The sequence below is a fragment of the Pelobates fuscus genome, chromosome 5 (assembly GCF_036172605.1).
Source record: "Pelobates fuscus isolate aPelFus1 chromosome 5, aPelFus1.pri, whole genome shotgun sequence".
Taxonomy (NCBI): Eukaryota; Metazoa; Chordata; class Amphibia; order Anura; family Pelobatidae; genus Pelobates; species Pelobates fuscus.
The window spans coordinates 177,595,138-177,667,226 of NC_086321.1; the positions used below are offsets into that span (position 1 = coordinate 177,595,138).

At 42.7% G+C, this 72,089-nt stretch overlaps 1 protein-coding gene across 2 annotated transcripts; it reads right to left on the minus strand.

Annotated features, from left to right (window-relative positions):
* Positions 1-9,460: 9,460 nt before the first annotated feature.
* On the minus strand, positions 9,461-57,690 carry GAL3ST1 (galactose-3-O-sulfotransferase 1). Of its 2 annotated transcripts, none has more exons than XM_063454770.1 (4): positions 57,255-57,690; positions 40,082-40,173; positions 13,183-13,316; positions 9,461-10,788 (listed from the first exon to the last, which is right to left on the minus strand). In XM_063454770.1, the coding sequence occupies exons 3-4, from the start codon at positions 13,314-13,316 to the stop codon at positions 9,636-9,638; spliced, it is 1,287 nt and encodes a 428-aa protein (XP_063310840.1). In that variant the 5' UTR covers positions 40,082-40,173; positions 57,255-57,690; the 3' UTR covers positions 9,461-9,635. The 2 variants fall into 2 exon arrangements, with proteins under 2 accessions (XP_063310840.1, XP_063310841.1); XM_063454771.1 differs by having other exon boundaries at positions 57,656-57,674.
* Positions 57,691-72,089: the final 14,399 nt, after the last annotated feature.

Here is a 72,089-nt window from a genome sequence, read left to right on the forward strand (position 1 = left end):
TTGAATAAAAAATTAAATATACACAAAGTATTTATTTATACATATATAAACAATAAAATGAATCAAACATGAATACAATTAAAAAAATTAATGTTGCCACAAAAATATATGTCCAGGCCAAAGTTCAAAGATACACAGTGTGGGGCCCCCAACACTAATATTGATAGTGTATCAAAAATAAAAATAAAAACCAAAGGACTGTGCACATCAAAATTAAAAAATGTAGAACATCAAAAAATGAATATCAGCCCCCAAACACATATATCGTTCCTGGGGGAGGGAGCTCTTAAACCCGCCAAACAACTAGGTAAAGGTAGAGGGTGCCGCTGTGAATAATCTCCCAAAGTTGCAAACCTAGGGAGTAAGTCAGAGCAACTTACCCTATTCACCCGACCTTCGTGTAAGGTAAGAGGAGCACGCCAACTCCCTACCACGAGATAGGATGTGTAGGTCCGAATTCAACAGCTGCCGAAAATCCCTCCTGGACCGTAAATAAAGCCGGGTGGAAAACAGAGGAGACGGAAAACAGATCGTCTACGCGTTTCGTCCCCTTTGGAGGACTTTCTCAAGACAAAGATCTGCTGTCCACAAACTGGGTTTATATACCCTGCATCTAAAGGAGTGGTCATTCAATTAAGAAATAATGAAGATTAAAAGTAAATTGATAGAGGGCGGATCGCCTAAGGTGTGCATTTTAAAAAATAAAATAAACACAAACTGCAATATAAACATCAAAATAATAGTAATTGTAAATCATAAAGAATCTTGTAATGCAAAATATGGTATTAATAATCATCAGCTAATAAGTGATATCACTCTCTATTTAATGATAATATTGACAGGTAAAACATGTGAAATCAAGGCTGCATGCAACAAAGCCACTTTTTACATGTGTCTATTATCTTTTTCATATTTTAAGAATACTTATATGCTATGGTTCTCTATGTTTCTATATGTATACACACATGTATATACATAAATACATACATGTATATATCCTTTCACATCAACCAAAACACAGAGGATTTTTGTGTGTGAATAAAGAACTTCATTACTTATACTTTATTGATTAGAACCTCTCAAAAGCTTCTAAAGTAATATATAAAACAGATATAAGTGCAGCAAATAAAAATAATAGAAAAATTCATAATAATGATCCCAATCACTAAAAATTGCATAAATAAAGAAACACAAGGAAACACATACATCTTGTATATGATCAATATGTAGCATATGAAAAAACTTTTTTAGGGAAATTTCATATCGTACAATCATATAAATTGAACAATGGGTGAATTGTCCAAATGAACAGGTTATAATTAAACAGAGCCGAGAGGGATAGGGTCATATGGCTGGAAATATATTAATTAACCCTCATATCCCTTATGATACACTTCCCACTACTAAAACAAAACCATGAACGAATAAAGCTTGAAATAAACAAAGCAAGGGGGGGAAATTTAGGTAATATGCTCCAATTCCTCATTCAACCCATAAGGGTTAAGTGTATTTAGTCGGAAAATCCACCTAGTCTCAGCTACAATAAGGGCTGCTTTTCTATTGAAAGTCTTCTCTGAGATGTGTTCAATACCCATAACTGATATATATAAAGGGTTACTCTCATGGGCTATCTGGAAATGTCTAGCTACCGGGGATTTCCTATCCTGGTTGATAATCGCTAGTCTGTGTTCTCTAAACCTGGTTTTCAATGACCTAGAGGTCTGGCCAACATAAAGTAGTCCACATGAACACTTCAGTAAATAGACGACGTATGGGGTGTTACAGGTAATCCTTGAAGCGACTTGGAAGATCTCATTATTCCAGGAAGACAAAAAAATCAGAACTTCCATGGCATATGTACTGGCATGTCAAACATCGCGTCGAGCCACATTTGAAGTTCCCTACACCAGAGAGTACCAATGTGTTATGGGATTCTACTAAGGCAAGTTTAGATGGAGCCAACAGATTCTTCAAATTTCTATTTTTCTTGAAGGTTATTCTGGGTGACCCAGCAATACTGAATTTCAACCAAGGATCCAATAATAAAATGGACCAATGTTTGCATAAAATAGAGATAATCTGGTCATATGCCCTATTAAAAGTAGTGGTGAATATGGGACCTTTATTGAGAGAAACATCCCTGGTGCTGATATTGAATTTGTTCCGGGAATTAGGTCTTCTTTTAGGAGTTGAATTTTCCAAAAGGGATAACACTTCCCTATGTTTGACCGATAACAGAGATGGTGTAACTGAAGACTCTTGATCAATATAGGGATCTATGAGTGAGCTTCTAGGGATGTTTCTAGCCTTTTGGTATGCCTGATAGATGATGCTCGGATCGTAATCTTTATCCAAGAAGAGTTGACATAGTTCCAAAGACTCTTCCTCAAAGTCCTCTAGAAGAGAACAATTGCGACGTAATCTAATGAACTGGCCAAACGGGATGTTACTGATCCACGTTGGATGATGACCACTCGTTGAATGTAGAAAGCCATTGACGTCCACCGGTTTCTTAAAGGTTTTGGTAAGAACATGTCCAGGTTTCCCCCATAAAACCAAATCCAGGAACTCAATAGTTGTCTTATTTTTATTACTTGTAAAAGATAGTCCCCATTCGTTGTTGTTGAGATATTGGACAAAGTTGTCAGTATCATCAAGATCACCTTTCCAAATAATCAAGATGTCGTCGATGAATCTTTTATAAAATATAAGATGTTCTCTCCATACAGGATGGTTTAGTACATGAGTGGATTCCCAAAGGCCCATAAAGATATTTGCATATGATGGGGCAAAACTGGCCCCCATTGCTGTACCTTTTACTTGTAGGTAAAATTGCCCATTGAAACAAAAATAATTATGGGTTAAAATAAAAGATATGCTTTCCAGAATTGCTTCCACTTGGCAAGGAGGGAGGAGGGGATCTTCCAAGAGAAAGTGTTGAATGGCTTTCAAGCCCAAATTGTGGTCAATGTTTGAATAAAGGGCTGCCACATCCACAGTCAACCAACAATAATTATCCTGCCAAGTAATCTCTTGCATCAATGATAGTACGTGTCCCGTGTCCTTGATATATGAGGGAAGGTTAATCATAATTTTCTGAAGATGAATGTCTACCCATTTCGACAAGGGTGCTGTAAGAGATCCCTGGTGAATTGAGTTGTGGGATTAAATGTGAGAGTTTTATAATAGTTCACATCTTCCAGGATCCGATGTGCTTCCTTGAGGTAATCCTCCCTATCAAGTAGGACAATCCCTCCTCCCTTATCCGCCCCCTTGATAACGATGTTATGATCTTTCTTAAGGTCTTTCAGTGCTGCCATTTCCAAATTCGTGAGGTTATATTCTAACCTTCGATTTCTTTGTTTAACATTTAGACTGGTGACTAAGGATCTAAAGTCCTTCAGTACCAGTTCGTAGAAGATAGGTAGAAATCTGCTATCTGCTACAGTTGTCTACTATTGCAAATGGTATGCCATCATGGCATAAATAATTCTCATTCCTGGGCTACCATATGGTCTCAAAGGCAACGTAACCAATCTGGCGAATTTCAATGTGAAAAAAATGAAAAATGTAACATGCTATATTTGACCCTGTAATTTTCCAAAACACCATAAAACCTGTACATAGGGGGTATTGTTTTACACGTGAGACATCACTGAATACAAGTATGTGTATTTTATTGAAGTAAAAGCAAACAGTATTATGACATTCACATTTAAAATGTCACGTAGAGCCCGAGGTTAAAGCGACGACATTCAACACATCTATTAAACTTAAGCTACTGTAACTAAACAACTGACATATTCACTATTGCTAACCAGCTTGCACCCAGCTTGATTCTGCTATTATTATCATATTCTCAAAAAAAGTGCAGAAACCCTCATGCCATAAATGTAAAACTACTTTGTATATGCCTTTAAAAATGCTGTTGTGGCACCGATAAATGCTATGTTATTCCTTGCACAAAGAAAATAAAGAATTTAAAAAAAAAAAAAATGTCACGTAGAACTAAAAAAAATAATTCTTATTTTCTCCTATTTATATTTTATTCATATAAAATTATGTTTCATAGCTAAATATTTGATGTTAAATGAAAGCCATGTTATATAATAACAAGCCATGATATATAATAAGTGTGGGTGCACATAATATGAAAGAGGTGATTTACGGTTGGACAGACATATAGCGCAAATGCCAGGTTTTGTTTTCGTTTTGTTTTGATCACAACGTGTACATTTGGCTCAGTCCTTAAGGAGTTAAATAGAACAAGCTCAATGTGACTTGGGATGTTTATTTTGCAATTGATTTGAGTGCATTGTGCAACTTGGGAGTGCATTACTTCATGTGTTAATTTTGTACTTTTTTTCTGTAGATGAAAAGACGGAGAGTTGAGAAACTTTTCAGCACACAAATGCACGCCCATCTACTTTAGAGATCAAAAGATGTTTGATCAGTCATTTTGCGATACAAATAACATTCTTCAGGGAATTGTTACATCATCAACAAGCCTCCCACCTCTCCAGCGTTTGGCGGGTTACTCCTGTTTTTAGGTCCTGTCCCACCTTAGTTCCCTGTTGTCCCACGTTTGGGGACACCAGGGAACTGTCCACATATGTAATAAATAGCAATCGATTTACATACAGTTGCAAGAAAAAGTATGTGAGCCCTTTGGAATGATATGGATTTCTGCACAAATTGGTCATAAAATGTGATCTGATCATCATCTAACTCACAACAATAAACAATCACAGTCTGCTTAAACTAATAACACACAAAGAATGAAATGTTGCCATGTTTTTATTGAACACACCATGTAAACATTGAATGCCTGACCAGTGCTTGCATTCTCTCTTTTAGTTCTGCATGCAATTTCCCTGTAATATAGTGTGAATTAGGGTTAATAACACAGAGTTCGGAATTCAGTTTCCCTGGTCTGTATCAGGGGAACTGTATAAGCTGACAAACTAATTCAGTTGCAACTCGGCTATTTCTAAATAGGTAAATGGAGATTTGTCTGATTTTAACAGACACTCAACCAAATTTGTGCTTCACTTCTGCTGTAGGTCGAACTAATCAAATTTACATTTTATGAATTGTGACAATGTGGTTTTTTTTTTTGTGCCCTCCTATATGTATTATTTTTTTGTACAATTATATGACTATGCTAACATTTCACAGTAACCTCATTCTTTGTTATAATATGCCAGAAAATGTGCTACCTCCTTTATACTAGACCACCAAAAAGAGGGACACAATAAATTGAAACCTTATCGTTCCTCTGGAAGCAATAGTTTCCTATAGTGCATCAAAGCAAACTTCCATCTTCAAATCTGCAAAGAGGTGAACAAAGAAAGGATAGACTGATTGGATCTGTCACCTATCTCTTTCAGATGTCTCATTTCATAGGCATACACCCCTGATAGTGAAAAATAAAAATGGAAAGATAAACAACATACTCAGAGATTTATTCTTCTCTTGGAACTTTACACTAAAATCTTGACAAGGTGGTATATTCAAATAGCAATGCAAATAGCTCTGACATGGTGATAACACTATAAGCTGCCCAGGAGGACATTCAACTTCAAGTGAGTAAAAGTTCAGGTATGTGAATTGCAAAAATCAGCCACATTGTCTCCTTTGTTAATTTTTATAGGGCTGAGTGAAAAGTCATATTTGTACTCATAAGAACTCTACCCTAGCCACCACCTGCGGCTTTTCAGGCTAAATTCTGCACTGATTTCATCTTTGCAGGAGGTACACAGTTTGTATAATTATTTTTGTCGAATATGTTTTGTAGAAAAATGCTCAGGCTTCTTTATTTTTATTGTATAGTATTCATATAGTGGTAACATATACTGCACCACTCGGGGAATACAGGCATACAATATCAAGGTTTTAGCAATTTTTTTGAAAAATCTGCTTGTCTAAGGGATAAAAGCTGTAGACCAATCTATTTGCCCCTTATGACAAGCTACTTGCCCATATTTACAAATTTAGTTAGAATGATTAGGGCCCCTGCCTACAACTCTGGGTATAGTGTCTCATCTTCTGACCCCCTCCCAATCCCATGCTCTGTTCTCCCCCATAGTCCGATGTTAGCGCTATTAGTGTGTAATGTTTGTTTTTTATGCTGGCTACGTGTAGCATTTGTCTGTGGTGTGTACTGGTTGTGTGTGTTATGTCTGTGTGACCTAGCTGTGTGCATACCTCTCAATAATTGGGACAGGGCAACCGGGACAGGGTTGTCTAGGCCCTAAGGGGGCATTGCCAGTGATGCCAATTGTATCACTAGCAATGCCTATAAGGGGTTGTTTACCCACTGAGAGGCCTGGCCAGCCCTCAGCTTTGATTACCATGCGTTGAACACTGGTGAAGTGCTCCCAGCATGGTCCTAGTACCTTCATAACGCAAGAGCATCTAATGATGGGATCAGTCTGTACTGCAAAGGGACAGTTCCTTGGTGTCTCCACATGTAAGACAACAGAGAACTAAAGTTGGACAAAACACCGAAATCGTAATTGTCCCTCCAAAAGCAGGACTATTGGGAGGCATGGCTGTGTATAATGTGTGTGGATATGTTAGCTATGTTCAGTATATGTGCGTGGTTTGTGTAATGTATATAATGTGCATATGCTGACTCTATATTGTGTGTAATGGTGCTCTATATTTTTACCCCCTTCTGTTTACCTTTCAGGGATGGTGGGTATGAGTCGGGGTTAAAATCATGCTAGTCCAGTGTGGGTTAAAGCTCAATGGCAGTGCATTTGGAGTTAAATCCCAATGGTAGTCCAGTGTCACGGCCATACTCTTGTCTGCCTAGTAGGTGAACTGGATGCACTAGCACTGTGGGGGATTATGTGGTTTACCCCTCCGGCACCTGCTAGAGGTGCAGACCACATGCTCCCTGCCCTGACACTCTCCTCTCTAGTAGTCCTGTTGCTTGAAAAATAAACTGCCTGCCCGATGTACCTAACGACATGTCCTGGGCGTCAGACTATAGGAAATCCACATCCCTACATGGTCCTCTGTTTATACTGGTTGAAAAGAAACAGACGACCGTGACTGCAAGCTTACAGTCATTGGTAACTAAAACCGCCATCACTCCTTATCTTTAAGTAGAAGGAAAAATGTGGTGTGTAAAATATGTTTGTTGAAGGGGCATCTCATGCATTAAATTAATTATTTGCATCCCCATGTAATGTTATGATAAGCAATATCACACTTGCATAGAGATCTCATACTGGCCTCAAACATACATGAGATGATTGTGCAGTTACTTAACTGAACATTGCAAGCACCATAGCTACTGTAGCTCACTGTAGTGATTACAGATCCTGAATTGGCTTGGCAACCCAACACACTGCACGTAATCAAACCCTCTTTGAATGTCTTGACCAGGTATCACTCTTAACCTCCACTACTAATGCTGGAGAGCTTGAAGATCCTAAACAGGAGCTTCCGTTAGCTCCCTGACTGAAAGCAACCAGTTAATGCTTTAAGCCCTTCACTGCGATGCTTGAACAAGTGTGAGCTAACAGACGTTCCTGCTTAGGACTTTCTGTCTCTCCAGAGAAGGCTGGGAGAAGTGCTTAGGGGACCTCGGGTAAGAAGTCAGACTATTCAAAAACAGTTTGACTTCTTACAATGGGATGAAGATAGGTGGGGGCAGGGCACTTCTGATCTATAAACCGGATATGGTGCTTGGAATCTTTATATTGACTGTCACGTTACATGCACAACAGTATGCTTCACTCTTTCATATTCTGGTTTTCCTTTTTCTTTGAGGTTTCTTATTTGCTTATATATAGCCCATCACCTGACAAAACTTAATAATGGATAGAGCTGAGTTCAAGCACTGCTTTCATTGTCAAGTGTTTTTTTTTCTTTATAATTCTCACCCCACTTCAAATCTCATGTAGCCTACTTTTTGTCCAAAATTTTTGCTCACATGTAATTCTTGTGCCATTTACCTAATGGTCTGAGGCCATCTGATCTAGGCATGTGTGGGATTTACAGTGCACACCTACAACATTGAAGATGAGGGCTATTTGAAAAGAGATCTGGTGGGAGATAGAACTACTAAAAAGGCACTGACAGAGGCTAAAATAAAATTTACGCTGGGAGAGTTTGTTTAATATAGAGGAGAAAGTGTAAAATAAATACGGGGTTATGACAAAGCTGTTCTAAGATGTTTGTAAAATATTGCCAACTATGGGCCGGGAGACTTGTAAATAATACGTAAATACGTAAATTCAGAAGTGCTTTACATTAATCCAGATGTCCTTAGAGATTGAAGGAGGATATGTCAATATATAGGGAAAAGCATAGCTTCAGGAAAAAATCCTTTCACGTAAAGAGAACCTGTTGCATACTGTTAAGGGAATCGGTTAGCATGGACTGCCAAACTCTCTTAAATACGTTTTTTAAAATTATTTTTAAAAAGTCAGTTTTTACTTCACAGTGTCAGGGTATTTATATCGGCAGACATTTTGTGCTATGATAGAAATTAAAATGTATATTGTCAGAGTCAATCTGAACAGACCAGACTCCATTTTGTTATTTTCAAGTTAACAAAGAGACACAAAACTTCTATCCTTTCTGTAAAACTAACCACTTTGCCAGAGCTAAGGAATGCAGAGAATGCAGAGAAAGCAAAGCAAAGTAAGGAAGCAAGAGAGAAAGCAGTCGGGGGCAAAGAGTTGGAAGCAGGCTAAGTCAGGAGACAGAGAAAGAGACCCATGACATTCAAATTCCTGAGAATACCTACTAATCTGATGAAAATATCTACTCAACTGGTAAATATGCTGGATTCATTTAATGAATATAAATTAATTAAAATTTTCTAATAGCATGACATATGACTGGATAAATCACGATCAGATTTCGATATTTATCCAGGTGTATTGATTTGCTCTAAAATAAGATAAAATATCTCTTTAGGCAAGTTAAAATTATGCTTATAGAACATGGTAGATTACTCTTATTGGATGGTTCCAGGAAATGACTAATGAGCTGGTTTAAATGTTATTTTATTTAAAATTACATGAGAATAGGTCTTAATACTTAGGAGGTCTAGCCAGCATTGAAAGGATTATTCTAACTGTCAGCTAAAGTTTTTATGGCTATTCGCTGGAAGCTTTCTCTGTGTGAAACTTTCACTTTCTTTCTTGACAATTGGCTGTGTTAGCCAGTGAAATGTATTGCCATTGTATTGCATACTATGTTATACTAAATATTCATTGATTATTGTCACGCATGTTACTTATTATTATTATTATTATTTAAATTGTCACAATAAATTGTATCTATTTTTATAACAAATTGTGATTTTATTTATATGGAATACATTTCACTTACACGATAACGATCTTTGGGATCTGAGAATTGAAATAGTGGGCAATTCTCAACTGTTTACTATTATTATCCCATAAATATCCCCACAACAGTCAGTATTTTTTTTCATTGGTTCCTATAATCTTTCTTCTCCCCTTCTCATTACTTTTTTCTCCACCTCTGCTATAACAGCTATTTAAGATACCGAGGCAATCATCCAATTCTAATACCTTATTCAATATTTTACTACTTGCACAAGTCAGTCCAATATTCTTTGTAAACCATAACCACCTTTTATAAGGTCACCATTTGAAAAATGCCCTGATGCTGGCCCAGAGTTGTGTTAACCACAGGTCCGCTCCCAGTTGACTCATGTACTGTATTTCGGGAGTTAGCATATTCCTGCACAATTGCCTGTGCTGTTTCGAAATGTTCTTTTTCAGGTTATAACCAAGAATTACATTTTCACCTATTGGCTGCCAAGGCTGGAGCCCAGATTCTTTAATTTTATTGGCATCCACTGGACCCCCTCCTGCAATACATTCTTGTATCAGCAACTCATTTTTCCTCTGCAGATGTAACACATCTTGTTTCATCCTCTCAACCCCATACTCCTCCACCTTCTTCCAAAATGTGGAGTTAAAGTGGTTGTAAATGAGAGTATCTAGAGCATTCCAGTTCTGTGCCATCAGATGCATCTCAGGACCCAGCCTGGAGCCATATGTGTTCTTGCGAGCATTAAGCTTAAAATAAAATACATCTTCCATCTCCCAACACAGCAAGTCTTTTAAAAGCAGCAAAGACTCATCAAAATACTCCATCAACATTACTAAGTGAAAACGTTCATCCAGTTCCTTTAAGATCAGTTTCACTTTGGGGTTTTTGGCATCTAATTCATTGTCATAACCCAGGTCAAACATCATCAAATTGTGAAGATAATGGGCATTATAACCACTTGAGTCATAATAGCTCAATGGGCTCTGGAGAAATGTGTCCATCTTTTGCTTACTCCCTGAGCCTGGAATTGTCCATGTAAGCGGTACCACTCTGGCAAAGTACTGAAAAGAGGATTCGAAGAGAAGTGCAGGGTCACGGAGAACAGTGACAAACACAGCATCTTGAGGGAGAAGAGGTCTTATTTCTGAATGCTGGTAACGCATGTGGTTACAGATAATGTTGTAGCAGATATCAGGACGGTAACCTTCTACTTGTGAACGCTGAAAGTAGCTTGGATACTCAAAATCATTGCGACCACGTGGAAAGGCAAATCGGAGGTGATGTTTCTGTCCATACCGAAACAAAATATTTAGGATGGTGCTGCTTCCAGTCTTATGGGTTTTTAGGAACATAAGATTCTGCCGAGGACGACAGCTTTGCGTAAACAATAAGCTGGAGTTTTTTGCAGGGTTTGAGGATTCCTGAATAGAAGAAGAAAAACAATCGAAGACAGGATTCCTAAGAGAAAGGGAGCATTAAACATTTTATTAGCTGCAACTCAGGAGTTCTCATCACACATTAATATTTGAAACTTTCCATCTGAGAAAAAATATTTGACCTGTACATGTAGGATGTATGTCATATGCTCCAACATTACTATATTGGATTTTAAATGTTTACTAATTTTATATATATATATATAAATAAATTACAGCCTGTGTGCTGGAATATGTTTCATTTATAAATATGTGCTGGTATATGGTTCATGTAAAAATGCGACTACAACACGTGGGTTCCAGTTTTTCTTTGAAAACGTGGCCCTTCGGGCATGATTCACTATATCAAGTTAAGGAGGGTTAACAATTTATGCTAAGAAACGGAGGAGCTCTGGGATTCAGCAAATGTGCATGAGTAACAACAGCACACTCATATTAAAAATAATTTGAAATACAAATCTGTGATTCTAATTGAAGAGTCTTTTTACGTTTCCAAGTTTTGAAATAACCAATTAGAAACGTCTATAGGCTGAATATACTTGTAATTAATTTCCTTAAACCTGTTTATTACACCATACATTTCACTATAGTATATGGTAAATACTTGGAAAAATGCAACATTTGTACACAGCATAAAGAATGTATAAGTATTTTTCAAGGTTGGGGGGTTTGAATAGTTGTGTCTGTCCCAGGCTTTCAAAAGCACAGCAACGTTTTGATCCACACTCGGAAATTTGTCAAGCTAACACCAGAGTGTACAACCCCTCAATATAATAAAATGCAAAATAACTCTACAACATATTACATTTATTTATATAATATAGATAACCTTGCATGCATATAAGTCCAGCCATACAACATTCATAAAGTCCACAAATTTAACAAATTGTATACCCTATAAATAATGAGGGGTTGTACACTATGGTGTTAGCTTGACAAAGATCTGAGTGTGGATCAAAATGTTGCGGTGTTTGCCGAGTTTCTACAATAAAACTGCTGTTTGAAAAAGACCCCGAGTGCCTGGATTACAATGTCTTCACTACATGATAAAATAATGGGCATAATGGAGCCAAAAGCCCTACACATTGTGGAAAGCCCTACACTGCCTACCAGCACTGCAGGTGCCTATTCATTGTGCTTTTCCTGCACATTTGCTTTATGTGCACTGTAGTGATACCAGCTGCTGCCCCTTCCCATTGCTACAAGGCACAGATGGGTGCTCTGCAGGAAGACCACAGTGATAACAGGAGACCCACTTGACCGAAGGAAAAGGATCCACTGAACCCTCCCAGAGAAAAGTAGGGAGGATCTCTTGAAAGTAAATAAATACAAATCGTGTTTGTGTTCCTGTATGTCAGAATATGTATGTGTGTATGCTACGTAGATAGCTCCCTAATTTGGTATCTTTAAACAGCTGAACGAGACAAATTAAGAATAGCCCCTTTCTAATTTTGATATTTCAGCTGTTAAACAGATGGCTCCCTAATTTGCTATCCTTATATGTGATTGCCACATTTAACCGCTTAAGGACCAAACTTCTGGAATAGAAGGGAATCATGACATGTCACACATGTCATGTGTCCTTAAGGGGTTAAGAATATCAACTTAGGGAGCTGTTTAGTAAATAATTTTATTCATTGGCTGAGAGAATTCAGCTGGCACTCTGAGCCAATGAGCTGCAGAAGCCAGATGTCATCAAAGTGAGCAGGAGAGGACCCTCTGTACTTGGATAAACCCAGGTAAAAGGGCAAAACGTAAAACAGTTCGTCCCATTACTAGGGAACAGAGTCAGGGTACTCCTACCATCATAACCATTACAGCAGGGTTTCGTGGTTATGATGGTTGGAGTAACACTTTAAATATGGCAAGAAAAGCGGCTTTTCTTAGTTTTGACTTTCCAGCTGTTTGGCAGATAGCTTCGTAATTTACTACCCATATATTGGATTGCCATATTTAAGGATATCAAATTAGGGAGCTGCTTCTCTATTGGGAAATTTTGTTCTAGATTTTTCGTACACTGGCTATGTATTATTTTAATGCAATCATGAAAAGTGGATTTAAATATTTTGTGACAAATTAAAGACAATGATAATCTCAGAAAATTTTCCATTTAGAAGATATCTGACCATCTTAATATATCATAGATTAAAAATCAAACTGCATCAATATGAATAACACGGTGGGAAAAAGAATGTCTGCTATCTATTGTTCGAGTGTGTGACTCATGTAACTTTGTCTGTTTGCATACTCATATTTGTTAATCCAGGAGACAGCCTCACACTTGCACAAAGTATTTCCTTCCATCCAGTGAGAAGACATCCTGTAAAGATTATTAAGTGTACCATGCACATAGTTGAGCAGAAAACATAATTGAATGCATTATAGTATTATCTTGTATTGATCAAAGGGGACTCACCCTGTGCTACTGAGGGTTAATGGTGGCATAGTGTATGAATACAACAGGATCAAAAAACTGGTGAGGAGAGTCCCCAAGACCAAACCTTTCCATATTGAGCGACAAAGCTTCCCCTGGGGTTTTATGCACATCATCTGCAAGATAAAAATATTTATTAAGTGCCAGGGACAAATACCAGTAGACAAAATCAATAGGCACTGCTAAATCTAGGTTGCAATTCAAAGTTTGTTATAAGGAAATACCTGTGTAATATTATTTACCCGAGATGTTATTAAGAGGTCAGTATATAAAAATGTTATATAAATTTGCATTTTGTAACAGGTTAAAGGAACACTGTAGCTTTAGGAATACATACCTGTCCTGTACCCCCATGTCAATTAGGTCCCTACCAACTGTTTAAACTTTTTTTTTTTTTTTTTTTTTTTTTAAACAAGAAAGAAAAATAAATGAACAAATTACTCACCTTTTCTTCAGCGCCGAGTCTCCCATAGCACAGCCACAAACTTGTCCTCAGGTAACGTCATGCTGAAGGCGTGCATCCAGGATGACAGGCTAATCACAGCGCTCTCCGAGATGCGCTTACGATTCCTGCATAAACATTGTACTCAATGATTCTGTATGGCGAACGTGACATCACTGCGTGTGCGCACGTGATGTCATGGTATGTTACAGTATGAGAGTTGGGAGTAGGATTCTAAGCCTTCTAATCCATTTAATATTGGGTTTTGGAGGAGGGGGTAGGGCAGGGTAGCCAGCCCTGTAGGCACTATAACAGCACTAATTAATAGTTTAGCTCCAGCACTTGTTCGTTAACAATAAAGATGACAAACGTAGCTTAAAACTTACCTGGAATCCCGCACCTAGCAAGGATCTTCCATGCCTATCCTGATGTCACTCCTTTCATCTCTGTGGTCAAATCAAATGCTTTTCATAGAGAAGTATTTGATTGGAACGTTTCAGTGGCTCAGAGCGCTTGCACATGCTCTTTGCTGGTAAGAGGTAGGAGGGAGAGAGTGGGGGTGGACACAAGGATAGATATATTTAATTCAAAAAAATGTTTATGGAATAGGGCGGCAAGGATAGTGTGTGGGGGGGGGTTAAATTTAAGAAGGGAGGTAATGAATAAAATGTAATAGACACATACAAAACAATTATAAATACCACATGTAATAGTCATATACAGTACAATTATAGGTTAGCTGTGAGTGTAGGTGTTTTTTTAAATTGAAGATAGATGAATGGAAGTCTTCCTCTTTGTCACAGGTACCAATAACGGCCATGACAGCTGGGTAATCTGTAGCCCCTCCTAGCAATCTATCCAATCAGATAATAGCATGCCGAACCCGAGCACCAGAAACACTGCAAACTGATCACCGGTTATGGTTATGGTCAACAAATTAACTTGTTTACATTCTTCATAATGGAGTCCCTTACCAGCACAACTTGTCTGCTTCTGGATCCAACCCATATTAGAGGAACTGTTCCTTTGGCAATTAAAAGGAATAGCTTCCACTAGCACAGACAATCCTGAGCTGACATTCCCAACATGCAAATCTGCTGGGGTGTACAAAATCAGGACTGGCCAGAGCTTTCCTCCCTCCTAGCAACCATGTGCGTCACCCAGCAACTTGCTGTTATCCAACTAGCATATATCCTCCCACTAAAATGTGTCCAATCAGTAGCAAATCTTCTGCCCAGTCACTAGTGTTTAGAATAGAAAGAAACAACTGGCTGCTTGATGTTTAGTAGACATGCCCCTACCAGAGGCATAGTAGGTAGGGGTACGAGGGAGGTTTTAAACTTACATTATACTAATATGGGTGGCATATTGACCTTCACAGGGTTTTATTTCACACTTAGAATGTATCTAATCGGAACTGAGCATGCATAGTTATTTTCTGTCACCGTTTTGACTCCTTACATTGGTGACTGTGCTGTAGTGATGATGATGCTTGGAGTGTTAATTTAAGAAAGGAACCTGCTATAGCACTCTCCCTTTACCATAACCTAATAGTCCACAGCACTCAGAGCAATGCATTAATATCTCGCTTTATGGCGCTTTGATTTACGGCATTTCACCAACACATTGCTTTTCAATAATATAAAGAAACCAAACATAAATATAAATATGGTGCAAAAAAAGCAGCAACTAACACAAATAAAGTTATGGTTCACCTAATATAACCCTTCTGTGTAAAATAATAATAATGCCACATAAAAAAGGGAGTACGCTTAAAATCACAGTGGGTACTTATGTAATAAAGGAACAGCGCAAACTCTTTATATAACGAATTATGAGGGTGTTTGTTTTGGTCATTTCTCCTTTGGAATAAGACTGATTTTGAGGAGCATTCATGGTATCCTCCGTTATGTCATACAGCTGAATGTCAGAGGGGCTGAAGATGTCACGTCCAATTCTGCTTTATTGGCACGTTAGTCCCCAGAGGCCGTAGTCCCTAATTCAAGGGTGCCAGTGGGTCAATCCACTTTGCTTTATATCCCTTATAACGAAGGACAGTGACCAAGGCATGCTAGAGTTTAGATTAGGATGTGACTGAATATTCAGACTTAGGCATACCAGGCCTTTCTCTGCTACTAGACCTCAGCTCTTAAGAGGTTCTGTAACTTTCCAGGTTTTGTTTTTCAATTAATATTTTTGTCTTCTTCTTGTTCTTATGTGTTTTGTAATTCACCACCTTTTTTTTTTTTTTTAAAGTAATGCATGAACTAAGTTTCCTTATGAAGAATTTCAATGGGCGGGACTTATGCAAAAGTTCTATTTCAGTTGCTAAGCTAATCTACCCACAATCCATCAGTAAATAGAATTCCATAGAAGGGCAAACTGCAGTCTTCATAGACAGAGGAAAACAAAATGGAGTCACAAGTGACAAAAAGGGGGGGGAGGGGGGAGGGGGAATAATCATAAAAGTAACACTAGAAGCTCAGAAACACAAACATGTATTGCTGACCTTATAGTGTTAAAAATCACTATCTAGCCCCCCTGACCCTCCTAAATACTGTATAGTGCAATCTTACCTTTATTCCAGTCTGTTGGTGCCTTGGCTGACATCATCAGAAGTGATTATCTCAGACAATCACAATGCTTTCCTATAGGAAAACATTTGATTGGTTGAGATCATCAAGGAGGCTGGCTGGGGCGGGGCCAAACCCTGCCCTGACCAATCAGCAATCACATCTGTATGAGGAAAGTTCTTAGGCTGTAGTATAAACACTGCCTTTTCTTTGAAAGGACAGTGTTTACTGCAAAAAGCCTGAAGGGAATGATCATACTCACCAGAACAACTACATTAAGCTCAGCATTTCTAAACTCAAGACAAAATTTAGAAACTATTTAGGACTAGTGTTTTTTGGCGGTTGTAGATGCGTAACAGATTTTGGGGGTCAAAGTTAGAAAAGGTGTGTTTTTTTTAAATCTTTTCATCATATTTTATAAAAAATGTTATAGTAAATTATATGTTATGATGAAAATAATGGTATTAAAGATCATTTAATGGCAAGAAAAACAGTATATAATATGTGTGGATACAGTAAATGAGTAAGAGAAAAATTACAGCTAAACACAAACACCGCAGAAATGTAAAAAGAGCTCTGGTCCTTAACGGTAAGAAAATTGAAAAACGGTCTGGTCACTATCGGGTTGAGAAAAAGAGAGCATGAGAATAGGAAAGCCAAAAGGATTTGCATCAGCTCCTGAATAGTGTCAGACCATCATGCAGCTGCTTTATTCCACAAAGGGTGTATAATGTAGCACTGAGAATTTTTAAGAGACTGGGACAGTTGTAAAAAAAAAAAACCCCACAGACAGGCGTCTTCACCCCTCTTAATGTACTTTTCTTTTGCTTCTTATTATGAATACTATGATTAAAATGTCAACAGCTTCTCTCAATGTATGCTCATCTCCCAGTTCCATCTAAGTTGCCTGAAGATGTACTTAAGCCTCTAGTGCAGGGGTTCCAAATTAATTTGACAAAGTGTATCAACATCGTGGAACCTATCCCCCTAAAAAATATTTTTTAAAAATTGCGCTGTTGCATAAACTTTTTTTTTCTATGTGCTGGTGTCTGTGTCTCAAGGTGTGTGTATCTGTGTGTGTGGGTATATATGTATCTGACACACCGATACACACACACACACACACACACACACACACTGGCACAAAATTATTATTACATTTTTTGGAAATTTGAGCTACAGTAGCTACTGTGTGATCAGACCATGTGGGCTAGCCTTCACTCTCCATGTGCATCATTGAGCCTTGGGTGCCCACGACCCTGACGCCAGTTTATCAGTTGTCCTTCCTTGCAACACTTTTAGTAGGTACTAACAATTGCATGCTGGGAACACAAAACTTTCCATTTGGGAGATGCTCTGATCCAGGCGTCTCATCACTTTTAAGCCCTTGTCAAGATCACTTTTCGCTTGTCCATATTTTCTGCACTTGAAATTCAAGAACTTACTGTTCACTTGCTGCCTAAAATATCCCAGTCCATGACAGATGCCATTGTAACAATATATTCAATGTTATTCACTAAACCTGTCAGTGGTTTTAATGTTGTGGCTGAACAGTATATATTCAGATGCAAACACAATATATTGCAAACACTCACTATACTCACAGATGCAAACACAATATATTACAAAAAATTAATGTGTGTGTATATATATATACATACATATATATACATATATATATATATATATATATACACACACACATACATACACACACACACATCAATTCTGTTTTTAATATATTGAATATATTGTGTTTGCATCTGTGAGTATAGTGAGTGTTTGCGTCTGTGAGTATAGTGAGTGTTTGCAGCTGTGTAAATGCATTGCAGGGTTAAAGATAACGTTAGATGTGAGTAGAGCTAAGTGGTGTTTCAGATTTTAGAGGGGTTAATGTTAGAGTAAAATTGCATAGGGTGTTTTGGTTTAAAAGTGGGAGAGGAGTTATAGTTGTAAAATGTGTTTAGAATTACTCAGCTTAGGGTAAGAGTTGGGTTAAAGGGACACTATAGTCACCAGTGCAAGTACATGTATTCCTAACCCTATAGTGTTAACACGACCATCTAGTCCCCCTGGGCCCCTCATGCCTCCATAAATATAGTAAAAATCTTACTGTATTCAAGCCAGAAGCTGTAAATCTGCATGCTGAGACACAGGAAAAACAAGCAGTCTGCTGACATGTGATAGCCTGATCCAATCACAGTGCTTCCCCATAGGATTGGCTGAGACTGACAAGGAGGCAGATCAGGGGCAGAGCCAGCATGATTCAAACACAGCCTTGGCCAATCAGCATCTCCTCATAGAGATGAATTGAATAAATGAATTATTTACTTTAAAATGATCATACAACAATAACGTTACTGTCGGGAATCCTGGCTCACTTACCTGCGGCGCCTATTCCGCTCCTCACTCCTAAACCACTCTTCGGCACAAGCCTGGTCCTAATGTGCGTTCACCGCCTTAGAGGGAAGGCCGGCACCCTCTACCTGCACAGAAGTGGTGCTGCGGCTCTTCCCTCCTCGCCACAGCACGCCGACTACTCGTAGCTGCGGACAGTACCACCAGCGACAAGGGGGAAATCCCTACATAACGCATATTCACTAGGCATGCTCACACCTAGAGGTCCCTCTTAAAGGGACAGCAGGCCGGTTGATTTCCACAGGTGGAATTAGTATCCCTAACGGTAAGGGGGGGTGTGGTCCTCTCCCTTATATAACCACAGCTAACCCAGTCTCCTGTGCTCAGTTCTCCTATGGTCTTCACTCCAGTGTACTTATCTTGCGTTACTTGGTACCTGACCCTCTGCCTGTTACATTATTCATGAACCTGTGCTGCCTGTCTTGACCTTTGGCTTTTCCTGACTACGCTTATCCCTTTTTTGGTACCTTGCTCTGGTTTATTTCTGCTACCTGGACTTCTCCTGTTAAAAGACATAGCAGTGACATTACAGTCAAACACAAAAAAAAAAAAAATAGTAATTGCAATCCTAAATCATATGTCTCCATTGCCAATACTCACTACAAGGGTCCTTTGGAAACAATATCAGAACCACTACTTTTCAACAGGAGTTTCACAAAATAAGTTTCCACAGGCAAGCAGCTGTACACTTGCCTATGAATCCCATTTGCAAATCAAACACTAATTTGGGCATTGCATACCATACCTCTGAGCAATGGAAACACATTACCTGATTTATGTCCCCAATTCTACAGTCACATCTATAGTTCCAAGCTGGATGAAACATAGAAAAATAGCATGTGCCGACACATAAGCATGGCTGGTGCAAGGATTCTTTCCGCCCTAGGCAACAATCCATTTTGCCACCTCTCATAAATGCAAGTACATTCTCTCAAAGGTTTATTCACTAAATTCTGAATTGCAGTGAAGATATATACACACACACACACACACACACACACACACACTGTTTAATACATACATTCATAGTGCCCAATACATCCATCCATACACATGAACTGCCCAATACATATATCCATACACACATACTGCTTAAAGGACCAGCTTAATGAAGTGGTCTGGGTGCCAGGTACCTCTAGGATTACCGTATATACTCGAGTATAAGCCGAGTTTTTCAGCCCATTTTTTGGGCTGAAAAACCCCAACTCGGCTTATACTCGAGTCAAGGTCTGTATTATGGCAATTTGCATTGCCATAATACAGACAGGGGGAGAGGGGGGCTGGCAGAGCTGTACTTACCTTTCCTGCAGCTCCTGTCAGCTTCCTCCTCCTCCGCGCCGTCCGTTCAGCACCTCGGTCAGCTCCCAGTGTAAATCTCGCGAGAGCCGCGGCTCTCGCGAGACTTACAGTGTAAGCTGACAGAAGAGCAGAACGGACGGCGCAGAGGAGGAGGAGAGAGCTGACAGGAGCTGCAGAACAGGTAAGTTACAGCTCTGCCAGCCCCCCTCTCTCCCCCACTGAACTGCCACTGGACCACCAGGGAAGGAGAGCCCCCCTCCCTGCCATATATCAAGCAGGGAGGGGGGACGAAAAAAAATATATAAATAAAATAAGAAATAATAAAAAAAAAATAATAATAATAAAATAAAAATTAATAATAACAAAAAAAAGGGGTATAAGGACCACTATGGGAGGGAGGGGGGTATAAGGACCGCTATGGGAGGGAGGGGGGGGATAAGGACCACTATGGGAGGGAGGGGGGGGGGATAAGGACCACTATGGGAGGGAGGGGGGGATAAGGACCACTATGGGAGGGAGGGGGGGGGATAAGGACCACTATGGGAGGGAGGGGGGGATAAGGACCACTATGGGAGGGAGGGGGGGGATAAGGACCATTATGGGAGGGAGGGGGGGGATAAGGACCACTATTGGAGGGAGGGGGGTATAATGACCACTATGGGAGGGAGGGGGGGGTATAAGGACCACTATGGGAGGGAGGGGGGGGGATAAGGACCACTATGGGAGGGGGGGGTATAAGGACCACTATGGGAGGGAGGGGGGTATAAGGACCACTATGGGAGGGAGGGGGGTATAAGGACCACTATGGGAGGGAGGGGGTGGTATATGGACCACTATGGGAGGGATGGGGGGGGGATAAGGAACACTATGGGAGGGAGAAGGGGGATAAGGACCACTATGAGAGGGAGGGGGTGGGATAAGGACCACTAGGGGAGGGGTGTCAGGACCACTAGGGGAGGGGGGTGAAGGAACACGGGGGTGGGGAGGTAAGGACCACTGAGGGAGGAGGAGGGGAAGTCAGGACATATGGGGGGGGGAGGGGGCGGCAAAATGTTTTTTGCCTACGGCGGCAAATATCCTTGCACCGGCCCTGCACACACTGCATTCATACACACACACACTGCATTCATGCACACACACACTGCACTCATACACACACTGCACTCATACACACACACATACGCACACACTGCATTCATTATACACACACTGTAAATAAATATTCAATTAATATATTTTTTTTAGGATCTAATTTTATTTAGAAATTTACCAGTAGATGCTGCATTTCCCACCCTAGTCTTATACTCGAGTCAATAAGTTTTCCCAGTTTTTTGGGATAAAATTAGGGGCCTCGGCTTATATTCGGGTCGGCTTATACTCGAGTATATACGGTAACCCTTTTTTTTTTATAAACATAGCAGTTTCAGAGAAACTGCTATGTTTATAATAAGGGTTAATCCAGCCTCCAAATCCTCTAGTGGCTGTCTCATTGACAGCCGCTAGAGGCGCTTGCGTGCTTCTCACTGTGAAAATCACAGTGAGAGCACGCAAGCGTCCATAGGAAAGCATTGTAAATGCTTTCCTATGCGACCGGCTGAATGCGAGCGCGGCTCCTGCCGCGCATGCGCATTCAGCCGATGACGTCGCGATCAAGATGGAGAGGAGGAGGAAAGCTCCCCGCCCGGCGCTGGAAAAAGAGGTAAGTTTAACCCCTTCCTCTCTCCAGAGCCCGGCGGGAGGGGGTCCCTGAGGGTGGGGGCACCCTCAGGGTACTCTAGTGCCAGGAAAACGAGTATGTTTTCCTGGCACTAGAGTGGTCCTTTAATATTTACATCCATACACACATACTGCCTAGTACATACATCAATGCATTTGGTGGGATTTAATTTATAATAATGGTGGAATTCAATTCATGTGAACTTTAAGTAGATTTTTTTTCCATTTTAATATAAAATATTTGTTATATGTATGATAAAATGAAAAAAATCTTTCCAATAAATAAAACAATGAAAAAAAAATATATAAAATTATATTAATATATATTATAAATATAAGGTAATATATAAGAATCTCTTTACATAGTAGCACACACACTCTCGCTGACATGCACACACTGTCACACACTCTCACTGACGTATACACAGGGTCACTTACGCTCACACTAGTCACACTTTATTTACACAGTCAGCAATTCAGTACACACAGACACACTAATTTACAATTATGTACAAAATAATCAGTTCCCCTTACCTCCAGGTGGGCCTAGGTGATGTGAATGGAGTAGGGGACCATTCTTCAGCCTGCAGGAAGTGTTCTTGTTTCTGCTGGGGGAGGAGGAGAACCGTGCACTCTGAGCACAGCCTGCTTCCTGTAGAGTGTTTTTGGTGATCACAGGCAGGGGGCAGCTGGGATACCAGGTCATGTTCCGGCTCCCCCTTCCTGCAGCACGCAGTGTTCTTCCCGGGAGGTGAGGAAAGGAGCCCAGCAGATAAATAGCTGCACTGGGGGATGGCTAAAGAGCTGCTCGCCCAGCATAGCAGCAGCCAGGGCAGACCACCAGGAACCTCCCAGTGGGCGCCCCCCAGAGGCCCCAGGCGAATGCCTTAATGGTAGCGCTGGCCCTGCAGATAAGAACCATCCAGCCCATCTATTCTGCCCAATTTTATAAATACTTTCATTAGTCCCTGGCCTTATGCCTATCCCACACATGCTTAAACTCCTTATCTGTGTTAACCTTCAGCTGGAAGGCTATTCCATGTATCCACTACCCTCAAAGTTAAGTATTACTTCTTGCTATTATTTTTAAACCTTTTCCACTCTGATATAAGACTGTTGTGGTAGTTTTTCTTCTTTTAAATATAGTCTCCTCCTTTACTGTGTTGATTCCTTTTATGTATTTAAATGTTTCTATCATATCCCCCCTGTCTCGTCTTTCCTCCAAGCTATACATGTTAAGTTCCTTTAATCTTTCCTTGTAAGTTTTAACCTACAATCCATTAGCCAGTTTAGTAGTCCTTCCCTGAACTCTCTCCAAAGTATCAATATCCTTCTGGAAATGTCTCCAGTACTGCGTACAATACTCCAAGTGAGGTCTCACCAGTGTTCTGTACAATGGCATGAGCACTTGCCTCTTTCTACTGCTAATACCTTTCCCTACCCAACCAAGAATTCTGCTAGCATTTCCTGCTGCTCTATTACAATGTTTGCCTACCTTTAAGTCATCAGAAATAATCACCCCTAAATCCTTTTCCTCAGATGTTGAGGTTAAGACTATCAAATATTCCATATTCTGCCCTTGGGTTTTTTACGTCCAAGATGCATTATCTTGCACTTATCCATATTAAATGTCAGCTGCCACAATTCTAAAAAAAAATTCTAGTTTGACTAAATCATTTGCCATTTGGCTAATCCCTCCTGGAACATCAACCCTGTTACATATCTTAGTATCATCAGCAAAAAGACATACCTTACCATCAAGACCTTCTGCAAAATCACTAATAAAAATAGTAAAGAGAATGGGTCCAAGTACAGATCCCTGAGGTACCCCACTGGTTACAAGACCATGCGAATATACTCAATTGACTACAACCCTCTGTTGTCTGTCGCTCAGCCACTGCCTTACCCATTCAACAATACTGGAATCCAAACTTAAAGATTGCAGTTTATTGATAAGACTTCTGTGATCAACAGTGTCAAAAGCCTTACTGAAATCTAGGTAAGCAATGTCAACTGCACCATGCTGATTATTTTAGTTACCCAATCAATAAGATGGGGAGAGGGGCGTGATCCGGCAGCCAACTTGAATGGCTGCATAACTTGAGAGCTCCCACGCATCACCTTGCAATCCCGCACCTGTAACCAGCATCGCAACTCAACCTACAACTAGATTTCCTACCTAGGCTCTGGAACTACACCACGCCAAAAGAAGCGAGGAGAGAGAGACAAGGTTCTTCTCTCACAGTGGCTGACATGTTCGCGGCCTCGCTATCCTCACAGGTCGCACAAAATGGCCGCCGGGCAGGCTCAGATGGCTCCCAGTCTCTAGCCTCCAACGCAGACAGTGAGCCAGCAGACTCGCAACCAGGCAACACTACACAAATCTTGGCAAAACTGTTGGAGGTCCGCTCATTCCTGGCAGGTGAAATTGCCAGCAACACACAGGAGGTTAAAGCCGAAATCCAGGCCCTGGAGTCACGCACATTAGTAATTCCCCTACTTTAACCCTTTGTGTCATTATACCCTACTCCCTCTAGCATGTAAGCTCATCGAGCAGGGCCCTCAACCCCCTCTGTTCCTGTACGGCCAGTGGTCTGATCTCAATTATGTGTCTGTTAGTCCACCCATTGTACAGCGCTACGGAATTTGTTGGCGCTATATAAATAATAATAATTAGACCTAAAACAACGGGTTGAATCAGTGGTGCAGGCACACAACTCGGTGGTTCAGCATTCCACCTCAATGGAACAACAGCTTAATAGCCGGGAGATGCTAGTGGTGGACCTCTCCAATCGCTCAAGACGAAATAACCTGCACATAAGGGGTCTGCCGGAGACACCTAACGAGGGTCACCGATACAGAAAATGGAGGATTACTTCCAGCACCTACTGCCTGAAATCCCAAAAGCGCATAGTGAGAGCGCATAGTGCCCTACGGGCCCGACGAGCGGAGGGGCAGGTACAAGGGACATCATAATCCGCTTCCACTACTATGCCACGAAGGAAGCCATTTTAAAATACAACAGAAGCCATGAGCTCACTGTGACGGACTGACTGAACCCCGACCGGGTACCTCCGTCAATCGCTGCTTCCTAGTACTGACGAGTAACAAAAGCACTGTAAACCCCACAAACCGCTGCAGCTTGGTTGGGGTCTCGCCGTCTCCTACCCACCCTGGACCTACGACAAGGCTCCAGGTTCCAGTGGGTGAAACTCTCTCGCTCCAGAGAGTCAAGCAGGAACAGCTCTTACAAGAGCTTAGTGATTATACTCAGGGGAGTATAGTGAATATAGCAATCCCCAGAATGTAGTTCTCCAATCCACCAAACATAAGCGGAAACTTCATGATGGTGCACGATGATCTGATCTTTAATGGTTCAGGTTGCCTTTTATACAATTCTCCATGCCAGAGGAACACCCCCTGGACCTGATGGGGCACAGGAACATAAACGACACAAACCGATCAGAACAAACATACAGTCTGTGACAGCACACAATCCCTCCCCTCTGCTTGGGAGATAATTGAGTAAAGTCCTGTAAGTAACAGTTATCTCCAGGCAGAAAAACCACAAGTTCAGAAAGTACCCCAAAACGTAACATACCACCAAAAACATCCCCGGATAGCCCTGATCTGGGTGAACAACATATCCGAAAATAACCCAGATCAGAGCAGGGGTTCAAAAGTTTTGTGGAAGTCTCTTTTTGACCAGCTGCAAGCATGGCTTCATGCCCAAAACTGTTCCAGGGAATTAGGGCCAGCGGTCTGTCTTTCTTTTGTGGAGTACAAAAGTACTTACATTACATGAATGGAGCCATTTAAAATGTATTGGGCAAGGTATATTGCCAGGCCCTTAGTCACAGGGTAGGAGGCCCCTACAAAAACTTGTGGCAAACTCACAGAAAAAGTGGAGTTTGTCACACTCTCCTATCAAGGCAATGCCCTCTCCCTATTCCAGGATTTATCTCCAAGCACGCTCCAAAGACGACGCAACTCGAAACCAATGGCAGATCTGCTTAGAAAGCACGAGGTCCGCTTCACTTGGGGGCATCCTATCAAGGTTGTGGTTTTCAAGGCAGGAAGAACCTACTGTAGCTCAAAACCAGGCACCATGAGGTCAAAGGCGAGAGGGGGGAAGGATAAATTACTTCACACTGGACTTCTAGACGTATGGCGACTACAGCACCCAGACACGCAAAACTTTATGTTCTACTCAGCGCCCCATAAAACATACTCTAGAATAGACATTATATTTCTTAATGAGACAGGGATGAGCAAGGTAATTCACACGGAAATAAATAGCAGTACCTGGTCAGATCACGCCGACATAACAGTCACCCTAGGCAAGCTACAATATAACTCAAACTGGACATGGAAACTTAACACTAGCCTCCTTAAAGATGACTCCATACAGGAAATGACGCGAATAGCGATCAAAGAGTATTTTAATTTTAAAACAAACCCAGAAATGAACCCCACTATGATATGGGCAGCTCACAAGTCTGTCCTCCGTGGACACTTCATAAAAATAGTCGCACATAAAAATCAAACTAAAATAAAATTGTTACTAGAGTTAAAATCAGCACAACGGAAAGCTGAGCAACAACATAAAACCAATCCAACAAATACAAAATTAATAGAACTTAACGCCCTCAGATTCTCAATAAAATAAATATCACTGGGGGCGGGGCCTGACCGCTGAGCAGTACGGACACAGGATAGAACTGCTCCTGCTCCAAGTGGCAAATATCTTGCATAAAAGCCAGAACCACAAGGGCCACCAAATGGGAGCTGATTGCAGGAGCTACACGACGATACCACACATGCAATATATCCTGCAGGAACCCCAGGAGGAAACTCCACGGCCTACGAGTATGGTCGGCGCGGGGGAGACGGCCGCTCTCCCGTCACCTTCACTGGCTAACCTCTTGAACAAGGGCCCTTGTCCTCCCCCCTATGGACCGGAGGGGGTTATCCCGGTCTCAGGAGGGCCCCCACCGGGCGCATGGGCAACTAATCCAGGCGAAAGCTGCTGGTCCCAAAATGGCGGCAACTGAACCGGAGCCACCCATTGCAACAAAGGGGATCGACATCCTAGCACGGCTGGAGGCCACATTCGAGGTATTCTGGACCAGGCTGGAGGAGAAAATAGCGGAGGCTCACACTCTAGCCGAGCACCCACTAAAAATGCAGACAAGACAATCACAGCCCAGAAGCAGGATACGCAAATGGCGGCAAACCAGAAAATGGTGTCGCACACGGCACAGCACCTTGCGGCCTCATAAATCCGCGGGAGGACTGCACCGGACGGTGCACAAAGCGTCCTGACACAGATCTGACAAGCGGGTGCTCTCATCTCCATACCCCCAACATCTCATGCCTACCAAACAGCGGGGACCGCCAACAGCTTCTAAAGCGGCACCTACATCGGAGAAATCGGAGACACAGCGGGCCCACCTGAAGGTAGTCACCCATCATGCACTGCCCAACACCCGCTATGACCAGCATCTTGGCACGGACCTGCTGCACTCTCCCAGACGGGGAATTGGCTGAGGGTCGGACTGGCCCTGGGACAGCATGACTGTTAAGAGACGTACTCACAAGCAGCCACTACACCCTGGACATTAACTGTCCCTCTTGGCGATCACGAGTACTAGCCCTTATGCATACTGCTGGCCTGTGAGGGTGACTCTATCCCAACACGAGCTTGTTATAGAGAGAAGCAGCATTATCTATTTTTTTTGTTTGTTTGTTTTATTACTCAATTGTACAGCTACATCTATGCCGGCTAATTGCATGCTATTACTTAACTTAACCTGATAACAGCCAGGCTACCAACATGCTTACTAATGTAGAAATGTACCGTTGGGAGATATCTCACCTCTATTAATGTGCTTGCAAGGTGGTTTTATAGCTCACCGGTTTAACAGTGTAGTTTACATTATAATCTAACATGTTTTCAATGTTCTAAATTCTCTGATATATAGCTGATAACAACCTGACAAAGTCCGCCAACTCTGCTCATCTGCGCTAAACACTAGGAATCTTGCCTGCTTAAATCACATAATACTGTTGTAATACATTCTTCAGTACGCACAACTAGCCTAGCATGTTTAATTCAAAATACTAGTGATACACAGCCTGTTGTTATTTTCATGTCTATTAAACAAAAATTGTGCTGTTTAACATGCCACATGTTGAAATGCAATGAAACGCTTGTAGCGGCCGTTGTGGCCCTACACGCTTGCTGTTACCTCATGCACAAGTAAAAATAAAGAATCTAAAAAAAAAAATATATCACTAGAAGAAGTATCCTGGTAGATATTATGGTCCAAAAGAGTATTCTATGGGAAAGCAAACAAAATGGACACCCTCCTGGCCAGAGTCTTACAACGAAGAATGGTACGCAATTCCATAACCAAAATACGTACCGATACCAATACAGTAGTCAAAACACCAGACGCTATTAATGAAGTGTTCACAACATACTTCTCGGGCCTATATAATCACCCACCCCATCTTACGAACGACAATACAGCATACACCACAGACCTACATAGGTTTCTATCAGAACTGACCATACCAAGGGTAACTGGGGAAGAGGCAGCAACGCTGAGGGACCAAATCACACAAGATGAAGTTGAGATGGCCATAGCATGTCTCAAGGGAAACAGAGCCCTGGGACCGGATGGCTACGACATTAGCTACTACAAACGATTTAGAGACGTATTAGCCCCCACCTCACGACTCTAGGTAATCACTTAATGCGGGGAGGAAAGCCTGACATAGACATGGCCATGGTAAACATAGTACTCCCACCGAAATCACAAAAAGACGACACACTAGCCCCAAGCTACAGACCAATATCGCTGATTAACACTGACCTCAAAATATTCACAAAAATGCGAGCATCCAGACTCATACCCCTCCTTCCACGACTGATACACCCAGACCAGGTTGGCTTTATACCAGAAGTGAATATAAAAAGGATTAAGGTTAAAAGGTTTAAAACTCAGGTGCTCCAATCACCAATGTGAGTCACTTATTCACATAAAATAATACAGTATACAAAAAATGTGGATGGTGAGAGCACTCTATAACACTTTACCCTTATTACACATGTAAAAATCTCTCTTGTAGACCTAAAAACAAGGATAGAAAGTATATAGGGTAATATATTTAGAAAGGCTACGTGCCGAAACGCGTTGAGTTATTTATGTAAAGATGACTTTTTAATATTTGTATATTTTAATCATTTATGTCCAGCTACCCTTAGTGTGTTAATAAATCTTTTGGTTTCATCATTCCTTGCATCCTGGAATAATTGAGACAATAAGGAGAAAGGACCACAAAAGGGGACAAGCTTGGAGCCAGAGTGAACCATCTTGTTGATATGCTGTTAGTCTGAGCCAGCTTTTATAAGTGGCTCATGACCATGTTAGTTTTTCCATCAGCAGATTTAAAACTTATTGAGCTGCTACGTTATTACCCTATATACTTCCTATCCTTGTTTTTGGGTCTACAAGAGAGATTTTTACATGTGTAATAAGGGTAAAGTGTTATAGAGTGCTCTCACCATCCACATTTTTTGGATTTATACCAGGGCGACAGCTGTAAGAAAATACCTAACAGGAAGTGGACCTAATGTGGTACATGGCGGAATCCAGGATGCCTTCTCTGGCGCTCTCAGACGCAGAGAAGGCATTTGACAGGGTGCTCTGGCTGTACCTATTCAACCTACTCCACTTTCAGGGGTTCCCTGAACCAGTGGCGTACATACCAGGGTCGCAGGGGTCGCGGCTGCGACCGGGCCCGGCCCACCAGGGGGCCCGGCCGCCCCTGCGACCCGGTATGTAGCCACTGGGCCAGCTTCTTCTCCTGGGGGGCCCAGGAGCCGGCCACCTCCGGGCCCCCCGAGGCTGGCCCTGCTGTCACCCGGCTGGCCGGTCCTGCGGGCGCGCGAGGGAGCACTCTCCCCTGAGTGCTTCCTCTTCAGCTCCCTCGCGCACCGCACTGATACCGGTGCCGGAAGATGACGTCATCTTCCGGCGCCGGTATCAGTACGCGGCGCGCGAGGGAGCTGAAGAGGAAGCACTCAGGGGAGAGTGCTCCCTCGCGCGCCCGCCAGCCTGACTGCCTGCCCGCCGGGTGACCGGCCCCCCCAGGAGCCCAGCAGCACCACTGGACCCCAGGGAATCTCCTCAGCACTCCAAAAGGTAAGGAGGCTGGGGGGATTAAATAAAAAAAAAAAATGTTAGTGTGTGTGAGTGTGTGTGTGTGTGTGTAAGTGTGTAAGTGTGAGTGTTAGTGTGTGAGTTAGAGTGTTTGTGTCTGCTAGTGAGTGTCAGTGAGTGTGTTACTGTGTGTGTCTGTTACTGAGTGTGTTTGTGTGTGTGTGTCTGCTAGTGTCAGTGAGTGAGTGTGTGTCTGCTAGTGAGTGTCAGTGAGTGTGTTACTGTGTGTGTCTGTTACTGAGTGTGTTTGTGTGTGTGTCTGCTAGTGTCAGTGAGTGAGTGTGTGTCTGCTAGTGAGTGTCAGTGATTGTGTTACTGTGTGTGTCTGTTACTGAGTGTGTGTGTGTGTGTTAGTGAGTCTGTTTGATGTCTGTTAGTGAGTGTGTTGTTGTCAGTGAGAGTGTATGTTTTGTAAGTGTGTATGTATGTCTGTCGCTGAGTGTGTCTCTGTCAGTAAATGTGTGTGTCTGTTAGCTAGCGTGTATGCGTCTGTTCGTGAGAGTGTGTGTGTGTGTGTGTGTGTCTTCAGCACTTACCTTTCTCCAGCGCCGGACTCCCTTGGCGCAGGGGATCCCTCCGCCTCTCAGCTCCGAATATGCATTCAAACCGCCCATAGGAAAGCATTACTCAATGCTTTTCTATGGACGTTCAGTGTCTTAGAATCGCGGAAGCGCCTCTAGCGGCTGTCAGTGAGACAGCCACTAGAGGCTGGATTAACCCTCAGTGAAACATAGCAGTTTCTCTGAAACTGCTATGTTTTCAGATGCAGGGTTAAAACTAGAGGGACCTGACACCCAGACCACTTCATTGAGCTGATGTGATCTGGGTGTCTGTAGTGGTCCTTTAAGTGTGTGTGCATCTGTATGCACTGGCGTACATACCGCGGTCGCAGGGTTCGCAGCCCTGCAACCCCTGCGACCAGGTGCCCGCCGCAATGTGTTGTGGCCCCGGTCCGCCAGAGTAAGCGCGGGGGGTTGAGGGGGCCCACGGATCAATTTTCGCACCGGGGCCCCATGGGTCATGTGTACGCCACTGCCCTGAACCCTTTGTTATAGCAATAAAGGCTCTATACATGGACATACGAGGGTAGACACTCATAACAGGAGCAAAGAAAACACCATTCTCACTAGGCAACGGAATCAGACGGGGTGCCCCTTATCCCCACTACTGTTCGCCCTGACACTGGAACCACTCTTATAAGCTGTCAGACAGCACCCAAACATTCAGGGCGTAGAGATGATGGGAAAACCATTCACAGTGACAGCATACGCCGATGATGTCCTCCTAACCCTCCAGAACCCAATAGAATCCCTGCGTCATTGAACGTTTTTGCTGGACTGTTTTGGATATCTAGCGAGCTACAAAGTCATTTTCACTAAATCAGTGGCTATGCCCTTTTATTTAACAACCCCGGACAAGGTACTCATCCGCAGCCGGCATCACCTAAAAATAAATATGGAAGAATTCATGTATTTGGGCATTCATCTAACAACGCACCCCATATCACTAGTTACCCGCAAGTATACCCCCCTGTTCCAAACCCTCTCCAGAGAGTTAGACCAATAGACAGAAAGACCTATCTCCTGGTTGGGACGCATACATTCAATTAAAATGAACATCCTACCGTGATTATTGTTTCTATTTCAATCACTACCGGTGAGAGTTACCCGGGGTGACCTAGCAGGCATACAAAGGGCAATAGATACATTCATATGGCAAAAGATTGGCACACAGCATCTTATACCACCTAAAACTGAGAGGGGGCTTGGGACTGCCTAACCTTCACCAATTACCTAGCGGCACAACTAACCCAGATTATACAGTGGCACCCTCCCCCCAACAAGAGACGCTGGGTAGATCTCGAATCTCTTATGACAGTAATGTATCTTCCCCAGTTTTACATATGGGTACCCAAGACCCAACGAGCTATCCTGAGAACCACTAATCCAGCTATCCTCAACTCCATACAAATATGGGACCAAACAAGACAAATACTCCCCGCGTCCCCAAATGACCCCAGTATTTAGGAACAGGGCTTTCCCGCCAAGAATGAGGGCTAGAGACTATGGGGGGGATAGAGACTACGGGATTACAAAGATATGTTCACCTATATGTCAATCAAAAAATAGTCACATATGAACATATGAACATCCTATCCACACTCAAAACGCGCGATTACTTTAGCTATTTACAAATTCGGAACTTTACAACCATCTTAGTACAGCTACCGACAAAGAAGGGGCACTACGCTATATAGACTTATGGGAGGCCGACCTGGGGGAGGTGTTGGAGGAAACAAATTGGCAAGACATCTAGGAGGCGTGTACAAAAACAACAATTTGTGTAACACTCCAAGAGCAATCATACAAAACACTATTCAGATGGTACACGACCCCGGGAAAACAGAATCAGATGAAACTGAACCCCTCTGATGATTTTTGGCACCTATGCGGCGGAAAGGACACATATATACATATGTGGTGGGAATGCACAAGGTGGCGGATTTCTGGCATAAAATTATGGACTTAAGCTCACAGATCCTACAGAGGGCTGGGGGCCCGATCTGGTGACGCGAGGCGGCACCCTCACCTTAAACTCACAACATGAACGTCAGGGAAACATCCTCACAAACACAGATGCTCCAGAACCCCTATGAGTGGCAGCGGTGCCTCTATCAGGAGGGTTTCTGGTTAAGGCTATGGTATAGGATGAAAGCTTCAGATGAAGCACTGCAAATGATAAATACGATCCTAGACTTGGTCATCTCAGATATCGAACACTCTTTTCTCTTTAGTTTTCCTTTACTATACTATCTCACTTTTATCTGTCCTCTCATGTTACACTGACTCAAAACTTGGCAGAGGCGGAAAATGGCAGAAATAAAAATTTCTGCTGATTGTTCTATAGGCTATCCTCACAAGCCAAAAGCTCAATATGATGATAAATGATAAATGTACTGTAAAAACAATATGTACCATATCCCATGTCATTATATACTACCTGTTTAATGTAACATCTGTTGAACATTGAATGTTGCTTTGGCCATATCTCAGCAAAAATGCCAATATATAAAGAATAAATACGTCCTGAAGTAAACCTATGTTGTCTCTGATCTTGAAATCCATGCGATTTTAGATGTTTAACAATCCTTTCCATGAACAGATGGAACTCAAAAGGTGGGTAGCTCTTTCACTGGTGAATAAAATAGCCCTGGTGAGTAGAATTTATTCCTGGTGCATTTGCCATTGTCCTTCCAGGCTTCCAGTCACAAGTAACGTTCAAGGCCTAGCTAGTAGCCTAGGACTTTACATTTTAAGTCCTGCAGATGTAATTAAACTTGGCAATATTTTAATGTAAGGTGGGGTTTGCAATTGCTTGAAAGCTCCTATTCTCTCCCTTTTACCATTCTAATATGCTTTCCTATGACTATGACATCAACATATCTGGAAATATTTACTAGGCCCCTTGTCTAACTTAAAAAAAAAAAAAAAAACGACCAATGAATGGAGTGCTAGCCATTATATTGGCAGGAGGACCTACCTAATGCTACACAGCAATAAATGTAATAATTGTGAGAGTAACAATGAGCTCTACAAGAGTATAGCTCACCTGACACTTGCATTTACTTCCATGTACATGAGATCCAACATGGCCAAGGCAAAGTGAGGCTGCATGGTTCCTCTAATTAAGTGAAACAATAAAACAGATCTGTCACTGTTTAGTATTTTATAAAGATATAATCTTTATGAAACACTGATTAAGACTGTGTTGGAATTTCACTGAAATTCCAATGACATCTAGAGATACCATAAGACAAAGCAGGGACTACTTTATCTTATGGTAAAGCCTGAGGATAACAAAACTAGTAGTTCTTCTGTCTGCGTTTGGGCATTTCCGTAGCGGTCACAAATAATAGCTTTAGGATTCAGGCTTTATCTATGGAGCATCCCAGGATCTCACAGAACCCCTCATAGACCCCAGTGTTATACTCCCGTACATTTGCAAGAGTACAGTAATGACATGGCTCCTGGCAGTTAAAACATTAGGAGCTGAAGGGAACCTGCAACGTGAAGATGGCAGCGGCCGCAACGGACAGTTGGAGGTAATACCCACCTCCCCGGCACCCTGTGGGGACTGGATCCATGCATTTCAGGGATACTTACAAAATATGCAAAAACCCAAGAAATTGACAAATCCGCTTAAAGCTGAAGATCTAAGATGACGTTTCCCGCAGGACACAGCATCAGGTGAGTTAACTGAACATCCCAAGCATTGCAATATCCCATAAAGTGACAGAGCTGCTTTAAAGTAGTAAATAATATGAAGAAATTCATCCTCATAGTGTAACTCTCCCTTTAAGGAAAGTACTCTGCACGCAAGTGATCAGGTATTTAGTGAAGGAAATTTGAGTAGAGAATTAATATTAATCGGTGCTAGTGATCTGAGTTCTGTGCATGAATTTTACTGAAACATGAACTACCAAGTGTACAATTCCTACCTTGAAGTAACATGAGTTAAAGTGAAAGTTTACCTTCAAGACAGATTTAATGACCTACCAAGGTGAAATGCTCAGTTATATGCATTTTTTTCTGTAACAAAGTTTCAGGAGAGCTTGCAAATATCCCTCTACAATTCACTTTAGCTTTTTTTTTTCCAGAAAAATGAGGAATAGAGCTAATATTTTAATTGCAGCCAATTCCATATGATCCAAAAGGTATTATACCCAGAGGGATTTTGTTATCTGATTGGGAGGTGACTACACATTAAGAAAAACTTTGTAGACTTTATTACCTACTGACTGACAGCTCACCATATAATTCAGTAAATCAATCCAAACAAGACCAAATAATTTTATTTACACAAACTAAATAAATACATTTATTGTAGTTTAAACACACATTATTGGGATATTTATTGCTGTATTTAAAACTACTATGCACTCACACACTACAAACAGTCTGATCTCTATTAAAAGGACAACAAACAAAAAAAGATACCTAGAACAAATCAGCTTTAAGCTATCAACAAAGCTGTAAAATTATAAATACTTACAGAGAGACACATACTGACCATATGCAAAACACAATAATCTTGCAAACTGCACAGAACCAGCGCCCAGCACTGTGCGAAGTAACTACACCATAAAAAAAAGTTACTTGTAGACAATGATAATTTACCATAATACATTATTTATCTAATACATTTATATAGAGAGGGTCTATTTTGGGTTTGACAAAATCATATTTGGCTCTGAAATGTTGCCAGCACCACTTCAGTAGAATAAAGTTATTTCTGTTATTTATTCCTTTGTTGCGGGTCTGTGATTTAGTTTGTGAATTACTTGGAAAATTGAGGGAAGGTACGTATAGACATTGCACCCAGAGTTACAGTTTATCGAGCAGCCACTCATTTTTAGACACACAGGCTAGATTCTTCTCTGTGTCATCATCTGGTTTTGTGACTGGCTCTAAAAGACTTCTGGTTTTGCTGGACTTGTGAGTTAAATGTTACCATCTGGAGTTTCATGGCCACTTTTGCTGGCTACATTCATGGCATCTTTGAGTTGGGCCTAAATCACCCACCCCAAAGTCTGTCCTTTGTTACCTGAGCTGGCATCATACATCGCTGTGTACAAACTACCAAAGAAAAGACATACCATACGTTTGCCCTGAATTTACCCACGATTAATCTTCCTTTCAATCACTGCCATTTCCTGCCTGGTCACAAATGATAGGCCCTCTTCCAGCTCCAAGTAAACAACACTCACCATCTATTGCGGAGTCTAATTTCCATTTTTAAAATATGTAGCCTGTCTCAATATTGACATTGCTTTAAGTAATAGCTTACTAATTAGTAAAGGTCACTATACTGCAGCAATAAAAGGTACACTACTTAGGCTTGCTGGAGGTAACTAAATATAATCTGCAAATACAGGAAAAAGATTTATTTGGAACTTGTGTCAGTATATAGTAAGCCTTGCTTTGTTTGAGAGTATTACACATTGTGAAAATAATACCTGGACATCATTTAGAATTGCATCTTGTGTGCATATGTAGACTCTAGAGAATAGCTCTAAATGTACAAACTCAAGTAAAAGCAACCTAGCATCACTTACAAATAACTCAAAAAATGCCTAAAAATATGATATACCGGTATATTATAATTTGACATGAACTCATATTTCTTTGTTAAGATAATGAGCATGTGCTTACGTGTTGCTTAAAATAATAACATTCTTCAATTGCACAAATCAACCCAGTGACCGATTCATTCATTGTCATAAAATATTTGAACACAAATTCTGAATTAGACTAATTTTAGTGTAAAAAGTGCTCTCCACTGCAAGATTGGAGGTTGTGCTAGTACAATAAACAATATAGTATGCTTGGAATCTGATGCATATAATCATACTAATTTAACTAAGTAAATCAGCCTGACTTTTACTAACACAAGTAACCATAATATTACTACTGTACAAGGTTTTAAGATTGTTTTTGAGCAGGGTCCTGATAACCTCTTTCTGATCAGATTGATTCATCATATAATTGCTCCCTTTCATTGCATTTTTAATTTGTAAAGCTTGACCGAATATGTTATAGCAAAATAAATGATAAAAATATTTTTTACATTAGACTTGCACATACCAAAAACATTTGGTTTGGCTGATTCAATACCATTAAAATGATCCAAGATAACCAAAAGGGTAAGGGAATTAGCGTAATTAAAAATGCACAGGAATTAGCCAATCACTATACTACTAAATATATACATAATATTTATGTGTGTATATATATATATATTTTGCAGTACAGTGATAGCTTAATTTTCGTGCCTTTTTAATTACGCTAATTCCAGTCGGAATTTTGTTGACCAAATAGAATGCTATTTGACCATTCAAATTCGGTCCACATTAAGTCAATAATCACAATTTAAAGTGTTCTACTTTTGAGCTTTTGGTTGCGTATGCTAGTGTTCGGACTGGCAGATCTCGGAGTTTGTATTTTTTTATTTTAGATTTACTTATTTAATTTAGCTGTGCACTAAACATCAATAATCTGTTTTCTTGGCTCCATGGATGGAACACCGAATCACAAAGTAAACAACCCTGTTATGCCATTGTCTGTGTCGATTTTTTTCACGATACGTCCATGTAGTGCTTCAGAGTTATGGAACATAGACATCCCACTGATCGACCAGAAGTCAGATGAATTGCAATTTGTTTGAAACTAAAAGCGCAAGTCTATTCCACATGTCACAGCCTTCATGTCATACATTAACAATAGAACTGCTTATAACCTTTATTACATTCTGCAATCAAATTTTCCACTGTGGAAGTCAGGAGGGCTTTAATTTACTTTGAAAGGGAACTCATAAAATGTAAACAATTCATATCCATGACTGCCATAAGGAAACTGTTTTCACTGAGCACAAACTGGGAAACATCCTAGTTATAAAATAGCTGTTAAAAGGGACTCTTTACTCTGTCTCCTTCTGGTTGCAATTTAGTTTTATAGTTGAAAAATTAAAGAAAATAGTTAACACGCCATAAAATGGATTGCAAATTACTATTCTTGTTCCCCTATATTGTTTTTTTTTCCCTCATAGGACTAAGAGTGATGTGATGTGCAATGCTATTGTACGTAGAGTATGTCCATAACATTTACATTGGTTGTGTATTTAAAAATATTGTTATTTAATATATTTATCATTATTACAGATTGTGGTAATTGGATCATAACTAACTGCACAGTGTGATATGACAGTCCATGAAAAAGAGTCCAATTCAATTTTACACCGGTTGATGCGGTTGATTCATGAGAAAGCAAAAAAGCAGGACACAAATTTATTAAAAATCACAATGTAAATTTCTATACTTTGTTCACATTTGTTTGCCTATTGTTTTAAATGGTATGTACATAGTCCTACATAACAAACCTTGGTAAATATATAGGTAAGCATCATACATGACGTACTAGCTATGCCACACTCTATTAACATGAAAAAGCTTAGAATTGAAGCATTAATTAAGAAAAATTTTCTTTTCTAGAACAATAAGGTTTATTTGCAAAACATTGAATTGTAAATGAAAGCTGAATTTAACATTTTTGAAAATAGCCAAACTGTAAATATAGCTGGATTGGAGATTTGTATTAAAATAAGTAGTTTTGGACTGCACTATTTTGCAGGTTGGTTTTTAATACCCTACATTTTGGTGTCTAATGAACAAATTAGGGTTATTCACCAACATGTGAATCAATGAAAATTCAAGCCAAAATAGTCAGCTTTGGAAAATTCTGAGTCACCTGTGGTTGTGGCATAAAACTTGAATTCCTGGCAAATCACAGTTTAGTGAATAACCATTTGATATGGGAGAGTTGTTAATGGTGCAAAAGGGTAATTACACATGATCCAATAGGATGAACGGGTTGGTAAGAGTTGAGATGCAGCCAATCATTATTATTCCACAGATTAAAATAGCAGGAGGTGGATTTGGATACCAGTGTGAAGAGTACTGCATGAGTGAGGCATTGTGCAGGGCCATTGCAAGCCCATAGCCCATTGGACATAGACTGGTGCCGTGGCCGGTTATTTCAATGTACTCTGCATTAATCCACAGGGGTATTTCCAAGTGGTTTGCTGTATTTGTGGCTGGTCGACAAAATTGCCAGACTCTACTGAGTACATATGGTGCCCTGGAGCAGTTTATAAATTACTGCAGTCTGAAATTAGACTTTCATAGCACACTCAGGCTGTCATTGGGGACTATGGATTAATGGAAATCACAGTCTCTTAGACATGCACAAAGTTCCATGAATGATATGTTGTGCTGTGAAGGTCTGATAGAGGTTGCAAGTATATAAGATGTCACAACTCACACCTCCAGCAGCCTCCATCTATAAAACCCATACTGTGCATGTTCTCTGTTAGTAAGAGATATGTAAATTTAGGGTTAAAAAAAAAGTCTAATTTGTTCTTGCACCCCATGCCAAAAGTCGCCAACTTAACGCATATACAAAATTAATTTAATAACTTTCATAAAATACATCCTTCTGATATTACATGTGCACAAGTGGTAGAGAGGTCAGTGTTCCTGTATTATCAATATTCCCTGCCACAGCCACGAGAGTGATAACCTATTGTCAAATAAATTCAGGGCAACTTATCCTAAATGGTTGTGCATCCCACCTCGACTTATGCTCCAGGTCCCTCCTTTCTTGAGTTGAAATGCTATTACTCTTTACCTTAGGTTTGGATGTTTCCTAATTATCCTCTGTTACATAACCCTTACTGCACCTCTCTGCTTTATTTTATGATAATCTCTGGATTGTTAAAGGTATTTTTCTTCTACAACACACCTTGTCCATTGCTACGGACATGGATGTACAGTAATGGCACTTTATATATTGTGAAAGATTGATACAGAAGGTGTGATACAGAAAGTTGACACATCTGAGGTGTGGTCAGCGGAGGGATCACTAGGATGTAATGTAAACACTGAATTTCCACTGAAAAGACAGTGTTTACAGCAAAAAGTAATGATGGAATGATTATACTCACCAGAACAAATACCAGCTATTCTGGTGACTATAGTGTCCCTTTAATAGGTAAAATCCTCATGAAATAATCACATCGATAGTGTTGGAATTTCATTGAACTTCTACACCAGTCAGAAGTCTTATAGGAAAGCCTCAACTATAAATATTCGTAGTATGCCAAGTGATAAAAATGTTTGTGCTATAAAGTGCTTTGAATTGTACCACAAAATGTGTAAATGTACCCACTTTTAATTATTTTTTTATTTATTTGTTCACCTTTATAGAAATATTTGTGGAACGAAAAGGTTTAGACAGTATACAGTGCCCTTTATCTTGCAATATTTGACACAGATTCTGAAATGCTAGTATAAAAGCAAAATTATTATTTTTCTTCTCATACACAATGATAAATAAAAACTGTCAAATACTCTTCTTACAGGGGTTTCTAAGGGCCATGGTGGCATTATTACCAGTACAATTTATTTAAAATGGTGATCGAATGTAAAAATAATGTCTGCATCTAAACATAAAACACCCATACATTAGATACAGCTGAATCATATATTTCTCACCAAAAGGCATTTAAAGCAAAATGTCAATCTGCATCAATATATGTAATACTAATAAGGATATGAGAGATGTCATTCATTCATTCCCCATACTTACTTTGAAGTCTCCTTTACTGTTAGGAAGGAGGGTGTCATTTATAGCCAGTTTTCAGACATTAAATTGGTTTAATAGTTTCCTGGAGAGAGTACCTGGAGTATAAATGAAGATAAGTGAGGCCTGATGGATTACATTTTGTTTTGCAGAGCAAATGAAAATTAAAAAAAAAACATGTATACGTATTATTGGTAGTTAATAGGTTAAATGAAATTCTATTACTCTAATGCCACCTATATCAATAGATGAATATTGGTCCTAACAGTTATGTAAAATGTAGGGAGGGAAAACTGGCAGACATAAATAAAATTACAATATAAAAGATCAAAAATTACTATGGCTTGCTCAATTACACAGGGATCCACAAGTACCCGCTAGGTCAAGGATGGCTAAAGGATATAAAGTCCGTTATTGTAGAATTATAACACCTTTGATGGTTTGCCAGCCTTGTAAGAGAACAATTCCTTTCCATTATTTTAAATATTTTGTTTACTTATTCCCTATATTGTACATACGTATATTTATAACATGTGAAAAATGTAATGTAGAAATACATACCTTTTTATCCTGTAACTACAACCTCTTAGCTCACTGCCAGTTATTGTTCTAAAATCTGTCCTTTGTACTTGGCTGTCAGTGTAAAGAAAGCATACATTGAAGAGGAGAAATTGAACAATCTTTTTGCTTATCCTCCACATTTGCAATGTGGGCCTTGACTGTATTTGGACTGAACCGGATTGTGTTGTAATTTGCTAAATCTTTAGTATAAATTTTAAATAATTCAAAGCGCCGCAAATTTAACAGAATTTGTAGATGATTTTCTATGTCTTAATCAATAGTTTAATTTCCAGTGCAGTCTGGCAAGGAGTGTGGAAATTATAATTTGAAAATAAATTTTAATGAACAGTGTATTGTCACACTATAATATAATATTAGGGCATGTACTGACTTATTCATCTTAAAGAGGAAGTGCATAGCAATGCATAGCTGATATTTGACTATGCTTATCATAACCAGTTGAATACATAATTGTAGATTATGAATACATAATTGTAGATTATGCTCACGTAGTGTACCTATAAACTTAATTTTAGTAATGACAGGAGGCGAATATTTTGCATAACTTTCTTTACTGTAAACTTCAGCAGCAAAGATCAATCATAAAGTTTAAACCAATCAGAATAAACGACACAAGTATGTAGCAGGCAGTATGATCCCGCCTCTTCCTCTTTCTTTGGTGTGAGAAGAACAGTTCAGTCAACAGAACCACTTGAAGTCAAAACCAAGATAAAGAACATGATTCTTCCCAAAAGATTGAAGAGTATGCTTGAGCCACTCCGAACAGCCAGAAGACGGATGGTTCATGCTGAAAAGAACAGAAAACAAGTGAAAGACGAGTGTAACAAACACATACATTGAATATGTATATAAATATAACGACTGTAAAAATAAAACAAATTGACACAATATTTACTATATAACTAAGCCACTCGTAGAATATAACCCAGAATGTCAAAGGAAAAGACACAACCACATACTAGCGACAGAGGCAAGATGGGTGGGAAAATATTTGCCTCCTGTCATTACTAAAATTAAGATTATAGGTACACTACGTAAGCATAATCTAGAATTTTACCACATGACAGGAGGCTTCATCGTTTGCATTTTTAACGCTAAGGGAGTAAAGTAAAATAAGCATGAGAAGTAGGTCTAAAGTAAAAGACACAAAAAGTTTCTTCCTGCGACCAATCGGCACAAAGCATAATATTTACTATATAACTAAGCCACTCGTAGAATATAACCCAGAATGTCAAAGGAAAAGACACAACCACATACTAGCGACAGAGGCAAGATGGGTGGGAAAATATTCGCCTCCTGTCATTACTAAAATTAAGATTATAGGTACACTACGTAAGCATAATCTAGAATTTTACCACATGACAGGAGGCTTCATCGTTTGCATTTTTAACGCTAAGGGAGTAAAGTAAAATAAGCATGAGAAGTAGGTCTAAAGTAAAAGACACAAAGTTTCTTCCTGCGACCAATCGGCACAAAGCATAATATCAGCCGAGGCGCCCGACGAGAAGGCTTGCAATGACGATGCGCCACTGATCAAATGTGCACCGAAGCACGAAAGCATCTCACCCATCTTACAAGGGTCGCAGAAGAGAACAGTTTATGGGGGTGTACATACGAATAAATGAGTCATCCAGACGGAGCCCGGTGCAGAGAAGAAGTAACCTCCACTTATTGGAGCAACATCTTAACCACGCAAATTCACGGGTAAAAAATAAAAACAAAGTAGTCAGTCTAGTCCGATGCGAAATAGAAAAGGAAACCCCTACTGTTGAGAAGGAGATGCCATCGACATCAAAGGCCCGAACGTCCGAAACCAGACGAAAGGAGACCATACAAGTAAAAGGGTCCATTTTGCAGTGAGTTGGCAAAGAGACAACGGGTTATCCAGCCAATCCCTCATGAATCGAAGGACCATGTCTACGTCCCAGAACCGAGAATATATCGGAGCGGGTGGACGTGATAATTGGATACCACGAAAAAGTCGACAGATGAGCAGGTTCTGCCCTACCAGCAAACCGGGAACTGGAATATGTGCATCAGGAATAACTGAACGATAAAAGTTAAAGAAACGATAAGAACTACCTGAGGCGAATAGTTGCGCCCGGAAATTCAGTACGACTGGTAGAGGTGACGTAAAGGGATCGTAATCCCTCTCCACACACACCAGCTATTCCACTTGTTCCAGGCAGCAAGGCAAGGTAACTGAGTCTAGTGCCGGGAGCTCATGAGTCCCACAATAGGTCTACAGTAGCCTGCGATAGGCCGTTGACATTCCAAGATCCCCTGAAATAATCCAAGCCACTATTTCTAGACGGTCCTTTAGGATGAGAGGATGTGGTTCCCCCGTGGGATGAAGAAGTGGATGGTCATAGGACAGTTCGAACAGGTCCGGGAACCATGCTTGGCTCAGCCACGACGTTGCAACATTTGGCATCCCTGGGGGTTTAGGAACAGCCCGTCATTTTCTTGAGCAGCCTGAATGTCTCCGTGACGTCAGGGACCCCCTATATATGTTTCCTTAACATATTTCGGTCCAGCCCTTTCCACCCGCTATGCGTCCAAGATGTCTAGGCCAGCAGCACAGAAGTCATCGTCCTCCCCTGAGGATATCACAGGCGGTGGTGGTTCTGACACCGCTTATCATTTAGGGTGTTCAGCCGTAGTAGTAGTATTCTTGTCCTTAGTGGGCAAGGGTGTATTGCCTTTCCTGTGGCATTTGACCACAGCTGGTGCCTCAGTGTTGGAGACATCAGAGCCTACCATGTCATCATCACATGGAGGCGGCATGCCCATGGCTTGTAAAGAGACCTCAGGAGGAGGTTGCGTGAGATCTTTTGGAGAATGCCTTCTCCATTGATGCTGCTACTGCAGCTTGTATTATGGACTTCTCACAGCTGTACCAGACAATCTGCACAAACAGGCACCAGAAAAGTTACATTGTATACACTGTATACCACCCTCTTTAGGTTGTCAATGGTATCATTCGGTGACAATGGCATAAAGTACATAATTGAAGTAAGTGCCTCCATCTTAAATCCTGGATACAGTAGATAGTGTGAACTAACGAGGTATACACATAAGGGTGCCTTTAATGAATTATTATTCGGACTCACCACTCACAGCCGGTTGAAACAAGCAGCTATTATATGCAAGGGGTTGATACCCTTAATATGGGAAAACGCCGGAAGTCTTCATTAGTAAAGGGGGGTACCCCTATAGAATACCATAAAGCACGTGGCCCTCGGCATTGGTGACCTCTCGTCCTCCGCAGACGTCAGCTCCCGAGTGCAGCGGAATGCGCATGCGTGGCCACTGCCGCGCGCGCATTCAAGATGTCAATAGGAAAGCATTTTTCAATGCTTTCCTATGGACGCTCTTTGTGATGGATGCGAAATTGCATCCAGCGTCGCAAATGCGCCTCTAGCAGCTGTCAGGAAGACAGCCACTAGAGGTTGGCTTAACCCCTAATGTAAACATAGCAGTTTCTCTGAAACAGCTATGTTTACATGTAAAGGGTTAAAACCTGAGGGACATTGCACCCAGACCACTTCATTGAGCTGAAGTGGTCTGGGTGACTGTAGTGTCCCTTTAAATAAAATAAAGAACCAGGCACTCAATAAAAGGGTAGGATAGCTATAGAAGGTAAGAATAAGTAGAAAATAAAGCAGAATAGAGCCACAACAAAGATCAAACAGTATAAATATACAGAGAGAGCAAATACTCTGACCTGTTGCAGATGAAGCAGCAAAGAAAGAGGGAGAAGCGGGATCATACTGCCTGATACATATTTGTGTCATTTATTCTGATTGGTTTACACTTTATGATTGACCTTTGCTGCTGAAGTTTACAGTAAAGAAAGTTATGCAAATTATGAAGCCTCCTGTCATGTGGTAAAACAATATTCCTTCAGTCTAGGTCTAGGTGAAATGTAAATTGTTATGCCTCAATGTGATTTGTTCAGTTTGTTACTGTCACGATTCTGGGAACCAAAACACGCAAACACACACACACACACACACACACACAGAAAAGGTGCAGTACCGGACCTTAGAGTGGCCAGGCTAAGCACACAAAGAATAGTCAGGAGACAAGCCGAGTAAGGGGAACCAGAAGACAGAATAACGAGAGACAAGCCGAGGTCAAAGGGTAGGAGAAAGTCGCAAGGTCGGATAAACAAGCCAGAGAGTACGTAATCAGAGAGAACCACAAGTAGCACAGCAATACTAGAAAGCAAAGACCACAACAGGGCAGAGAGAGACAGGAAAGGTAAGTATTTAAACCCCTAGATTAATTCTGATTGGATAATTTCCAATCAGAATTAACAATCACACGTGGGAGATATCTATAACTCCCACTGTGATTGAGGCACTGTGCCTTTAACGCCAGGTCAGGTGGCTGACCCCGGCGTTTATAAAACTGGGCGGTCTCCCAGCGTACAGCGTCATGCATGCTGCCGCTGGGGGACGGAGAGGAAGACGCGGGCGGCGTCCGTGGCTGGGAGGATGCCGCCCGCCGTGCGTATGCCGGGAAGGGGACCGCGGACGGCTGGAGGGTGAGTGCCGCGAGCGGACTGCAGCCTCCCCTCGCAGCCGCCCGCGGGATCCTGACAGTTACTTCTATTGTTTTTATTATTCCAAATTGATTATTTTATTTCCAGAAATATACAGTTCTATTTCTCTAACTAAATGTGTTTTTATTATCTCTTACTATAATGATTTGAACAAAAAACAAACCTTTGAGCTACGAGTATATTTAAAATAAAAAAATAGAGAATGTAAATAAACAGCAGGGCTGAGCGTAGTACTGTGCACTGTCTAATTCTGTAAGAAAGGCAAAACAAGAAAAAGTTTAAAACTACTCACCATTCTCATGGTTATTAAAGGGACAGTATAGACACCAAAATCAAATCATTTAAATTATGTGATTTCAGGACACAGACGCTGCCCTTGTAGCCTAACAAATGAAAATAGTGCCATTTAAGAGAAATGTCCCTGTGTCCATTTTTCAGTTGCCATGCTGCTATTCGCTGTCCGATAGGCATTCATTAGAGGCTTCTGATCGGAGTAGATTCAATTATTGAATCTATTTGACAGATGGCAATAGCATGCAAAATAGGCCAACACGGTGCATGGTGCATCCAGTGCCATGTGGTCTCATTGAGGAGACTGTCCCAGCATTGGAATAAGGAAAAGTTTAATGTGAATTATATTATAGTCTCTGTTCCTGTGTGTCCAACTTGTCTGGTTACAACTACATGTCTGTTCATCCACCCACTGTAAAGCGCTGCATAATTTGATGGAGCTATATAAATAATAACAACAACAACAACCAAATAAAGTTGTATTCTACTAGACTCTCACGGAGGTTATTTACTAAAGGATAATTTCAAAGTGAATTTCAAATGTAAGGCTAGATTAGCTGAATGGAGAGCATAGTAGACTGAGAGAATATTTCCAGTTTTGCTATTTTGACCTTACATTTGAAATGCACTTTAAATTCACCTTTAATTCTCACTTTAGTGAATAATCCTGATAAATAATTGGGTTATAGGTAATGCAGTGCTTGCGGATTTGAAACGGAAAGCATTTTCACCAATACAGTTTCACTGTACCATAATATTATTATAGGTGTCGGGTAACTTGCATGCACTGCAATGTCTCAGCCTTCTCCTATTGCAATTTTGATGTTAGAGCAGAGATAAACAACCTTCGGCACTCTGCAGTGCCGAATGTTGCTTACCCCTGTGTTAAAGTGTAGTATCATCATACCACCCAACAATCCTGGATCCATTGGGACAGTCCTCACATCCTAGAATCTTCCTCTGGTGTCCAGATTTTTGTCACACAAATGTTTCCAAAACGCTGACAGTTGTGAGAGGATAGCAGAGCCATCTTTAAAGAGGGGCAAGCGGGGCAGCTGCCCCGGGCGCAGTTACTCCTGGGGGGCCCAAAGTAGCTTCCCTGTGGGCCCCCTGCCAGCCTCCAAACCCTGTGGGCTGTGGCACCTGATGTAATCAGTGTTTGTGTCAGTGTGTATCTGGCTGTATATCTAGCTGTGTGTGTGTATCTGTCTGTGTTTATGTCAGTGTGTGTATCTGGCTATATATGTGTGTGTGTCCTTTGTATGTGTATCTGTATTCATGTATACCTGTTTTTGTGTACTTGTGTGTCAATGTGTATGTGTACCTGCATGTGTTTGTATATATATATTTTATGGCTTTTACCTGTAATTGTGGGAGGGGCATAATTCCCCTACTTAAAGGGACTCCTTACCTTGTTCCACATCGTTCTTGTTCTAGCGATTTGCATGTGACTACTTCCGGGTCACATGCAGGTCGCCATCTTGCAAACTTACCTGTTTCTCCACTGTGGTTCCCCCGGCCGTCACACTCTGCTTACAGAATTGTGCACTCTTCAGCCCTCCAGGCTGCAGCTCCGAAGACAGAACCAGAAACACTCCAAAAAATCGTAAGATACTGACCTAATCGTCGCGCCACAGTGGCTGTCCCACAGCATCATCATGTTTAGGTCTATCTCAATTGCTTGTACAATTTTGCATACTTCCTTTCGTATACTTTTTTTTTTTTTTTATAGTATACTTTTTTTTTTTTTTAGGATTAGTGTAAGTCTGTTCTCAAGGTTTTAATAGTTTATGTTAAGTTGGTTTTGTTTCAAACTCCCGAACGATTTAATTTAAGTCGGTTCGCAAGTTTTACTATTTATGTTACTGTCGGTTCGTTGCAACTCCAGAACAATTTAGTTTTAAATCTGTTCGCAAGCTTTTTCAATTTCGTTAATTTTTGTTTCAGCCATTATATACTCATGTTTGCATGAGTTCACACTAAAAGTTGTATGATTCGGGGAAACTTTCGTTTAAATTTCAACAGTCAGCACGAAAGCCCTAGGGCTGGATAGAGAATTTTTTGTGAAAATTTGAATAATTTAACCGCACGTTTTTTGCAAATTTATCTGCAACTAGTCTGAAAACGGAATACTGACCTCTAGCAGTCATTCAGAATGTAAGGTTAATTGCTGCATGAATTACAACGTCATTTTACTAAATAAATAGCTGGTTATCATAATACTACGGAAGGACAACCCAACTACGGGTATATTTATATATCTGGTGATACTCTATGTTTGGTTTAATTAACTATGGTAATTCTGCATACAGTTACTATCATACGCCTCTAAACACTCTTCTGGTGGCAACACTAACCCAGCGCTCCAAATACTGGCAAATCCATTTGCCTGGTATTTAAGGCTGACTACTTATCTTGAGCGCCTATTGCCCATAATCACCACTGATACAAATGGCACTACTTTTGTGTCCACTGTATACCCAAATTCCCTACGACCGTGAATTCCACAAGAAAAAGCAAACATTCCCAAAACTTTGCTACCACTAACTAACCAATCCACCCACCCTTGTTCCTACTTTCCTTATAGCAGTTTCCCTAGTCTGCCTTTATTCTTAACTTGCTAGACTGCCTCAAAAGCTATTAAGTATTTACCGTATATACTCGAGTATAAGCCGACCCGAATATAAGCCGAGGCCCCTAATTTTACCCCAAAAAACTGGGAAAACTTATTGACTCGAGTATAAGACTAGGGTGGGAAATGCAGCAGCTACTGGTAAATTTCTAAATAAAATTAGATCCTAAAAAAATTATATTAATTGAATATTTATTTACAGTGTGTTTATATAATGAATGCAGTGTGTGCGTATGAATGCAGTGTATGAATGCAGTGTGTGTGTGTATGAGTGCAGTGTGTGCGTTAGAGTGCAGTGTGAGTGCGTTAGAGTGCAGTGTGTGTGCGTATATATTAATTGAATATTTATTTCCAGTGTGTGTATATAATGAATGCAGTGTGTGTGTATGAGTGCAGTGTGTGTGTATGAGTGCAGTGTGTGTGTGTGTGAGTGCAGTGTGTGTGTGTGAGTGCAGTGTGTGTGTGTGAGTGCAGTGTGTGTGTGTGAGTGCAGTGTGTGTGTGTGTGTGTGTGTGTGAGTGCAGTGTGTGTGCGAGTGCAGTGTGTGTGTGTGTGTGTGTGCGAGTGCAGTGTGTGTGTGTGAGTGCAGTGTGTGTATATGAATGAAGTGTGAGTGTGTGTGATGCAGTGTGTGTTTGTGTATGTGTTGGTGGGGGTGGGCATTTTTTAATATTATTAATTCTTTTATTAATTATGTTATTTTTATTTTTTTAATATTATTATATATTTTTATTATTATTATTTAATTGAATTATTATTATTATTTTTTTATTATTATATTATATTTATTATATTTTTTTTTCGTCCCCCCTCCCTGCTTGATACATAGCAGGGAGGGGGGCTCATTCCCTGGTGGTCCAGGGTCATTGGCAGTTCAGTGGGGGGGAGAGGGGGGCTGGCAGAGCTGTACTTACCTGTCCTGCAGCTCCTGTCAGCTCTCTCCTCCTCCGCACGGTCTGTGCAGCTCCCTCTATCAGCTCACAGTGTAAGTGACTTACACTGGGAGCTGACCGAGGTGCTGAACGGACGGCGCGGAGGAGGAGAGAGCTGACAGGAGCTGCAGGACAGGTAAGTACAGCTCTGCCAGCCCCCCTCTCCCCCGGTCTGTATTATGGCAATGCAAATTGCCATAATACAGACTCTGACTCGAGTATAAGCCGAGTTGGGGTTTTTCAGCACAAAAAATGTGCTGAAAAACTCGGCTTATACTCGAGTATATACGGTAAATATGTCTTCAGATCTCAGGCCATCAACTTCAGGGCTGATCCTAGGGTCACAGACGCCTGGGTGCAGAATACTTTTGGGTGCATTCACATATGGACATAAACATATTCGCAAACTGAACACATCAATATTGAATAAAAGGGACTGCACTCCAGTCACAGAATTCAATTTCTTTTGAATGATATAAAAGGTAAAACAATAACAAAAAAAAAATATATATATATATATATATAAACTAATTTGTATAAATTATTATTTTATAAAATTTGAGTGAATACACATTGTTCGTAATACAAAGCATTGAAGACAATAGATCAGAAAATACATAGCATTATTTTTCATTTTTTTTAATAAGGCGAACAATCAATCTATGTTGGTTAAATTTGGTGTCTATTCAGGAGGTAATGCCAGTAGTGACGTGCGTATCAGTTAAGTGTTGTTTTAGGGTGAAGATAGCACCCTGTGCTCCTGATAAGTGCAACTGTTGGTTTTGGGCCCATGGGGTGAGGGGTTGTGGAATCTACTCTCCTGTGGACTAGTGAGTTGTCTCTTGCTGTCGAGGTCTAGGTAGCGATCCCTCAGTGTGTGTGCGTGGCAGTTGCCCTCACCTGCTGCCTGGGTTACCAGGGCCGGGTGTGTGGGATGAATAAAACGTGCCGCTTTACCAACTAGTGTCGACCCATAACCAGAGGGGTTGAGCCGCTAGGAATAAAGCCATAGGAATGAGAGGCATGGCCCTTTAGACAGGTCATCTGTGTCTATGGGTGTCACACTAACTTGCCTGTATGGACTAACGTCACAAAAAAGTACACAAGTAAAACATAATCAACGCAAAAAAGTGTGAGATGCCATTGTCGCTGTTGCAGAACTCAGTTGACTGCCTCCTTTCTCTTTTCCCCTCACGGGATGAATGGGACAGTCCTACTGGGGTCTCCGGTGTGTAAGGTCGATGGTGTCATAGGGGTCATGGACAGAAACAAGCCATGCAGATCCAAATCCACACTTTTTTTTATGCAGGCGTAGTAGTTTAAAGTAGATATCCCTTGCTGTAGTCTGATTGGGTAATTCCTGACTGGTCTGTTCCCATAAAATTTGGGCTGCATCCTCAGGCGTGAATTGTAAAGTTTCAGCACTCATTGTATGGATTTCAGCTAGTGTTAGAAATTCATCCATGTCAAATAATAGACCAAAAAAATAAATGGTACTGTATATCCAAATGTGTAAGAGCTAAACGTGCTCAATTTCATATATTAAAGTGCAACTTAATCTGCACAATGGGCTGGTGTACTAGGGTTGCACTTTAATATATGAAATTGAGCACGTTTAGCTCTTACACATTTGGATATACAGTACCATTTATTTTTTTGGTCTATTATTTGACATGGATGAATTTCTAACACTAGCTGAAACCCATACAATGAGTGCTGAAACTTTACAATTCACGCCTGATGATGCAGCCCAAATTTTATGGGAACAGACCAGTCAGGAATTACCCAATCAGACTACAGCAAGGGATATCTACTTTAAACTACTACGCCTGCATAAAAAAAGCGTGGATTTGGATCTGCATGGCTTGTTTCTGTCGGATTATTTTAAAGCCAAAATTATTCCACGTGGCTTTAGGTTATTGAGTATACCCTCTATTGGAAGACAGAAAGCAACAGCATGTAGGGATTGGACACATGTATTGAACAAAGCCTCATTTGATCTAATGCTTATCACTATTAAGGACGTAAAGAGTGATCTTGTGGAAGTTAAGCAACAAATTCTTACTATGGAAACTGAACAAGCAGTTTTGTTAGCTTCTGCTGAAGGTTTAAAGTTACAGCAACAACTTAAGGTCGAGCTCTTGAAATACAAAAATTAACTGGTGAGATTTAAGAAACAGAAATTAGAAATGGTCCAACAGGATTATAAGGACCATCATGTTTACAGGTGGCTATCAGGGGATCGTTCACCAAGACCTAGACGTTTCCGTAAAAGGATTGTCCGTCCGAAGATCACAACGATCGATGTGACCTCTGGGGAATCGATGTCTGAAAATGAGACACCCAGTGAAGTTCCACCTTTTTTAGGTCAGACAGAACCTGGCACTGTCACCAGGAGCAAGGTCAGAGGCGAAGACCTTACAGAAATAGGAGAGGGCACAAGGGTAAAGGCAGCACCGAGGGGAAAGCCACCTCACCGCAAGTGACCCCAGTATTTAATCTCTCCCACAGACAGCTCAATGAACAAGAAACCAACATTCTCAGTAGAGGACTTTCATTTGTCCCTACGAGTCATGCTAACTCCTTTAAGTGGAGCACAGAGTTGTTTAAGATGGGCAGAAATATGAGACTTAAAGAATTTTTTCACACCACTCACAAAGACAAAGCACAGAATATGCCTATAGGGTCTGAGAAATTTAGAGTGAGATCCACTTTTGACCCCCAATCCACCAGAGGATCTATTAAGACCTTTTTAAACTTCCGAAGGATTAGTGTAAGTCTGTTCTCAAGGTTTTAATAGTTTATGTTAAGTTGGTTTTGTTTCAAACTCCCGAACGATTTAATTTAAGTCGGTTCGCAAGTTTTACTATTTATGTTACTGTCGGTTCGTTGCAACTCCAGAACAATTTAGTTTTAAATCTGTTCGCAAGCTTTTTCAATTTCGTTAATTTTTGTTTCAGCCATTATATACTCATGTTTGCATGAGTTCACATTAAAAGTTGTATGATTCGGGGAAGCTTTCGTTTAAATTTCAACAGTCAGCACGAAAGCCCTAGGGCTGGATAGAGAATTTTTTGTGAAAATTTGAATAATTTAACCGCACGGTTTTTGCAAATTTATCTGCAACTAGTCTGAAAACGGAATACTGACCTCTAGCAGTCATTCAGAATGTAAGGTTAATTGCTGCATGAATTACAACGTCATTTTACTAAATAAATAGCTGGTTATCATAATACTACGGATAGACAACCCAACTACGGGTATATTTATATATCTGGTGATACTCTATGAATATGCCTATAGGGTCTGAGAAATTTAGAGTGAGATCCACTTTTGACCCCCAATCCACCAGAGGATCTATTAAGACCTTTTTGACGACTGCTTCCAAGATGACACAGGATATTTTTTCTAAACCTTATGACAAGTTACATAACATCTCTAAAAGTGAACGTCTAATGCTTAAGAGCCTTGCGCAGGACCACTCTATAGTTATTCGTCAAGCGGATAAAGGAGGGGGCATAGTCCTCATGAACTATTTGGATTATGCTGAGGATTTGAAACAGCAACTCCGAGATGTGAACACATACCGTCTCCTTCCGGGTGATCCTACCCTGGATATTCAAAGAAAGATTGTGGATGTACTAGAGATGGGCCTCAGAGCGGACTACATCAGTCTTGAGCTGTATAGATTTTTGTACAAACAATCCCCTCGGACTCCAATTATTTATAGTATCCCCAAGGTTTGATAAGGATATTAACAGACCCCCTGGCCGGCCCATTGTCTCGGCTATTGATGGCATTTTAGAATCTATAGCACAATGGCTGCATTTCATCTTCAAGGGACCGGTTGAACAGTTACACACATGCATCAAGGATATGCAAACATTGCTACACAGAATCAAAGATTTGGATTTTAATAATACAGCTCCAATCTTTATTACTATGGATGAGAAAAGCCTGTACACTGTGATCCCCCATACAGGGGGTATTGAAGCAATGAGACAAGTATTGAGTGAATCCTCCATCTATCAAGGACCCCCTGTTGAGTTTGTGTTGGAACTGTTTACAATAACCATTTTAGGTTTGAAGATCGATGGTACATACAGGTAGCTGGGACGTCGATGGGGTCAGCGATGGCCCCTATGTACGCTAATGCGTACAAGTACGTATACGAAACTACCCATATCTTTATTCCTTATCAGAACCTGATTGTCAGATATTATCGCTACATAGACGACCTCCTGATTATTTGGCGTAGTACACACAGGGAAGCGGTTACTATGGTTGAAGAGTTGAATCTACTCCGGCTGCCCATAAAATTTACAGCGAACATCAGTGAAGATTGTGTTCAATTTTTGGACTTTGAACTCTCCTATGGCAATAATAGTGTCCAGTACACGTTATTCTCTAAGCCCACAGATCGCAACACTTTGTTGCATGCTAAAAGTGCACACCCTGCCGCTTTGAAAAAATCAATCCTGAAGGCTCAATTCCAGAGGGTGATCCAGAATAATTCTGATAAAGACAAGGCTGAAGTACAACTTAGGGCCATGACACAGAAGTTTTTGGAAAGGGGGTATGATGTCCAGGTGTTGGATGATGCACTGTTGAAAGCTCGCTTGGCTCCGGTGCACCCAAGAGTGGCACCTAAAAAAAGATTGGCTTTCCAGATGACTTTCCACAATTCATCTAGCCAGGTATCAGCTATTGTTAAAGATAATTGGAAGATGATTTCAGCGGATGACACTCTGCCAAAGATTTTTAAGGAAAGACCCCTTATCTGTTATAAAAAGAACAAGAGCCTTAGAGACATACTGGTCCACAGTGATTCAGTTGATAGCTACTCTGGGACAGCTAAATGTAACATACGTGGGTGTGTGCGTTGTCTAGGGTGTGTGACTTGTGGACACATGATTCCAGCGAAGAAATGTAATCATCCACACACGAATAAGATATATGACATAAAACACACCATCACCTGTAGGACCCAGTTTGTTATATATAAATTAGTCTGCCCGTGTGGACTCCATTACGTGGGCAAGACTGAGACACAGTTATGCGAAAGGATCAGGGGCCACCGTTCGAGTATCAGATAAGCTTATAGGGATGGACAATCCGCTAAGCCAGTTGCTCAGCACTTCAGCACTTTTTTGACAAAAAACACCCATTGGCATCAATAAAGTTTGTGAGTATAGACCACATCCCCCCCCCCCCCCCGAGGTGGTGATAGAGGAAAAATGCTGCTTCAAAAAGGAGGCTTTTTGGATCCATCAATTGAATACAGTGGATCCTATGGGGAAAGCAACACATATCATTCTTTTGTATAACAGTTATCAGCTAGTTAATTTTTATTTTTGTTTTTAATTTTAAGATAGTAACAGGAATTGTGATTTTATGTATGTGTTATTGTTTTATATATATATATGGATAGTACATTGCACTTTGATCTGGTATGCACTTTACAGTATTGCACTTTATCACTTTAATGGTATCACTAGAACTTTATAATCACGATTATCTCTTTATTTGATCCATTATATGACATATTCTTGTTTCATTACAATATCACTTTAGCCCTCGGGGTTAATCTATATGTTACTAGGGCATTAAGTGATATGAATGCCTATTCAGTGTCTCACAGTGTATTCTACATCCTTGTCTTATTTGACTGCTCTTACACATTAAGCACCATAAAGTTCTGTCACTTATATCTAATACAGATGCTCTGTTCCGATCGCTGCACTGTTTTTTAATAGAATGTTTTGTGTACATGGTTGCCTGGGTGACGGGAGATCCAACACGCAAGCACGTAATTTGAGGGGGCGTGACGCACATTGAAGCGTGCGCATACCCGGAAGTGCACAGTTTGCCGGCTGGAATGCACGAGAACACACCTGAGTGAGTTATTTGATTGAATATTTTGGTATTTATTGTCCATTGGTGTACTATACTTTGTTGTTATATTGTGTATACCTGTAAGAAAAAAAAGAAAAGAAAAAAAAATGCAGTACCCTTATGTATACAAGTGTGATAAACACATAAATTGGAACACTCACATATTCCAGAGCTATAACCTAGCTCTGGGAGTTATTTGCCTGTAGGTCCATTTAAGCGACCTGCCCCGTAACCTTAAAGAAGGGAATCCCTCCAACCCTTCAAGGAAACAGAAAATAGTGCAAAAAACAGATAAGGCTGCGCCAATAGAGTAAGAAGTAATTGTTCAAAATAAAGTCTCACTAGAACATTAGGGTAAGATTAAAGTGCTTGTAGAGACTTTTCCTCAGGGGTGGGTCTGTCCGGGTGGTTTAGGATATTCATATATGTAGGGAGACGAGGGAGATCCGAAAACAGTCAATAGTGCAATAAGTTGAGATCCATAGATAAAATGTATGAAAAAGTTGGTACTACACTCACATTTGCAAGAGCTATAACCAGCTCTGGAGTGGAGGGCATACAGCAGCATAATCCCCGCTTATGGGATATGCAGGAGAGGTATGTCCGTCAGTACAGTCTGGTTATCCAGGGCTCCAAAATATGATAAAAGGACAACAATACTTCTCTCATTATGATAAAATGAGATATAAAATAAATAAAACTATACTAACAAGTCTAGAGCAGGAAACACTGCTCTATTGATAAAGCGTTGGTGGAATGATCCCCACCTTGGATTTCTTAACTGTTGTTGCCTTCTGTTTTTCCTAGTACGAGAATACTTAAAGGGATACTGTAGGCACCCAGACCACTTCTGCCCATTGGAGTGGTCTGGGTGCCAACCCCCATTACCCTTAACCCTGCAAGTGTAATTATTGCAGTTTTCATACACTGCAATATAGGGGCACTAGAGGGTCCTGCAGTGCCAGGAACACAAATATGTTTTCCTGGCACTTAAGAATCCCTTTAACAGCTTCCTCATGTGGAGCTGCAGGTAAAGCCTCCTTTTCCTGCAACCAATAGGAAGTTTGTCTGTAGGGCAAGCCTGTGTGTGTCAGAGAGCTTGTGTGTATCAATGAGTTTGTATGAAGTGAGCTTGTATGTGAGCTTGTCTTTAGTGAGCTTGTGTGTTTGTGTATGTGTCTGTAATGAGCTTGTGTGTGTCAGGGAACTTGTGTGTACCAATGAGTTTGTCTGTAGTAAGTTTGCATGTATGTCGGAGTGCTTGTGTGATCGGTGAGCTAGTCTGTAGTTATCGTGTGTGTGTGTCAGTGGGCTTGTCTGTATTGAGCTTTTGTGTATGTGTCCGTGAGCTTGTGCGAGTCAGAGAGCTTCTGAGTGTTTCAGTGAGTTTGTCTGTACTCAGCTTGTTTGTGTCAGGAAGGTTGTCTGCAGTAAGTTGGTGTGTGTGTGCCAATGAATTTGTGTGATTTATTTATGTGGAACATACTTTTATACATATATGTAATGGAAGCCTTCATTCTTTGGCACTTGGAGAGAACTGCAGGCGAGCCTCCTTCTTACATACTATCGTCCTTGGCCTCGAAGGGGGTTCTGCTTTTGGGGAGGCAAGTACACGGTGGCCATCTGGACTACTTCTCTCCCTCCTGTTTTGGGTTTACCACATTTCCCAAAGTGTTAAGAGATTCTCAGTACTATGGAGCTCTGTTAAGATATTGGGGTTCTGTGTTTCAAAAGGGGGTTTTACCCTCAAACATTCAATCACGGCTATCCCTAAGCAGGGCCAATAACAAGAGATAGGGGGCAACCTGGAGGGTGGGTGTTACAGCACTGCAGCACTCATGGATTACCTGGAGCAAGCTGCTGCAAGTAACAATATAACAGTTTCCAAAGCACAAAATTGTATAATATATAATTATGTTAAAAGATATATTAAGTGCCTTGGGGGTGGTTGTTCTTTAATGTGAACCTGTCATAGCAGATTCATTTAAAAAATAATTACATAAACAATATATCGGCAAACAAACAATATATAACAATGTATATCTGCAAAAAAACATTCTAACATTTTGAGAAATATTCACAAACAATATGTATAACAATACCCGAGCATGTTAAGGAACGTTTATTAAACCAAAACAGGTACTATTCTGGGCAAACTTCTAAATAAGGAGCAATCACCATGGAAACAATTAGAATGTTCACCATGTATCATTATACTCCTAGAATAGCACATCTTAGGTATCATTTCTTTATGTGAGACTCTGGTATGTCACCTACCTCTTCCATCGGATCTCTCTCTCTCTTCCTCGTTAGTGTGTTTGTAGAACATATATCCCAATGTCATACCCCAGCTTTCTCCATAGTCCAAATTGAGATTAGTAACAGGCTGCTCCCCTGGTTTGTAGCTGTACTCATCTCAGGGTTAGCACTATAATGTCCCAGCACTGCTTGCCTGTCTCTGCTAGCTCCGCCTGGCTCTTGTGATCGGTAATAGCTCACTCTCAGCCCATATCTCTTCCCACTCTATTTGTTCTAATTGTCTGACCTTCTCCTGGGCTCCGGTTTCATTAATCTTGTTAATGTCTAAAGTTCCCCTCCCTTCACTCAGCATTTAATGTTAAACGTTCCCTACACACTGACACTGTCTTCCCAGTTTACTCGGCTGACTTTGTACTCACATTACATGCCCCATTCTACCCATCCACGCTCCTTCTTACAGCTCCCCTATCTCTTCCACATCTTGCCCTGCCCCCATTACTTTCTGTTCGTTGACAGAGAGCCCATTGAACTGGACAGGGAGAACAAGGCGCCTCTTATATTTTGACAGAACAAACGGGACTCAGATTTTACTGTTCGGGGGTCTCAGGGACTGACTGCCTCTTAAAGGGGGAGAGTGCCATTATTTCAGATTGCCACTGATATAGCAGTGCTGCTTTAGGGAATGTCATTATTAGACATCAGGATGCTCAAAATTCTAGCACATCGTGTCACTGTGTGCCATTAAAGATTCATAGAGAGTGTAATTAGGGTAGAATCGTCCTGGCACTTTATCTTGAGTACCTGAGATAGGATTACTGAACAGGGAATAATTTTCTTAACATGAGGCAATGGATTTATTTACTAAACATAAGGTTTTATCCAAATGCACAAAATACAGAGAAAATGATTTAGGCAGCTGTCTAAATCGCCTCAGGGCAAACTGATCTGTCGGATGCTCGGTCAGTAAACAAGGGAGCCCGGCATCATGCCCTGTATGGCGCTGGGGGTGGGGCTCCTTCGCTCAGTCGGCCTGGGGAGAGCCTCCGGTCTGCAGTTCCGCCAGGTGCAGAGCTGTAGCTGCAGACAATGTAATGGAGGTCTCAAGAGCTCACATAGTGTTGCCGCTGGTTACCACGGCAAACCTCTGGCTGAAGCTTGTGAGAACCCTATCACGTGGTCTGCAGCTCACAGGACAGACAGGATAGAGATCCCACTGGAGCACCAAGGAAAAGGTGTCCTGGTGGGGAGGCTTGTCACAGCCTCCCTAAAGCATGCACCCTGCACCCCCACAGCCCACTCCCCCACAGCCTGCCCCCAAAAGCCTGCACCCCCACAACCCGGGTGTGGCGGAACCAACCTCGCCACTGTGAACTGGAGAAGCCTGGTTTCTAGCCTCCTGCCCTGCGACCCTGGGTGTATTAACTCTGTAAGAAGGGTATGTGGGCACAATGGATTTTTGTATGCTGTTCCTGGCCCTTTAAATACTTGGGAGCAGTATTACAACTTTTAAACTGGCACTTCGAATGCAGTCGAAGTGCCGAAGTCGTCTAAGTGTCGAAGTGCTGAAGTCGTCGAAGTGGGCGCCATTCGACAAACGAGCACGTGGCAACGGCCATTTTAACTTAGTCGAACGCGGTCAGCGGTGTGTGCAGCCAAATCTATGGAACTGTTTGCGGCTACCCAATTGCACGAACACCTCTGACCCGGACCTACTTCGACACCGCGACTGGAGACTAAGTCCCGTTCGAAGATTCGAACGCCCGTTCGAATGGGACTTAGTCGTTTTCTCTGTGTAAAATAGACCGCACAGCCCAAAATCCCTGGATCTGTTTTGGGCATGAAAATGTGCCTGTGGTCGGTCAAAACTTTAAACAGCCATAACTCCCGAACCACTGGTCTGATCTGGGTGATTTTTGAGTATGTTGCTCACCCAGATCAGGGCTATCAGGGGGAAATTGTGTACAGTTTAATTATGTTAACAGATAATGTGGTGGGAGGAGATGTGTGGGTTGTACCTTGTACTGCATTGGTTAATGTATTAATTGTTGTGGGTGCCTCCCTTGCATGGGAGAATCCCATAAAAGTAGGGGTTGTGTGATTAAACTTCAGATTCTGCTTAGCCCTCATAACGAAGTGTCGTCTCGTTATTGGGGGAATTGGATTGTATGCCGATTGCCAGGAGTGTAAGCTGATTGTATGCTTTTCCTGTTCGGGAGTTGGAGGATTCGTGTAGTTTGCAGTTTGGGAGATTGGTGCTTACAGTAGCTGCCTGTGCATCTGTAAAGGGGAATATCGCCTAAACGGTTTTTAACCTCTGGTGAGCAAAATGGTCCGTTACACCGGGACAAACCACATACTGCCTCCCTAAACCCGGGACAAACAGCCTACAACATACTGCCCCCAACAGCTTTCCCCCAACACACTGTCACCCACAGCCTGCACCTCACACCCTGCCCTCCCACACACTGACCCCCCACAGCCTATCACCCCACACCCCTCCCCCACAGCCTTACCCTCACAGCCTGCCTCCCCACAGCCTGCATCCCCACCATCTGCACCCCCACACTATCACCCCCATAGCCTGCCACCGACAGCCTTTCTACACACTGGCCCCCATACTGTCACCTTTCTACACACTGCCACCCAGGGTCGGCCCGTCCATTTGACCCAACGGGGCAATGACTCCAGGCAGCACCTTGACATAATTTAACAGCAGTTTTAACAACTTTTCCCTCCGCCAGGGCAGGCTATCAGGCCGCACAAAATTTGAACATAATAGGGGCGTCTGGGAGGGGGAGGCTGACCTGGGGGTTATAGACCGATTTCCCACTGAAGTGCTGGAACTTCAGTTGTTTACTATACTGAAAACATTGCGGAGGTGTTGTGGGTGGGCACTGGACCCTCAATGTCGGGTTATCTGGGTGCTGCAGCGGCTGTAGAACACAGAGCCCCCTGATGGAGGAGTAGGCATACAGGAGCAGTACAGGAGTCTAGGACTCAGGTTAGACTCCAGTCAGAAACCACACCACTACAGATACAACAAAGGTATGTGCAAACCCCGACCCAGGAGGAGACCTACCCCGTGATGACCAAGCAGCAGGCTTGGACCACCCGACACAGCTCACACTCTGAGGCTCAGGTAGGCACACGTACCCCTTCCAATACCCCAGGGACAGCTCCTACTACCACCTAGCAGTTGGTGGCACGCAGGAAATATCGTCATGAGCTGCTGAAGATAGCTCACGATAGTCCACTGGCAGGGCATTTGGGAAAGGGCGGTACTGAGCATCGGCTCACCCAAAGCTTTTTCTATCTGGGCATCTCGAAGGACCTGAGGCAGTATTGCCAGACCCATGATGTCTGCCAGAGAGTGGGGAAGCGGGGCAATCGGCACAAGGCCAAGCTTCAGCATCTTCCCATCATCAAAGACCCCTCCGGCAGAGTAGCTGTCAATATAATAGGCCCCCTGGCTAAGCCTAGCCCTTCCAGGAAGAAGTTCATTCTGACCATTGTGGACTATGCGACTTTGTATCCCGAGGCAGCCGCCCTGAACAACATTCAGGCTGAGATTGTAGCCAAAGCCCTGATGCGAGTGTTCCACCAGATGGTTTTCCCCAGGAGATCATCTCGGACATAGGCACCCAGTTTACTGCCGAGATGACCAACCAGCTGTTGAAGTTATGCGGCATTAAACCGATCTGTGCGAGCGCTTCAATGGCACATTGAAGCAAATGCTCCGGACCTTTGTAGAGACTCGCAAAGACTGGGAGAGATTCCTGCCACATCTATTGAAAGGTGCCCCAGGAATCCACAGGATTCTCTTCGTTTGAACTAATGTTCAGGCGGAGAGTTAGAGGGCCCCTAGACCTTGTCTGTGAACACTGGGAGGGCGCTGGGGAACAGGAAGGGACCCCCATAGTCCCGTATGTGCTAGAGTTTAGAGACCGGCTGGAGGAACTCACTCACCTGGTGCGGGGTAACCTCCAGGCAGCTCAGAGATGCCAGGGCACGTGGTATGATCGGGGAGCCAGGAGCCGTAGCTTTCAAGTCAGTCAGAAGGTTTGGGTTTCAAAATCCGTCCAACATGATAGGCTACAGGCTGCCTGGTAGGGCCCATAACGGGTAGTGGAACGAAAGTGTGACACTACCTATGTGATCGGTCCTTGCTCGGGGTCCGGGGTTAGACACCTGTCGCATGTTAACATGCTGAAGCCCTACCATGAGCGGACAGAGGATATAGCCACTATATGTGCTCCAGCCTCGGAAGATTTCGACAATCTTTCCCTGCCCGATCTCCTGGAAGATGGAGCTCAGGCCGGGTCAATAGAGGTCCACCTAGAGGACCGGCCTCACCGAAGAGGAACTCAGACAGGCACAGCAGATGCTGTCTGAGAAAATGGAGACGTTCTCCAACCTGCCCGGGTATACCACAATGACCGCCCACCAGGTGGATACATCCGACCAACCCCCTCTTCGGCAAACCCCATACAGGGTACAAGAGGCGGTACCTGAAAGTATGAGTCGAGAGATCCAAGAGATGTTCCAACTGGGGCTCATCGAGCCATCCAAAAGTCCTTGGGCTTCCCTGGTAGTACTGTTCCGGAAATGAGACTGAGCCGCGAGGTTCTGTGTGGACTACCGGAAGGCTCAATGACAAGACAGTATCCGATGCCTACCCCATGCCCCGTATAGATGAGCAGCTGGATAGGATGGCGAGGGGGCGGTACTTCACCACTGTAACGGATCGCCTGGCACCCCGACTGGGTACCTCCGTTAAAGGATGCTCCTAGCGTTTCCTGAGGACTCCAAGCACTCTGGCAGACACCACAATCACCGTATCGGAGAAGCATATTAATCCTCTCAAGCCTCTGAATGCTGTAGACAGTTGAATAGGAACCATACGAATAGGTTTGCACTCCTAGCAGTCAAACTGGAACAGCATGCAATAAATCCTCCCCCAATAATGAGACGACACTTCACTTTGAGGGTTAAAAACAGGAACTGAGGACTGGCTCATCCAGCCTGGCTTTTATTTCCATCTCACACATACAGGCCACACCCAGGGGGAGGCATAAAATGACCAATAGTATCACGGGTGCAACCCACACATCCCCTCCCCTTAGTGTGACACATAATCCCATTATGCATACAGTTTAAAATGTACTTTTTACACAATATTTATAACTTCAAAACCATACATCACATTCACACAAAATTACATATCCACAATCAATCCATTCTGGGGAACAACATATTAAAAAAATGGCATGGATCAGACCAGGGGTTCAAAAGTTAGTAAAGAATCTTTTAAAACCCCTAGCTTTCCAGCTCAGACCGGTTTTTACAGAGCCTTTTCTGTGCTGGAGTAATCCAATTATCTCCAGCACAGAGACAGACTCCATTGAGCACATGGGAGCACAAAGACAGCAAAACACTTTAAAATACATAAAGTTACTTTTTATACATAACACACAGACATTTCACATATCCCCAGATAGCTGGGATCTGAGCGCACAAAACTACCGAATAGCGCGCAGATCCTATTCACACAGTACAATTGCCATGGAGCTAAAGTCTTTCCCATAGTCTTTCATTATATGAATAGGCTCCATGGTATAGCTATCTGGGTTAACACATTCACATAAAGTCTGGTCCATAGTCCAAAGGCAAGAGGCGGGCAAGCAGCCCCCTCCAAGGACATGTGGCGAGGTCGGTTTCGCCACAACCACCATAGATCTGTGCAAGGGGTACTGGCAGATCCTAATCCATAAAAACGCTTTCTCGTCCACACAGATACCTCCATATTTGGATTAGGAGCTGTGCTGAGCCAAGTCGTGGGACGATGGCGGAGAACATCCAGTAGCTTACCTTAGCAGGAAGCTATTACCCCGGGAGATGAGCTACGCTGCCATCGAGAAGGAGTGCCTGGCAGTGGTGTGGGCCCTCAAGAAGCTGCAGCCCTACCTCTATGGACATCAATTCACCTTGCTCATGGATCACAACCCATTGGTGCGGCTTAACCAGGTCTCGGAAGACAATGCATGGCTGCTGCGCTGGAGTCTGGCCCTACAGCCCTATGACTTCACTATCCATTATAGACCCCGTAAGCAAAACACGAATGCTGACGGATTGTCCAGACAGAAAGCCCTAGAGAAGTGATCCGTGAGCACTCCCCCGGACATCCTAAAGCTGATCCGTTGAGATCAGACTGTGTATGCTGGTTTGTGGTTAAGGGGTAGCTGTGTGGCAGGACCACTGCCTGTGTAATTCTCCACCTTTTCATATCTTCTGCCTGCTCCCCATTCAGGAGTCCTTCCACAAAGGGAATTCAGTCGTCTCCTGAACAGGGACCACCCGATAACCCCATTTAGAATGTTAGTTTAGAACGTTCAGACCTCGTCACATAGTTTCAAACTGCAAACCACAATTGGTCATTCGTACAAACGACCGCCAACCAGGGGAGCGTTAGTGGATTGTTTCCCAAAAGAAGGCTTCCCTAGTAGAATGTTCACGTCAATTAATTAGAACGATCGCACTCGCAACATAAATGTAAAACCGCAAGGGAAGTAACTAATTAATGCTACCCTAGGTGGCCTCCATTTCGTAAAGGCGAACGGACCCAGGGGGAGCATTCGTATCCCGAAAGTAGATGCGTCCCTTGCCTGGTTTCCACACAGGAACCCCCAGTGCCCCATTAGAACGCTCCCACCAATTAATTAGAACGTTCACATTGGCAACATAGTGTGAAACTGCAAGGGACGTAATTAATGAGCACTGCACTGGGTAGCCGCTATTTCGTATAGATGAACGCCAACCAGGGAGAGCATTCGTATCCCGAAAGGAGACACTTCCCTTGCAGGTTTCAGCACAGGAATCCCGCAAACCGGGATTGCTCGGAGAATGTGCCAGTGTGAGGTCGCCTGAAGTTGGTGGGGACACTTTTGGGGCACTGGCTAGTTTTGTGGGCTTTTCTGCACCTTGGCTCCCAGGCACAAAGACTCATGGGATGAAGACCCCCCTGTCGTCCTGGGCGGGAGACCCCTTGCCTGAGTGGCGGGCTTTCCATATTTGGGAGACAAAGGAACCATGATCCCCCCAAGCATAGAGGATCCTGAGATAACCCCTGTTTATGTGCCTTGAAGACCCCTTGCATGGGGCTATGCATTAAAGTCATGTGTCGCAATAAAGAAGAGTTGTACCTCCAGAGCTGTGTGTTGTCCAGTTACTAGGGGGAAACAGGTCTCTTGATACTCTAAGAGGTTCCTGAGTGGCTGAAGGAAGAGAGTAGCGGAGGAAACCGGTAAATGGTGCTTTTTGAAGTGTGCCGACACACTGTACTGCTTATATCCTTTCCGTATATTATTAACATGCTATACGTTAATATATGGAAAGGATATGAGCAGCACAGTGTGTCGGCACACTTCAAGAAGCACCATAACATGGACCCTAAGGGTATCCAAAATGTAAAAAAGTCTTGGAGAGGTGGCAATCATATTAGTGAGATGGGAAAGGAAGAAAACAGGTGGGTGTACAAACTTTATATGTTAGAACCTTTGGTCTAAATATTGAGTTTGATCTGTTTAATTTCCTATACATTTTTTTAAAAAGTATTTCTATGCATTTCTTTATCTGTTACCTCTATGTATTTTATATTAAATATATTTATAGGTTTAATTTTTATGTAAGGTTCAATTAAATTGTGGGTGTCATTGAATGTGTAATTATTTCTGATGACTTAAAGGTAGGCAGACAATGTAATAGAGCAGCATGAAATGCTAGCAGAATGCTTGGTTGTATAGGGAGAGGTATTAGCAGTAGAAAGAGGGAAGTGCTCATGCCATTGTACAGAACATTGGTGAGACCTCACTTGGAGTATTATACGCAGTACTGGAGACTGTATCTCCAGAAGGATATTGATACTTGACATTTGCACAGACGTTATTCGGCATGTGCTTAAACTTTTATATAAACCTTTGTACAGACGATATTCGTCATGCACTATAACCTTAAACTGAATAAGACACGGACACAGTTGATTCTGTTGGAGTATAAAGTCCACAGCTTTTATTAATTAAATTATTAATTAAATTATCATAAATTAACATAATTTAGGGTCATTGTCCAACTATACATTAAATTACTATACCCCCCACACAGTACCCCTGACAATGACCCTACCAATTGAACAATATATAACAAATAACAATTCACTTGAAACACGGCCTACCAAAGAGGCCCCACATCATATTGTTAACTGTAGGGGTGTACCTCAGACACCCCTACACCCACAGGTTCGTCGCCACCGAAGAGCTAGAACCAACCAGTCCTTAATTCCATCAGGCCTACACCTCGGCCTGTCCAGTCCAAACTCTACGCCAAATTCCAATTTCTACTATGCCCTGTTCCGCCGCTGTGACTGAAACGGAACTGCTAAACCTAGGGAGGGTGGGTGGGACAATTTACAGGTAAGAAAGGCTCTGGTTAAAATGGCCCCTATTCTAGAATGGCTGCTCTTTATACTCCCTGTCTCCGCCCCCAAGCTCCATTAAACTAATCCAACCCCCAAACACTAGCACCTGCCCACTTCCTGGCTCTGTCAAGGCCCACTCCTCCTACTGCGTTGTTCCATGGGCTTCATGACATTTGCACAGACGTTATTCGGCATGTGCTTAAACTTTTATATAAACCTTTGTACAGACGATATTCGTCATGCACTATAACCTTAAACTGAATAAGACACGGACACAGTTGATTCTGTTGGAGTATAAAGTCCACAGCTTTTATTAATTAAATTATTAATTAAATTATCATAAATTAACATAATTTAGGGTCATTGTCCAACTATACATTAAATTACTATACCCCCCACACAGTACCCCTGACAATGACCCTACCAATTGAACAATATATAACAAATAACAATTCACTTGAAACACGGCCTACCAAAGAGGCCCCACATCATATTGTTAACTGTAGGGGTGTACCTCAGACACCCCTACACCCACAGGTTCGTCGCCACCGAAGAGCTAGAACCAACCAGTCCTTAATTCCATCAGGCCTACACCTCGGCCTGTCCAGTCCAAACTCTACGCCAAATTCCAATTTCTACTATGCCCTGTTCCGCCACAGCACATGGCTTGACCTCCTTAAGCGCATGTGCGACCCCCACCACACCTAAACAGGGCCTGCTCAATACCTTCGTGGAACCCAAGGTTCAACAAGTCGTTCCCCACATCTGACAGGTGTACACCGTCCCTCCTGAAATACCCAGGTAACATGCCCTCCAACTCTCTGTGACGCACCACTACGCCCCCAGAACGTCTAATGAAAACTGACATCATCTTATTCACCTTACCCCTCGATCGAGCTATTGCAGCCGGGTCCCTGGCGTGCCGCCACGCAAAACGCGGAACCATTTCAGACCACACCACCACCACGCCAGGAACCAGCTCCCTCAGCCGATCTACATCCCTTTTCATCCTTCTCACCAATTCCCTTTGTGGAATCCCACCTAGGTCGTTCCCTCCTCCATGAATCAATACCACATCCGGGACCGACCCTCCAACCACTTTCAGAAACAAGAAATTACACAAACTCTGCCAACTTGCTCCCCTGAAACCAAACCAACATAGAGTCACTCGTTCCAAAGGAAAGCCCAGCTGTGATCCGCTTCTGCGAACTGCGGCCCTCTTCTCCGCCCAGTACACATACGAGTGGCCCAGCAACCAAACTTTCAAACCTGAAAAGAGACAAAGTTAGTGGCAGAAAAAGGCAACGTCCCCATCCCCAGATACTTGCACCCTAGCAATTACACCAACATATCAGGCCTTACATACGAGCGGAATCGCACGGACTCCCACCTCCCAATTTGCTTGATCTTCTCGTCCCCCAGACCTAAACGCGCAGCCTCCGTCGCTGCCCCAATGCGAAAGGAGTGCGTCCCAAATTGACTCGGCTCCAAACCCATTCTCTGCAGACCCATTCGAAACATCCGTAGAAACTGAAATCTCGACAACGCTGAACCATCGGCGTGTAAAAAGAAACAACTCTTACCTTCTGGCCGCACCTCACAGTACCTTTTGCCACAAGCCACCGGGCAAGCCTCTGATCCTGGCAACTCATACAGTACCACCGCACGGCCCTTGCCGTACACGTCCGTTTTAGACTGGCGCAGCCATATCTGCACCTGATCAATACCCACGACCACGTCCTTGAACATCAAACCGCCGTTCCCCAACTTGTTGGCACTCACCAGCTCACTAATGCGAAAAGCCCCAAAAAACGCCCAGACAAACGCCCCAGAAAATAGTGTCACTTCGAAAGGGGAATTACACAGATCAATCAACACACTTAACAGGTTTTGCAAAACCGAAAACGACACCGGTCACCTCGGGTCCGCGAGCTTCTTACCCTTCTTAAAGCCCTTCAAAGCCTGGCGTATTAGAAAATTCTTCGTAATGTCCTCCCACCCGTTGAACTTGAACAAAAACGCCATGGCGGACATGCACCTATCTATCACGGCCGGCGACGCTTGTTTAGCAAACAAGCGACACAGTACCCACAACAGCACGTCTACCCTCTGCCCTTGCGAACTGTCACCCCCTACCTGCTGTACCGCCTCGTCCCATTCTTTCCACACCTTGACATAGCCAGACCACGTGCTCGGCGCAAGAGAATTCTTTATACACTCCCCAAGCATGCGGTCCCGAGCTGCCACATCTCGCCAGGGCAAGCCTGCCCCTGTGCCAAAGCTTCCGGCGCCGCTTCCCGAAATCGTTCCCACTGAAAACGAGAAAGCGCATCAGCTACCTCCCGAACTGCGCAGGCGACCCCTCTTTCCCAGACCAAGAATCTAAAAATGTTCTTAAATCATTCAACAACTGTCCTGGGTGTCGTGTGTGTGAGAACTCACCACTCGAACCTCTGGCCGTAACTGGCTGCAGAGGCGCTGTCCTTCCGTCCACCTTTTCAGGCACCGGAGAATCCCGTTGTCGCCGACTCCCATCCGCCTGGACTCGCCTCGAGACCGTAGGGGTATTGCTCCGAGACCTGTAGGGAGAAGGAAATCTGGGTAGTCTGTCCTGAACCTTCCTCACCCGCCTTTCCTCCCTACGTTCCTCCCAATCCTCCTCCGCAACGCTGCGTCTCGCAGGGCGACTGCCCTCACGAGATGATCCCCTCCACCGATCACTGAGCCTCTCTCCCGGCGAACCCGATCTTCTCCGCTGACTCCTCCTCATGCTATCCCTGGAATCACGCCTCCTGCAACATGAGCCTGCTAAGCTGCACCCGCTCCGCGCAGGTGATCCTTCCCTGCTCCCTGAACTCCTTGCTCTGCTCTTCGAAATGCTGCGCCTGACGCCAGAGAAGCGTCGTTCTGCTCTCCACTCACTCCCCGAGGCCTCCCTGTCATGAAGCTGACCCTGGGAGCGGCCAGATGGGCCCTCCCGCCTACCGCTGACATCCCTAACCAGCTTAGCAGTTTGAGCACCCTGTCCCTCAACTGTCAGTGCCGAGCCTGGCCTCTCCTCGGCCGTCTGCCCCATGTCCGATTCATCTCCGCTATCCTGGCAGCCTGCCGTGTGCCCAGACCTACTCGCTTCTTGTGAGGTCCCCTTGTCCCTGCATCTGTCTCCCTGACCTGCCTCAGCCTGAGACGTCCCTGCCCTCACACTGCTGTCCTGGCCTCCCCCCACAGCTTGAGGGGCCGTCATACATCCGCCATCACCATCACACCCCTGCCCTCCAGCATTCGCACTAGTGGCTGACTCACCGGGACGTGTCCGCTTCGTGCCGCCGCTCACATGACTCCCAGCCGGCCTGGCCTCCGTCCCGGCCGTCTTCCGAGATCCGCCAGGACCGTTCCTCCTGCCAGCCGCGGAACCGCGTGGCTTAGATCCATCCGCCACCATGCGCTGTGCGGCCGTCCTCGCCAGGCCGCTGCCGCGCCCACCGGAGCGAGCCGTGCGCCTGCCTGGCTCTGTTGACCGGGCCTCACCCGGACCGTCGGTCACACCACATCCCGCCGAAGGGCTCCTCCTCCGCCGCGCTGCAGGCCCAGCGCCCGGGCTCAAACGCTGAGGTGGTCTCGTCCTCCTCGCCGGTCGACGGGCCGGTACCGCAGGAGCAGGCCCGGCAGTCCCCAACTGCTGATGAAGCCAATCCAGTCCTCTGTCCTTCACAGCTGCCCGAACACCATCCAGGATCTCATCTAGCGACGCCATAATCCTGCAGAAACGACAAAGAAAAGAACCTCGCCGACCTGACACAATTTACAGGTAAGAAAGGCTCTGGTTAAAATGGCCCCTATTCTAGAATGGCTGCTCTTTATACTCCCTGTCTCCGCCCCCAAGCTCCATTAAACTAATCCAACCCCCAAACACTAGCACCTGCCCACTTCCTGGCTCTGTCAAGGCCCACTCCTCCTACTGCGTTGTTCCATGGGCTTCATTAGAGTGAGTTCAGAGAAGGGCTACTAAACTGCTTCATGGATTGCAGGATAAAACTTACAAGGAAAGGTTAAAGGATCTTAACATGTATAGCTTGGAGGAAAGACGAGACAGGGGGGATATGATAGAAACATTTAAATATATAAAGGGAATCAACACAGTAAAGGAGGAGACTATATTTGAAAGAAGAAAAACTACCACAACAAGAGGACACAGTCTTAAATTAAAAGGGCAAAGGTTTAAAAATATTATCAGGAAGTATTGCTTTACTGAACGGGTAGTGGAGGCATGGAATAGCCTTCCAGCTGGAGTGATAGAGGTTAACACAGTAAAGGAGTTTAAGCATGCGTGGGATAGGCATAAGGTTATCCTAGCTATAAGATAGGGCCAGGGACTAAAGAAAGTATTTAGAAATTTGACTAGATGGGTTGAATGTTCATATCTGCCGTCACATGACAGGTCTATAGTCGCCATTTGGGCAGTCGGAATCCAGGACAAACCACCCCCATAACCTAACCCAATAATACACAGACACTAAGTAGTATGGGGAAATTTGTCCACAGCTTTATTAACCAATAATTATAATAATAATAATAATAATAATAATAATAATAATAATATCGATAATAAATTAACAGGTAAACATGGGTCATTGCCCCCCATACTCCGCCCCCTCGCATCCTGTTCCTTCGGCTACCATACAAAAGGCAATGACCCCCATATAATAACACATATATACATAATTATAACATACACCAACTTTATATCAAAGTGCCAACCACCATTAACCACGGCAGGGGTATACCCGGATACCCCTGCCCCACCAGGTTCTGAGCCACCTCCAGGACTCGAAACCTCTCAACCACCGATGACCACAATCTGTTTATTCCACCTCACGTTCATCCAGGGGAGCCTATTTCCTCTCCTTCAGCTCCCCGTCCCGCCGCTGTGAAAGAAACGGGTTAAATAAACACAAAACAAACAAAGGGAGGGTGGGTGGGACAAACTCGACCAGGTAGGAAGTTAGAATGACTCACCTAAAATGGCTGCTCATTTAAATAGCCAATCCCACTTACCCATAATTCCAACCCTCGCTTACTTCCTCCTAAGCCCGCCTCCTAACCCCTGTCAAGGCCTTTTTCCGCTTAGCTGCGCTCTAGCTACATGGGGCTACATGACAGGTCTATAGTCGCCATTTGGGCAGTCGGAATCCAGGACAAACCACCCCCATAACCTAACCCAATAATACACAGACACTAAGTAGTATGGGGAAATTTGTCCACAGCTTTATTAACCAATAATTATAATAATAATAATAATAATATCGATAATAAATTAACAGGTAAACATGGGTCATTGCCCCCCATACTCCGCCCCCTCGCATCCTGTTCCTTCGGCTACCATACAAAAGGCAATGACCCCCATATAATAACACATATATACATAATTATAACATACACCAACTTTATATCAAAGTGCCAACCACCATTAACCACGGCAGGGGTATACCCGGATACCCCTGCCCCACCAGGTTCTGAGCCACCTCCAGGACTCGAAACCTCTCAACCACCGATGACCACAATCTGTTTATTCCACCTCACGTTCATCCAGGGGAGCCTATTTCCTCTCCTTCAGCTCCCCGTCCCGCCACAAGCTCAGACCTTGACCCCTTAAGCTGTCTGAGCTCCGCCACCCCGAAGAAACAGAGCCATCCTTATACCATCCTGCCAACCCAAGTTGAGCAGGTCCAAACCCACATCCGAGAGGTGAACACCATCCGAGCGGTAGTATCCTGGCAACCCTACCTCCAACTCCAGGTGCCGTACCACTACACCCCCTACTTTCCGCACAAAGCTTGCCATCAAGCTATTCACCTTCTTCCTGCACCTCTCCATAGCCCCCGGGTCCCGAGCGTGCCGCCACCGGCGCCGCGGGACAATCTCAGACCAGACCAACATTACCCCCGGAAGCAGGCCCCTTAACTTATTAATGTCCTGCTTCATCCACTTCACCAGCCGGCGCTGCGGCGTAAGGCCCAGGTCATTTCCCCCCACATGTAATACCAGCACGTCTGGCGAGTACCCTGCTGCCAGCATCCCAAACAGTTTCCCACAAACATCCCCCCAGCAAAAACCCCGATACCCAAACCAACGAACTGCCAACTGGCCTCTCAGAAAACCCAGCTGCTGGCCTTGCGCTCGAGCTGCGGCCCTCCTCTCGGCCCAGAAGACAAACGAATGGCCCACGATCCATGCCACACGCCCTGGGGGGAGAAAACAAATGATGAGGGAAGTCCAACAGAGACCCCTACCCCATCCCCAACCAACACAGCGAAACATCCCAACATAGCCATTACCCCTCACATCATAACACAAAACCTTTCGAATTTGATGGCTCTACACAT

Coding starts and splice junctions, on each gene's coding strand:
- GAL3ST1 (XM_063454770.1), bottom strand. CDS start 13,316: ATGATGTGCATAAAACCCCAGGGGAAGCTTTGTCGCTCAATATGGAAA. Junction 10,789..13,182: donor TTAACCCTCAGTAGCACAGG/GTGAGTCCCCTT, acceptor CCTTTCTCTTAG/GAATCCTGTCTTCGATTGTT.